Source organism: Stegodyphus dumicola, chromosome 1, assembly GCF_044657685.1.
Source record: "Stegodyphus dumicola isolate Sdum_Otavi_A_Nest chromosome 1, ASM4465768v1".
Classification (NCBI taxonomy): domain Eukaryota; kingdom Metazoa; phylum Arthropoda; class Arachnida; order Araneae; family Eresidae; genus Stegodyphus; species Stegodyphus dumicola.
This window is the reverse complement of record NC_140768.1, coordinates 235,582,711-235,639,359: the sequence shown is the minus strand read 5'-3', so window position 1 is coordinate 235,639,359 and position 56,649 is coordinate 235,582,711. Positions and strand designations below refer to the sequence as shown.

Genomic DNA, 56,649 nt, shown 5'->3' with positions numbered 1-56,649 from the left:
CATTCTTAAATTTATGTATTTTCGAGAGAGAAGTTTGACATCCATCAAATGGTGTAATAATATGTGTGAAAATGCTGCAATTGATTGGAACAACTACATGACGAAACTCTGTTACCTACATTAGATGCAAAGATTCAATAGGTGAATAGGCGGTGCGCATAAAATAGTTGAAATCGGTGAAAGTTTTTCCTCCGATGTAAGAACAACAGTGGCAGAGTACTCCCACAACAGTAGATTTTTTGGAGGAATATGTAAAGACGTTGGCAAATGCTTTGTCGTTCAAATCTCAAATAGAGATGCTAGTTCACTTCTGGAGAAAATTATTCAGCGTAGATGATCAAGATGGATGATCAAGGTGGATCAATGATCTATTCAAACTGCAGGAAGGTACATAAAACGGAGCAACTTGAAGAAGCTGGTGACAGTCACTTTACTGTGAATCTTAAGTACGTTTCCTTACATCCAATGACGGGTATTCACACCCAAAAAATGTGGGGTTTAGCTAAGTGGTGTAATAAAAACAACGGAGAACGACTCAGCATAACATTAAATCATGTCATTCAGAATTTATGTGGAGAAAGTGGATAGAAAAAATTATGTTTCTTGATAAGACAGATTTTAAGATAAAAAATCAGACGAGTGGGATACCACTAAAATACAGAAAATTCTACAACGAAGTAGACGCAAATTCAACAATTATCATCACGGATTACGGATTACGTCACTGATTACAGGTTTTTAGCTCCCCATGCATTATAGATTTAAGTATAGAACAAGATATTTTATTTCAAATCATTTCGGCTTGCTACTAGCCCTCAGAAGAACTGAAGCCGATCATTACTACAATAGAAAAGATCACGAAAGACAACGAGGATATACCTACTATAATCTGCAGGAACTTAAATGCTAAAAGTACAATCTACAGCCCAACTCCAGCAGACCCAAGAGACAAAAACATGTGTGAACAAGTGGTTACAACAAGCTTCACAGTAGTTAACAACGGTATGGCAATCCCTACCTTTGCCGGAGCCTGAGGTAATTCTTGGGTGGACTTAACACAAAGTAGGAAATCTGGCCATCCTACACTGGTGTGTCACGGACAACTTTAACTCCAGTGATCACAATATCTTCTACTTTGAGATTAGTACTGATAAACTAAGGAAAACCAGAAGAAAAAGAACGAATGTTGCAGGGACAGACTGGCTCAATTTCAAGCTGATAGTCTCGAGCTAGTATGAAGAATTCTTGAATCGACAAACGGAGAAGATATAGACAATCGCATCGAGCAAGTCGCAACATTTCTGCAAACATCGTACACGAGTAAACATCGACAACACGAGTAAGCATGACAAACGAGACGGAGGCTCAAAAGTCCCCCACAGTAGGTAATAGAAATATATGCAATGAGAATAAAGGTACGAGCCTGACGAGAAAGATACCAGAAAACTGCAGGAGTAGAAAGAACAAGAAATAGGCTCAAGTACCAAACCGAATCAGCGAAGTACAAAAGAGCAATCTACTATAGAGCGAAAAGGATGTCCTGTGGTAAAGTTTGGTAAAAAAATCACAATCAGCTCTTCACTTGGGACTTATTTCGACCTGACCAAGGACAAAACTTGCGGGCACTGCAACTTAACATTATCCAAAAAGAAGATGGCACAGTGACGAATAGTGTGGAGTAAACTATAACAGCTTTCAGTAGACAGCGACACACGCAATACTGGAGACGACATTGTAGTGAACGCATTCTTACAATAGTTCAAGAGAAGTGGCGTTACAGTCGCTGTTCCACTCTCTCCTTCCCCATTGCTACGTCAGTGGAAAGCCTCCGACACACGTACCTGTACGCGCTCATCTGCTAATACGAGTATTATTTGTGTTGTAAATAAAATACTGTTTTATAAAAATGTAAGCGCTCATCTCATAGCCGCATCTAGAATCACAACATGCTCATAGCCGCATCCAAAATCACAAGAAAGTTTTCTTTTTCATTCAGGAAGTGAGCAATGAAATAGCTTTAGCTAAAAAAGGAAAGGCCCTCGGCCTTCCCCCCTTTCGATAGATTCAGTAAATGAAGATAAATTTTTAATTCTCTTAAACAGCTGTCTTAAATAGGAGTTACCGATGGTTAAACTATGGGTGTCCGCTGCACTATAACCTGAACTTGAACCTGTCTTAAATACGGGTACTTCTCGATAGCATGGAAGAATGCAGAGTTAGTTGTTCCATAAAGAAGGAAAGGCAAGTCGAAACCCGGCTTGCACCGTCCCATATGCTTATTCTTAGCTTGCGGTAAGCTGTTGTGATGCAAAGATTAATACACCACCTGGAAAAGAATCACCTCTTAAGTAACAGCCAATACGGCTTCTGAAAAGGACGAAGCACGATAGATGCTGTAAATAGTCTGAAAAACGTAATAGTCAAAAAAAGGAAAAAGAAGCTGAATACTTGCGTCTGATCCCTAGATGTAACGTCAGCTTTTCACCAACTTTAGTGGCCGGCATTAAAAGCCAGATTAAAGGAATTGAAGATACCAAGGAACCTATATAACATCACAAGTATCTACTTAATGGACCGTAAAGTTACCTACAAAACATCAAGACGGCATCAGTATCATAAAGATGTACTTCAAGAAAGCACCCCAGGTGTCAACAAATGCCCAGTGCTATGGAACATCATTGTCGACGCAACCCTACGTCTGTATTTCCAGGGTATGGCATGAACCCAAGCTTACGCAGGCGACGTCTTTTTAATCATAGAAGGAAGCAACAGAAACATAATACAGAGAAAGGCGGCAAACGCCCTGGAGATTCTTATGAAATGGAGTAAGACTATAAACTCAAGTTTAGTATTCAAAAAATACAATTAATACTGTTCTCAAAGGGGGTCGAAATAGATTCGAATCCCCCCAAGAATTTGGTGGCAAAACATGCCCTACAAGATGCAAGATATGCTAAGATACCTCAGTTTTCTTTTAGACAAAAAGCTCACCTGGGAACCTCATCTCTCCGATAATCGAGGCAAAACAGGATAATCAAGAGCCTAAATAGAATGGTTAATGACCAATGGAATTTAGAAGGAAGATTAATAAAAAAACTGTATCTGAGGGCAATAAAAGTTTGGTACTTTGCGGCAGTTCAGTCTGGATGACAGATACGAAAAGAGCCTGAAAGCTGTTACAGATACAAAGGATAAAACAAGAAGCTTGAATAAAATCTCTATCAGTTTTCATACGGACAGTATGAGTGTACTTAAACAAAAGAGGCAAAAGATTGGTAGATACAGAGATAGTAAAAAAACTCTTTCGCAAACTTAACCATTTGCGGCACAGTGTTTCCGGTCTGTACACACCTAAAAATTTTGCTTCTGTACGCACAGAAAAATTGAATGAAAAAGGATTTATAGGTTACTCTGAACCTTCTTTATTTATAGTAGAGGGCACCTCAACACAAACCAGTCCATATATTTTAGCCATGTTTAGTTTTTAAAACCATCATTTTTCAAAGAAATCTTCTAGATTTTTTTAGGGTATAAAAGGAATTGTTTGAAAAGAAATTTCTATGTTATTTTTTGGCTGTGTGCTAATCTCCTTATTCTATATTAGTTTTAAATTTTTACCTTGAAATCTTGCCTAAAATAAAACGGCGAACCCTAGGTGTTCCCAGACCGGGCTCACCGCTAATCCAGGACAACTGAGAGTCTGTATTCTTTGTTTCTCCGCATCTCATCGGTCAGTTAATTGACAAAAATGCTCGTTTCAGCATTCTTTTCGAAGCTCTATTCAATCAGTGTGCCTACTTTGGGCACACCCACAGAATTAAAACGATAAGTGCTATCTCCACAAAATTTTACTTGTGTACTTCTCTAGGCATAATTAGACTGCCTACCTTTTTTTTAAAAATCAAAACTCCGACTTTAAAAGGTAGCGTGCCGAAAAGGCTTAATGAGAGTCATCCAAGCCGTCTCAACTGCGTTCGCTAGCACATAGACCTGGAAGGGAACGAAAGAGCAGATGAGAACGAAAGAGAACTTGCAAAGCAAGTAACCCAAATGGATGAAACAGATACAAATTTCCCCCTCTCGGAGGAGGTAGCAAAAATCATAATAAAGAAAGTCGAGGAATGGCTTTCTTTATTATGATTCTTGAGGAATTGCAGTTAACATGGTCAGATACTGGAAAATTTACCCACGTCATATTTCAGGAACTCAACTTCAAAATTCTTATGTCTAACCACTATTATGTTCAAGCCTGTACTAACCATGGCAGATTCCCAGCTTATCACGTCAGATTTTTCAATAGGAACGTCCAATGCATCTGCTGCACAGCAGGTCCCAGGGCCGAAGCATTCCGCTACCACAAAGATTGCCAACATCAGGAAAGAGCCACCTATTTTCCACTGAACTGCAATAGTCTTCCCCGATCAGTATTCTTTAAAAGACTATTACTGTTCCAAAGGCATTATCGCGATAGTCTACTACATTATCGAAAACCTACATATCACAGAAGAAGGTTTAATACGACAGGTCAAAGAACCTGGCCAAAACATCACAGGCTGCGACTTGAGTTGTGTGTAAATATTTGTAAACACCTCAGACTAGCATAGGTTGATTGTAACTAACAACGAGCTACAACTGACTAAATTGACAGCTATCTGTGTTTTTGTAGTTTCTTTCTTAAATTAAGGATATTAAGCAAACAAAAAGATTATTACTAGTTCAACGAGCAGGATAATTTCAAACCCTGTGGTGCCTTCACCTTGAATGGCGCAGCAGGTTAGTGTCCTAAACACTAGTACCTTGGATTGTCGTTGTAGCGATTGTGGATAGATTTTCATAGTGTGGTTTCAATGGCGCAGTCGGTTTTCAATGGCGCAGTCTCAAACCTGTGGATAGGTTTTGAGAACGCTGCTCTCATAGACAAAATTAAAATTGCTTGTGGATTACGTCTCGCGCTCTAAATTAAGATTTTATAAAATGAATATTAAATGTAATGCATTTCCTTTTTTATTTAAACCTTAATTGTATTTAATGCATGAGCATTACGTAGCACCTACTTACTCCTCAATAATTCTATTAACTAAGAATTTTTTATTTGGTGATAAATATTACTGCTTTCACATCATCAAATACACTTTTGAGTTAATGTGCGCTGTTTAAAATCCGTTATTTCGATTTTTGGTAAAATACTTTACTATTTCCGGCGTGCATAAGCAACTTGTGTAAATAAAGTCTAAAGTGAGTATGAATAATTTGCCTCGTACTTAGGTTTATCAAGCATGTTTATAAGATTTTATCAAGCATTCTGATGTGGACACTAAACTGGGGACCCGGACTTCATCAGGACGTTTTTTGCGATATTGCTGTTGCACTGGATCTTATGGTTTAAGTGCGAGGAACATGATATTTAATAAAGAAAGGTAACACACAAAATGTTAAAAAACGCCCCTTTGGACGTAATTTAAAATCTGAAACATTTCAGTTTTTTTTTTTTTTTTTTTTTTTTTTTTGTCAGAAATAAATGCACTGAATTTATGAAGCGACATGTGAAAAATACAATATGAAACCATTACTTTGTAATTATTAAAGAGAAAATATAATCAAAACAAGGCATATTTTATGAACTCAAAGCAAAAGTACAATGCAGAATAAAAAGGAAACAAAAGAAATAGTAATATTAAAATGAAGGAAAATATTTAGCTTTTCCAACTGTACAACAGGTAACATTTTCCGTTTTTAAATAATAAAACTACTATGAAATTCCATCCACTTCAATTATATGTAGAGGGTGGTGCAAAAATTGCCATATACAGTATTAATAACTTTCGTTTTTCGTTGCGGTTGATAAACTTTGCGACACATAATTCGCTAAGCAATCCTATGTGTAAGATACGTGTAAGCAACCCATGTATGATGTTCTGTCACATGGCAAAAATGCTTATCTGCAATTAAAAAGTAGCGTATCATAACTAATGGCAACTCCCGGGCCGCTGTTATAGGCACTTTATATTTTTCTAGTAGAACATTATAGAACTTTAAATTCTACTTTTGAATACTTAAAATATCATTTTTTATATGTATATATGCTGTTAAGTTGATAGCTCAATTTGGCATATAAATAAATGCTCAAATAGACTGTTTATATTCTTTGTATTTAAATTCCCATCTTCAAGTTGGTGCACATTTTATTTTATCTATAACTACGAGAAATCACGCTCGAGAATCCCCCATTTTAAATTTTGTACACACTCTCGCTCGCTATCTTACTCTCACTCTTTTCACAAAAACTGCATGCCGAGATGCGCGCGCTTCTTTTTACGACTGGGTTATACCCAAACATGTGCTATTAATTTACAGTTGCATCACACATGTAAATAGAAAACTGATACATTCAACATATTTAACATATACAGACAAAAGTGCAGTTTACAGAAATACTCTATGAATGAAAGAAGTCATTCTAAATACAAATATTTGAAGCATGAATAATAAGTCTGAGGAGATGGGGTACGGGGGATTATTATTCCATGAATATGAAATAACTTAATTGTTTTTTCCATTTAAAATATATTAAATGTAGCTAATGATAAGGATTTTTTTTACCTTGCAGAAGAAATATTTTTGAAACAAAATTACTATACCAGATAAAATGTTTTAAAAAAATCTCTGATAAAGACATTGAACTAATACAATTCAAATGATATGGATTTTGTACAATTAACAAAATCGGAAGAAAGAAACCCAGAATATAGCTACACATTTGAAGTTTTTGTAGAATGTTATTACTGTATATTGTACAGAGGAAAAGTGAATGATGTATTAAACCCGAAATCTCAAAGAAGCAAAGAACGCTACTGGTGACTTAAAACTTAATTGTGAAGAAGTTTGAAAACTTTAAGGTTGAAAATTGCCGCCAGGCTTGCCTATTGCGTTAGGTAACGTTGATCTTGATTAGTTAATCAATCATCTTCTAGGATTTAGAGTTTGATTTGATCTAGAGATTGATAGTAAGATTACTTGTACTTTGACAGGTGCTCTAAGGCCTTGGCAGTAAATTAAAAAATAAGCGCTTTTGAGCTACTTGAAATTAATTCCAATTAAAACAAACAGGCAGGAATAGTGGCTTCGAGATAAACCTGAATTCAGTTTCTTTGACCATTATGAATTTCGGGTGAAAATAATTTGGAAAAAGAGACAGAATTGGCAGATCGCTGTGCCTCTGGCGCCATCTAGCGGGAGAAAACTGAGCGTTTCTTTTGACTGATAGAAACTGTATACCGAGATGATGTCGCCATCTGTTCTGCCTCTTTGAAAATATTCATTCTGAATTTAATAATGTTGAAACAATCGACTCCGTTTCTCATCTGAAGAGGATAAAAGACTGATCAAAACTTAAGTCGATCCAAGAAAAGCAAAGTTAAGTGTCAGAGGAATGAAATGTGTTTGTTCTCTCCAGAAGAAGATGATAAAAAGTTTAAAGAAGATTTATTGGGTAAACCTACTTTAATTTCTGCTAAAGGTACGAATCCGACAGTTGTCAAAAATGTTCCAAACAACAAATGAGGCAGAATTAATAAATGCGCTGAAAGAAAGAATCCTGAACTAGATGAATTAGGAAAAGTATGAGATCAAATAAAAGTGAGATTTGTGTTGAAGAAATTTAGAGATGGATGGCATATTGTAATTGAAACGAAAGTAGCTTGTCGTTAGAAATTATTCTTACGTTTGAAGTCCTTATGACTAAATCTGAGCAAAATAAAAGATTTTATTATCTTAAATCGACGTATGTTCAATTTAATTAAATAATTGAGATTGCTAGCCAAACAGTTTGTGTTAATCATAATTCCTCTTCAAATTGCCTATAATGTTTTTAAAAATTTGAGTATTTCTCAGACTTACTACGGCTAATATTTCTTTTCGCTCCTTGCGTGTTTGCTTAGTTAAATGTGCATAAATCTAAAGCTGCCAAGCAACAATTAGTTCTTTATATAGAGCGAGCTGACACTGATGCTGCTCTTATTCAAGAGCCTCATTGTTCCAAAGGTGCACTTCCTGGCTATCCACAAACTTTATACAGTTTCTTAAGTTCGGCTTCTGAAATTATAAAAACAGCTATTATTATTCACTCAAGTTCTCTATCTGCTTTTCTTGATTTAGAAAATATTGATCATAACATGGCTATTATTGATTTTTTAGTTGCGCAAATTGGTTTTTGTCTTGTTTTCCTATTATTTTGAAAACTCCATGATAATTCATGCTGGCCTTACAAAAATCACTCTATGCTTTTTCGGAAAAATGATGCAGCATTTGATCTGGTGCAGAGATTAAAATAACAAATCAGATATTTGATTTAGCTCCTTCACTGACTCCACGTGTTTCAAGCTGTGCAAATTTCTGAGAACTTGGAATCTTTTGTTGTTAATGAAGATTGTAGACCCACCTTTTTGCGGCAAACAGCGACCTAGTTATATTGATGTAACAGTTGTTGGACGGAGTCTTTTTCAGAATATGCAAAACTGGTGCATTCCTGAGGTTGAATCTCTCTCTAATAAGGCAATTTTTTTAAAAATTTCTATGCATGCGAATACGTTTCTATGTGTTTTAACGTTACAATACGTTTTTAAAATGTGCCTCAGAAAGTGTTCTTTTTAACATTAAAAGAGCAAACTGGAGTCCTTTTCAGTTTCTGCTTAAATTATAACGTGAATTTACGTGGATAACTCCTTACAAAATTGTACTTCCCTAGAGATATTAGATAACACTGTTGTAAAACTGCACAGCTTCATTATTTCTGCTGCAGAATACTCCATGGTATTAAAGAACTTGTTTACATAATGTTCCATGGTGGTCAATTGAGATCACTTGTATGCGCAATCGTTAAATGCAGCTAGAAGGAGGTATCAAAAAACCAAAATGCAGGTTTGAAAGATGTTTACAAGTCAGTTATCTGCAGATAAAACTAAAATATATGTCTAGAGGAAAGTAAACTTAATTCTTCGAAACAGTTTCTAAATGATATAATGATGCATAATGTTTGGGAAGCTTTATTCTTTTTGGGTTAAAACGAATTTTTTTGAAAATATTGAAATTTCAGGTATAGAGCTGTTGTCGGGACATTTTACAGCGGTCATTTCCTCTTGACAGCTTGATTCACGATGAAGAAATTCATAAAACTTTCCGTTCTAAGATGACTTTTTCTTATGATGGCGATGATAACTTTCCTTTCTCAATCAGTTGATGATATTCTTAAGGATTTAAAATTAGGTAAAACTCCTGGACAGGCAGAACTACAAATGAAATTGTTGGAATCTTCTCTTGTTTATTTTTGTGATATAAAATATTTAATGTCTGCTAGATCAGAAACAATTTCCAGAGGTATGAAAAAAATCTAGAATTGTGGCTAGTCCTAATAATACTGAATTTAAGCGTCTAGTACTGAGAATATCAGATATATCAGCCTTCTTCCATGCTTAAGTAAATGTCTCGGGAAACTTTGTATAAACCGACTGAATTGGCACTTAAGTAGCAGAAATATTTTGGATGAAGATAAATATGGCTTTCGCTTTCTTATTTAGCTGAAGATCCCTTCTCCACCTATGTGATATAGTAAAGCAAGGTAAGCGGAAAAATTACGTCGCGATATTGATTTCTGAGGATATAAAAGGGGCTTTTGATAATGCTTTGTGACCATGAGCCATAAATTTATAGAAGCATGCTAATGAACCTAGGAACATCTTATACCTGATCAAGAATTTTTTGCAGACTGGTACTGTAGAACTTTTTCTATGTAATATTACGAAAGAATATAGTTTGGAAAAGGAGCAGTGTCTAGACCTCTTTTGTGTAATCTTATAATTAATGATCTTTTGTGCGAATTATCTGCTTTTCAAAAGTATTTTAAAACATCTTTTTCGGATGATCTGCTTTAATTCTTTATGTCGTTGATGCTTGTTTTCGTCTCAAGATTACTTGATACTGCTTTTCAGTGATTTAAACTTCACAAATTTAAATCAGTACGCTCCGAAGCAAAGTTATGATGGTACATAAAAAGATGAATAATGACTTCAGAATACTTTTATCACTTAATGACGTTCCTATACAAGAAGTTACTCAAAAATAAGTACTTAGGAGTTATCCTGGATAACAAATTTCAGTGGAAATATTCTATTTCCCATCTCTGAGGGAAATGCGAAGAGATTTTTATCAGGATTTTTAAAATTTCTAAAACACTTATGGAGTCAAAACGGATGTTCTTAAATTGAACGATAGGCAAGGAATATTTAGTTATTTCCAACGCATCAAGGATCTGGGACCGTTCCTTATTGAAAAAAGTAAACTGCAAGCTTCTAAGGAAAATTTCAAACAGGATTTTTGTTAACAATCATCCATAGTTACAAAACTAGTAGTTACGAGGCACATTTTACTGTTGCTGGTATTCCATTTACACATATTGAAATTTTGAGCAACAGTGCGATGAAGGAAAGCATTTGCAGGGCTTCCTGGTTAAAGAAATTATATGGTAATTCTTTAAATCTTTACGGTTTCTTCTTTGCCGCATCCTTTTAACAGGAACTAGTAAGAGTTGTTGATTATTCCGATGCTACATACAGCATTAGTGATAAGTGCTTTGTTTATCAGCCTAAGTTGCTATATTTAAACCTTGCTGTGAAATGGATACGAAATTCTTACAGTGGTTTGAGATCAATGCGCGTCTTAATATGAAGCTTTTCTTTTTCTTCGATCCAGCTACTACAGAAAATTAGTGTTTCAGAGAATCTTGCTGTTGAAATTCAGGTTATTACTAGGATGCTCATGTCTATGGACACTGAAAATTCTGAAAATGAGAGGGCTGATACTCTAGCAAAACTAGCCAAGAAGTTTCAGATTCATTCGAATCTACACATCCTTGTTTTTCACTGGAAGCATTTATTTTTAGGGAAATGATGTTATCTGTATTTCGAGCAGAAAATATCTGGTCTCCCGAAAAGCACATAAAGCAAAGGGCTATTTCCTCCAAATTTTCATGGCATAAAAGTTGATAAATATTCACTTTTGACTGGACATGGCAATTTTAAGAGTTATTTAAAGCGATATGGACTTGCTTCAAGTGCATCTGCGGTAGCTGTGATGATGATGTTAAGCATAATCTTCTTGAGTGCGTTCATCATGTCCTGTACAGGGAGATACTTCAGGCAACTTTGAAGCACCTGACTGTATCCTGGCCACCAATTTTTTCCTGAACTTTTACTGACTAAAGAGACGATTTCTGCTTTTCGCAATTTCATACTCAATTTAGATTATTTAGTTATCTTAAGTTTTTTTTACATTTCTTATTATATTGTATTTTTTCTTTTACATTTGTTTTTTAAATAATTTTTCTGCCTTTGCAGGGCTATTGTACATTTATTTATTTTGTTTGTGCTATAACTTACTTGTGTGAGCCTCATGGTGTATTTTTTGGAATACGAGGAGTTGGAATTAAAGTTAACCAAAAGTTAACACTAAGAACAACCCCCTCAAAAAAGAGAGAAAGAAAGAGTCATGTAAGAGCTTATACCACTGAAAAGCAGTATCACTGCCATAGTAAGAATCACACTTAAATTCAGCTTTCAATTACCCAATAAAAAGTTTTTCTTACCTAGTGAGCTGGTTATTAAATATTTAAAGTAAATATTTGTATGTAGTTACTACAAAATACAATGATACTGTTATGAATAAGTTTACAAAAAAAAGGTAAGCGGACTGTAATATATCACTTGTTTATTTTACATAACTCTTTGAAATAGAAGGAATGCCGTCCACGTGACGACACAGCTCACATCACTCCAAGCACAGTAGCAATTAATAAAACAAAAAAGAATAGAATACAAATCACATAAATTATGAGTTGAAAGTTCGTCACCATAGCAACCAGAATTGAATCATCAGGCGGCAAAGCCATCTAATGTTGCAAAGAAACACTAGTAAATCGTTTGGTAACAAAAAATACTAAAAATAGCCCCCGGCCTTCAAGGCCGGGGGCTATTTTTAGGACCGGGGGCTATTTTTATTTCAAGGCCGGGGGCTATTTTCAACCCTTCTAAGGGTTCAAAAAAGACAAATAGTTAAAGCATACATAATAACATTAACAAACAAAAAAAATTAATTGAAATTATAACTAAAATTAAAGTTCAATAATATGAAAAAAGTCAATAGTTCATAGTTCATATTAGTCATGATTGGGGATAAGACCCAATTTAGTAACAGCACGTTTGAAATCACCAGCGGCTGTATGGATTGTAGCCACTCGAACTTTTTTATCACTAGCTGGATGAATTAAGGCAATTCTTCCAATTTTCCATTGGTTTGGAGGCAGTTGTTCGTTTTTGATCAGAACTAAATCACCACATTTTAGATTTGGAGATGCACGAAACCACTTAGCACGTTGTTGAAGTGTTGTTAAATATTCTGCACAACATCGTTTCCAAAAATGTTGCACAGTCTGTTGAACTAGAGACCAACGTTTAAGTCGTGAAGATTTCACATCACTCAAGTCAGATTCCGGAATGGCAAGCAAAGACGCTCCAATCAAAAAATGACCTGGAGTCAATGCACTAAAGTCGTTTGGATCACTAGACATCGCACAAAGAGGACGGGAATTCATACACGCTTCCACTTGTGTAAGCACTGTCAAAAATTCCTCGTAAGTTAGAAGTGTGGATCCTAATACTCGTTTAAGATGAAATTTCATGGATTTCACATTAGATTCCCACAAGCCACCGTAGTGAGGAGATGTCGGAGGATTAAATAACCAAGTTATACCTTCTGAGGTAATGTAGTCACATAATTTACTGCTTTTCTCAATGCATGCTGCATTTTTATAAATCTCCTTCAGTTCCTTACTAGCACCTTTGAAGTTAGTAGCACAGTCACTCGAAATTTTAGATGGTTTGCCTCGTCGGGCGATAAATCTTTTTAGAGCTGCTAAAAACGTTGAAGTTGATAAATCACTGACTAACTCCAAGTGTACAGCTTTTGTTGAGAAACACACAAAAATGGATATGTAACACTTAAAAGTTTTTATTCTTCTCCCAACTTGGGACTTAATAGAATATGGAACAGCATAATCAACACCGGTGACTGCAAAAGGTCTTGATGGTTGAACTCTGGGCGAGGGTAAATCACCTATTATCTGGGTCACAGTCTTGCCTCGATTTCTAATACAAGGAATACATCTGTGAATAATCTTTCTCACCGCAAGAATCTAAAACTGCATTCGTAAAGTGCTTATTAATAACTCTTGACTAGCATGCAAATAATTGACATGGTAATGAGTTACGATGAGATTAGTGACATGTCCTTCCTTTGGAAGCAAAATAGGATGTTTGCATTTTTTAAGCCACCACCTACTCGAATGACGCCTTCTTCATCAAGAAAGAGAGTTAATTGTATTACTCGGCTGCTCACACCTTTTAATTCTCTCAAAGTTTTTAAATAAGAGAGCTCTAGAGGAAAATATGATTCTTGGACATTTTTTATCACTGTTTTTGTAGCTAATCGAAGCTCATCGGTTGTCAGAAAACCTCTCAAACGGTTTTTGGGGAAGTTTAGACAGTTGTAAATAAATCTTAGGCATAATGCAACTATACGACGTAATTTTGTCCAAGATGAATACCGTTTAAAAATGTCATTTTCCTTTACTGCACAAGATACTGAAATGCAAGATTTTCTTTCTTCTCTACGAACTCCTTCATAATCTACATCAGAAAGATGTTCACTGTCAGGACATGGTTCGAAATCTTGTGAATATAACCAAGTAGGTCCAATGAACCATAGTTCACACTTCAGAAATTCTGCTGGAAACATTCCTCTTGTACCTGAATCAGCTGGGTTCCGCTTTCCATTGATATGGTTCCACCTTACATTAGGAATTGTGTTCTGTATTTTAGCAAAGCGGTTTCCAACAAAGGGAACCCAACGGTATGGTTCTGCAGAAATCCAGGACAGTACAACAGTTGAATCTGTCCAGGCCAAAACTTTACTTATAGGAAACTCTAAATGTTCTAACACTGATTTAAGCAAATTCACTAACAAAACTGCGGCGCATAACTCTAATCGAGGTAATGATTGCACTTTCAGAGGGGCAACTCTTGTTTTTGATGTTAAGAGTGTTACTTTGATGTCCAAGTTACGTGACACTGAACGCAAATAAATTGCTGCACAGTAGCCTTTCTCGGAGGCATCACAAAAAGCACAGATATCAATATAGTTCACGTCAAATATTTTCGCTAAATCAGAAAGGATATCTCTTTTAGAGTATTTAAGCTTTTCATCAGAAATGGATACGAAAAAGTTAAAGTAGTCTTCACGGGGGTTCCAATTAATTCCTAAAACCTTGATTGAGCTATCGTCTTGAATTTTCATAGCCTCAGAATCATTTCTCAATTCCTGGGGTATATTCTCTAACACTGACAAGTCATTGGATGACCATTTACGCAGAAGAAATCCTCCACGTTCCAACATTTGCAAGAGTTGATTTACTAGATTTTTGCACTCTTCAGTGTTTTGCGCACCTACCAAACAATCATCTACAAAAAAATTTTGAAGTACAGCCTTCGAAGCTAAAGGATAGTTATTCTGCTCATCGTAGGCAAGTTGGTATAAAACATGAGTAGCCAAATATGGAGCCGAGGCAGTGCCGTATGTGACAGTATTAAGTCGAAATTCTTTAATAGGATCACTTGAACTGTCCCGCCAAAATATCCTTTGAAAGTTTCTATCCTCTTCATTAACTAGAATTTGTCTAAACATTTTCATGATATCAGCTATGACAACTACTCGGTAACATCTGAATTTGACCAAAACTGGAAACAGCCCTTGTTGTATTCTGGGACCTGTCATCAATAGGTCGTTAAGAGACAGTCCTGATGAAGACTTACTAGTAGCATTAAATACCACACGTATTTTACTCGTAGAGCTAGATTCCTTAATTACTGCGTGATGTGGCATGTAGTATGCCTGACTTGGGGACTCTGAACTACGGACTGGTTCCATGTGCCCGAGATCCAAGTATTCCTTCATGAAATGTTTATACATATCATATGTATCAGGAGATCTTAAGAGATTTCTCTCTAAAGATTTAAATCTTTGTAAAGCAAGATCCTTAGAATTACCCAACCTTGAAGGGTTATCTTTAAATGGAAGTTTCACTACATAACGACCATTTTGATCACGGAAGTGTGTTGTTTTAAAGAACTCTCCACATTTTTTATCTTCACTTGAAATACGTTTGACTTCCGGAATGGAATCTAAAGACCAAAATCTTTCAACTAATTCGTTTGTATTCAACTGAAGATTATTCACTGTAAAAGTGTTAGTTAGATTCGAATCATCAGTAATAGTGTTCCCGGAAATGATCCAACCCAACTGAGAACAAACTGCAAAGGGTAATGATTCTCTTCTCTTTATGATGTCTCCCTTAAGCATAGTAAAAAATACATTTACACCTAACAATTCTGTCATAGAACGCAGGATCAGCTAAGACTAGATCGTCAAAATGATTCGCAATTTTAGAACGAAGCGACACGTTAGGCACATCTGAAGTTATTCTTGGAATCACGAATGCATATGTTCGAAATTTGGAATTTGATTCAAAGTGCGGGGTAAAGATTAATTCCACTTCTCCACTTGTTACAGTGTTGAACGAACCAAGGCACGATACTTCAATTTTTTTGTTAAATCTACCTAACTTTAGTTTACTGACATACTGACACTTATAAAGCTGTCTTCACTGCCACAGTCTAGTAAAGCCCTGCAAGGGATGGCTTTACCATTGAAATCACTAACTTTAATGAGAGCAGTACACAGTAATACACGTTTTTATTCACCTTTAGAATAACTAAATTGTCCTGTACATGTTGTGACATTTGTAACGACTTCATTCTTTGGTAAGAACACTTCGGCTCTGGGGGAGAGTGAGGACGTTTTTTTTTTGGTTTCTCACTTTCACTAGTTTTGATATTTCGATCAAAATGAAGAACAGTATGATGAGGTAACTTACACGTCATACATTTATGTAAACTACGACAGTTTTTCACTAAATGAGGCTGAGAAGATAAACAATTAAAACAAAGTTTGTGTTTCTTAACAAATTCGATTCTTTTTTGGACACTTAAGTTTAAAAACTTACCTCATTTGTGAAGAGAATGATCTTCCTTGCACATTATACAACTGTTTTTACTCGACACTAAAGAAGTTAATTTGGAATTAGAAAATTTCCTAAAATCTTTAGATTGGTTTCTACTATTCTGAAGGGTTCTAGCGTGGTCTTTTAGAAACTCGAGTAAATTATCTAAAATACCTAATTCATCTTTTTTCAAAGTTCTTTCCCGCCAAAATTTTATGTTTTTATCTAATTTCTCAGTTATCAGATTATCAGGTTCAATGTCCTTCTAACCTTCTTCGGGAACATACCAGGACCTGACTCGGAACAGAGAGCTTACTAAAGCTATGTTCACTAATTGTGGTAAATAGACAGGATACAGACGAAGGGTATACAAAACCCTTTATTTTTCTCTATATACAATAACTTCCGTACATCGGAATACACTGACCCTCCACTCGGGGTCTAACGTAAAAAAGTATAAAAATAAAACTAAACTCTAATTTAACTTTAGAACAATACACGTGGAAGATTGGCCTTATAAAAACAGGAAGCGTATGTAGCACAGAGACTGTGAACACTACAATACGTTTAATTTATCAAGAGGATTAAAACCTCTGGCCTGGAAGGCGAACAGCAACTGCGTAACTTCTAAGGTAAGCGGCCTGCGTTGACTTACTGCTTCCTCTCTTTCGCTTGGCAAAAAGCCACACTTAAATACTTGGCGTTCGCCAGACAAACTTTGCATAAAATCCTTCACGCTTATAATTCTGGCCGGAAGTAGAAAATAAGAAGTGATAGTAAAGATTTAAAATAAAATAAACGTTAGTAAAACTTAAGATCCTTACATACTTCCCGCCAGAGTTAATTAGTTTGAAACTGAGGTCTAAAACGACCTTGTTGAAAACTTTTAGCTCTAGAAACTAACGCGAGGCCAACCTTTTACAACCATAACTTCTCTAAAAACTAGAAAATTTAAAAGAAAGAAATTTGTTACAATAGCAGCTCCCAGGATATACAACAATCTTTTTTTCATCTGTACTGCATCTAAACAGGAGCTTTATTCAATTCTGGTTCCTTCCAGAGATCTGGAAGGAAAACTAGTTTAATGAAATGTTACACAATGACATGGCAAGTAACATATAGAATTATACTGCTCTTAACATTCTTATTTCATTCATGACTATTTTAATTATCTCTCCCCGTGCTCTCTGACATGTGTTGTAAAAGAACACCAAACACGAATGTGTTTCTGTCTACTTGTGCCACACTTCCTCCTACAATCAAAACACTAACGTGTTAAAATTCAACATAACGAGACCTCTTAACACACCCTAATTTCAACTCTAAACCCTGAGGTACTATTCTAAAAGTGGCTAACTCTAAAGTGTAGCGTCAGAGAGCCTAACTACATCATTCAACCATTACCACATATTCGCCATGATTTAATCTTTACAGTCACACGAATAACAAATTTTTAACATTACTTTCATTTTTACCATATCACGGTATTTCTTAACATTTAAAATAACAGAACATATCAACATGCCGTTAATTTTACAGATTTGAAAACATACATTAGTAGTACATTGTTAACTTCTATTCTTTTCAAAGCAAGTGCCAATTCTTTCTACATTGAAATAATACTACATTTCAAAAAGTCTTTCAGACTAAAACTTCTTTCTTGCTAGAATGTTTTAAATAAAATTTATACAATAACTTTTTTACAATATTTAAGTCTTTACACAACGCTATTATGCATCAACTTTAGTTTTACGCACGAGTAATTGAAAAACATAATAAGAAAATCGGTCACAACTCATTTCTCGCCCTTTTGGCGATAAAGGTAGACCTCGCATGAGGTAAAACTTCTTGAAATCTGCCACTTGCAGTAAGATTGAAAGATTAACTTAAGTTTGCAAAGTAACATAAAATTTTACTTATCTTTGTAATATTCGGACATCCTTTTCTGGGCCCAGTCTTTAAAGGTACTGCAAATAGTAGCTTGGTTTATCTTCTTGTACGGGCTCGCCCTTCAGTGCTTTCCTCTGGAAGCTTCCTTTTCTCACCAGTACGGCCACCCTTGAATACTTTCCTTTTCTCCTCTGCTTGTGGTCTTTGCCGTTTGATGGCAGCTGGTCTTGGCGGAACCGGGAAACTTCTGTCGTGATCCTGCTTGGACCTCGTTGTTGGCCGTTCAAATTTTTCTTGTACTTTTTCCTCCGCCGCTGATGGCCCTTCCGCAGTTCGGCGACTTTTGCTGTGGAGAGTTCTGTCGGATGAGTGGATCTTCCGTTTTAAAGCCGGGTTATAGTTGCCGTTATTTCTCCTCGTTCTCTTTGCATACGTCGTCCTTCTCCCTTCTTCATTCTGGGGGTGTTCGTGAACTCTGTTTTCTGGACGGTGGAACGGCTTCTTTTTCTTGTTACCTTCCATTTTTCCGCGGGGCAATTTTCTTTTCACTTGCTTCTGTCTCTCATTGGCTTGCCCTTGTACTTGTCGTTTTTTCACCTCTGGAACTTGTACCTGCGGTGTCTGCCGTTCCGGATCCTGCAAAAGATCTGAAAAGATTTGCATTTTATTACGATCGAAGTAGGGCTTGATTTGATCAATGTTTGCGGAACAGGTTTCACCATTTCTGGCTTTTAACACTACAACAGCGTGAGTTATTTTTTCTATAACATATGGTCCTTCAAATCGTGGAAAAAATTTCGCAGTTTTATCTTCTGGTGCTGAAGAAAGTGAATGCTTAATTTTTAAAACTTCATCCCCTACTTTATAAGTTACTCCCCGTGGTTTCAAATCATAATATAATTTCTGTTTTCTTTGTGCTACTTCCGTATTCTTTTTTGCTTCTTTTATTAGTTTTTCTATATCACCCATTTTAAATTCTGGGGCTCTTTGTTGCACATAAAATAGTTTATCTAACGGTGTTATAATCTTTCTGCCTAGAAATAACTCAGCAGGAGTTTTGCCCGTTGTATCATGTTTTGCGGTCCTAAGGGCGAAAGCAAATTCATTGACATAGTTATCCCAGCTTTTATGAAAATTTTTAACATAACTACGGATAATTTTCACTATATTTCTGTTGCCCCGTTCCGCTATATTTGATTGCGGCCGATACGGGACCATTTTTAAATGACGTATGCCCAGTTTTTGGCACATGTCTTCAAATATATTACTTACAAATTGAGGACCATTATCCGATATAACTTTTAGGGGCGCCCCGTATTTTAAAATATATTTATTTAAAATAGAATCGGTAACCAATTTCGCGGAGGCTCGTTTTAAGGGAACAATTTCGGTCCATTTACTAAAATGATCAACCATAACAAGGAGATAGCGACTTTTATTTAACTGACTTTTTGGGAAAGGGCCCAATAAATCGATGCCAATTATTTCATTTGGAAATTCGGATTTAATACTATTTAGAAATCCGGCCGGGCGGAAATTAATATAATTAACGGCTTGACATGTTGGGCAGGACTGGACATACGCCCTTGTTAACTTTTGCAGTTCAGGAAATTAGACTGCCTCGCGTACGCGTTGGATAGTTTTTCGAATACCAGCATGAGAAGCTAAAGGGCTGTCATGGAGCTCATGAAGGATATTTAATCTAAGACTAGCTGGGATAACAGGTCGAAATTCGTTGTTGGAATTCGTAGTTTTTGTGTAGAATAATAGACCATCTATTAGTTCGTAATGGGCCGCCCTATTTCTTATCGCCACAATATCTTGGTGGCTAAAATTTTCAGGATCCTTCAAATACTCATAAATACTTCCAAACTCAGGATCCTTACCCAGTTCTGTTATTACAGTTTCTCGGGAATTTATTGTACACGCTGTAAGCATTGCAACTTTTATGGTATTACCCTGTTCGTCTAATTTAATTCGTGATAGGGCATCTGCTACGATATTTTCCTTTCCGGGGTTATGCTTGATTACCAGATTATATTCTTGCAGCTTGAGTGCCCATCTTATTAACCTTGGGGATAAATTTTCCCCTGAGTACAATCTAGTTACCGCCGCATGATCAGAGTATACTGTTATCGGCGCCTTTCCAAAATAGACTCGGAACTTTTGCACTGCTAACAGAACTGCAAGTGCCTCTCTCTCGGTCGCGGAATAGTTTTTTTGTGTTTGATTTAAAGTTCGGCTAAAAAATGCCACGGGCTGCTGATTTTGCGAAAGTACCGCTCCTACCGCATAATCCGAAGCATCCGCTGAAATTTCTAAATTTTCATCCTTTTCAGGAAATTTTAACACAGGGGCTTGCGTTAATGCTTGTTTTAATTTTTCGAAAGCACTATTGGCTTCGGCCGTCCACGAGAATCTTGCCTCTTTCCTTTTTAATTTTAACAATGGCTCAGCGATAGCCGCAAAATTTTTTATAAAGGACCTATAATATGAACAAAGTCCTAGAAAAGAAGAGAGCTTCTTTGCCGTGTTTGGAGTCGGATACTTTTGTACAGCGATTATTTTTGATTCATCTGTCTCGATCCCTTTTTGCGATATTTTGTAACCTAAATATTTTAATTCAGGGGCTGCAAATTTGCACTTTTCGACATTAACTTTTAGACCGGCCTCATTTAATAAAGAAAACACCTGTCTTAAATCCTGTACATGTTGGTCTAGATTATCACTAGTAATAATGATATCGTCTAAATAGATAAATGTGGACTTTCCAAGAACAGGTCTTAACACAATGTCCATGCATCGCTGAAATGTTGCTGGGGCCCTTGAAAGGCCAAACGGCATACGCAAAAATGCATAAGTGCCAGACTTGGTAATAAAAGCAGTCTTAGGCACGTCCTCAGGCCTCACCCCTATTTGAAAATAACCAGTCGTTAAGTCTAAAGTCGTCATAAATTTGGTTGATTTTATGTTCCTTAAAATTTCTTCTATGATCGGCAACGGATATACCGGATATTTCGTTATGGAATTTAATTTACGGTAATCAATAGCGAATCTCCACCTTTTTGGATGCTCCAAAGGATAATCATTATTTTTCTTACATAAAACCACCGGGCTAGCATAACTACTTGAGATGGGCGTTATGATCTTTTTACGTAGCATATCGGTAATATGCCATTCTATAATTTTTTCCTTATTCTTATCATACCGGTATGGTTTTTGACGAACTGGCAATGCATCTCCGGTGTCAATACTATGGTTAGTAACCTGAGTAAATCCTGGAATATCACTAAATAACGAAGCAAATTCACTTACCACTTGTCGGATTCTATCTTGCTCGTCATTAGGCAGGTGGTCAAGATTTAACCTTGGCGGTTCAACCTTTTCTACACGCACTGGTTTCATTGTCAGCTTAAGGGACGCTTCATTAAAATCCAGTGTAGCTTGTGCGCCTGAAAGAAAGTCTATTCCTAAGATCAAATGTGCTTGCAAATTCTTTACTATAAAAAACATCACCTTTACTTGTTCGTCCTTGATACGAATATACAAAGGTACTTTACCTACGCACTTACATTATTCTCCTTGCGCCACTAATACTGTCGTATTATCCGCATTATATATGCGGTATTTGCGAAAATACTTTCTAAAAAAGACTTCTGCCACACAGGAACACTGCGCGCCGGTATCCAGGAGTGCGGTGGCCGGGATATTATTCACCAAGACTTCAATCTTCGGAAGAGTCACATTTTTCACCATTACTGTATTTAACTTGTAGGAAGAGGGGTTTTCGTGGCCTTCGGATTTCCGCACCCTCTCGTCAGCAGAAATCCGTTTTAGTTTAAATTATTTTTCCTTTCCGTGCTTTCCTTCTTTTTCCCCTGGCCTTTAGACTTTTTTTCTGGGTTGCTATTGAACTGTCGACGTTCGCCGGCTGTTTTTGAATGCTCGGGTTTCCTTGCCCACTGATTCGCTTTTTCTCCGTAGCCATGTGCTTGAGTTTGCTGTAGTCTTGGCGTACCAAATTGGTTTCGCTGTTGATATTGGCGTCTTCTTTCGACGTCCGCCGTTCTTCTACTTTCAAACTGGATTGCTAGCTCAAATAACGTTTCCAGTGTAGTCGGATTTCTTAATTCAATAAAGTCTTGCACTTGGGGTAGTAACCTCGGCAAAATCACTTGAATTATTTCAGGATCCGGACGGTTTCCATACAAGAGCTTGAAATCGTGAATTTTTCTTAAAATAAAGCTCGAGAGGTTTTCGATTCTTTGTTGATATATACTAAAAAGTTCCGTTTCTAATTTCGCACGATCCCTTACAACAGGGAAGGCTTTTAGTAGGGCAGTCTTGAAATTTTCGTATGTTTAGGTGGGACTTCCTGCTTGACCCAAGAGACTTCTACCGATACATTTGAACCAGTTAAGCGCTTGGCCCCTCAAAGCGCTGGTAGCTAAGGTAACGTTTTGAAACTCGTGCACGGGGTAGAGCATGAAGTTGTCATCCAATTTTTCCAAAAAACTGGTTACCGGTGAGTTTCAGTTAAATGTTGCTTCTGGTTTCATCGAAGCGCGCATGGTCTGGACGATGTACCCAAATCCTTCCAGGGCGGCAGCTGGCATTTCTGGATTCTGAGCCGTTTCCGCAGGCAGCACAGGTTCTTCTTGAAACTCGGCCATGGTTATTCTTCTTCGTTGGGCGCCACTATCAGGTTCAATGTTCCTTCTAAACTTCTTCGGGAACATACCAGGACCTGACTCGGAACAGAGAGCTTACTAAAGCTATGTTCACTAATTGTAGTAAGTAGACAGGATACAGACGAAGGGTATACAAAACCCTTTATTTTTCTCTATATACAATAACTTCCGTACTTCGGAATACACTGACCCTCCACTCGGGGTCTAACGTAAAAAAGTATAAAAATAAAACTAAACTCTAATTTAACTTTAGAACAATACACGTGGAAGATTGGCCTTATAAAAACAGGAAGCGTATGTAGCACAGAGACTGTGAACACTACAATACGTTTAATTTATCAAGAGGATTAAAACCTCTGGCCTGGAAGGCGAACAGCAACTGCGTAACTTCTAAGGTAAGCGGCCTGCGTTGACTTACTGCTTCCTCTCTTTCGCTTGGCAAAAAGCCACACTTAAATACTTGGCGTTCGCCAGACAAACTTTGCATAAAACCCTTCACGCTTATAATTCTGGCCGGAAGTAGAAAATAAGAAGTGATAGTAAAGATTTAAAATAAAATAAACGTTAGTAAAACTTAAGATCCTTACAAGATAAACAAAAAGAACATCAGAAAGATCAGAAACTTCTAGCTTAAGAGTTCTCAAGGAGCGTACACATTCATTCACTACATCAACACAATGTAAAATAGCTGAGCTGAATCAGAAACATTTGGCAAATTAAACATTTTACGTATTAATGCATTACTTAACTCTCTTTTATTAGAATAACGTTCCTGTAAAAGTTGCAACGCTATATCATAATTAGCATCAGAAATAGGAATTGACTCAATAATAGACAGAGCCTTTTTTTTACAAGAAGCCTTTAAATATTGAAACTTCTGACATTTAGAAATATTCGGATTGTTATCTACACTAGCTTAAAAAGATCATAGAAACTAATCCACTCATCTATATTTTCCCCTGTAAAAGTAGAAAGTTCTAATTTTGATAATCGAACGTCAGACGAATTTACTTTTGCTACACTACTTGTTTCGATAACAGAGTCACTGGAAAGTTTCTGTAACTTTTTATTTATAGTTATCCATAATGCATCTAAAGTTTCTTGTATTGTTTGTTGTTCCGTAATGAATGTATCACAATCCTTTTTAGGACACAACAAAAATATTTCCTCTTAAATAGAACGAAGCTCACTGTTAAAAGCATTTAGTTTCGTTTCGAACAACTTTACCTCAAAAATTTCTGCTTGTTCTAAATTCGAATTTACCTTGCCTTTAAACGTTGTTATATTGCTTTTTAGAACCTTCTTTTTAATTAAAACTGGTTTCAAATCAGCCATTATGAATAACAATAAATATTATACTAACAACTCTAGCAAAAGAAGATGAAATATTGGAACGTACTCACCCCAATGTTGAGGTTTCTACGCTACACCATGCCACGGGAATAATCCACAAAACGAAACTGATTTCACCACAGATGTCACACGCATAATCCACAAATCGAATCGAAAGAACACTAAGCTGTTTATTAATCCACAAATCGAAAGTGATTTAACTTGCTAATATTTGAATAAATCACATCATATCCAAAGATTGCTAACTCTTCTCTCCGGTCGCTAGGACCAGGAATGATAAGAATAATTCACAAAAAAAGGTAAGCGGACTGTAATATATCACTTGTTTATTTTACATAACTCTTTGAAATAGAAGGAATGCCGTCCACGTGACGACACAGCTCACATCACTCCAAGCACAGTAGCAATTAATAAAACAAAAAAGAATAGAATACAAATCACATAAATTATGAGTTGAAAGTTCGTTACCATAGCAACCAGAATTGAATCATCAGGCGGCAACGCCATCTAATGTTGCAAAGACACACTAGTAAATCGTTTGGTAACAAAAAATACTAAACAGATACTATACAGTGAATTCATGAAAAATGATATAAAAATTTATCTTACTCATTACGGTGAAGAAAACGAAAGATTTTATATATACGTATACAGGTAGCATGTATTCAAACCATTCAAAAAAGCAGTTAGGGTATTTAAGAAGAACAATCAAATTCTAAGAAGAACAACGCGTTTTTAAAAACAGATTTAGGACAGATGTACACTATTCATAATACATATTACCCATATGGCATTTTAAAATATAGCAAAAGAGCTAAGAATTAAATTGGGTTGAAAACATTTTTATTAATATACTTCTTTATTATAACATTCAATGAAGAAGAGAGCTATAGGAGAATAAATTTGTTTCAAATACGAGCCAGGTAAATTACTTTTAAGAAGCAACAAAGATTACATAACAAAATTATTTATTTCTCTTCTTTTTCAAAGAACCATTTTTGTTTATAGATTACTATTTAAAATACTCATTTTTATTATTAAAAAGAAAGATCAGGACTTGTTTCTTAATGTTCCCTAACTGTATGCAAAAACTTCCTTATTTTCCCAGATTTTTTTAACTGCTTTTCATTTTAAAGCTTTTAAAACTTTTTCAAGCAAGTGGAAACATGCTGTTGCTGTTACATATGTCTTAATTAGAAATATCAATTCAAAAATATAAAACAGCTCAAGTATCACACAAGAACAATGATAAATAATAAAAAAAGGACACCCATTTATAAAGTTAGGCAATATTACTTACGTCCGTGATATCTTTAATTCCCACGTGCCTCCTGGGTAGTGCTAAACGAGTAACAACTATGGCTAAGGCGGCAAGTGGAAACATTGCATAAGCTAATCTGAATTTGCAGCAGCAAATTATAATTTCAGTATGAAGGACTGCATGCTGAAATTATTGCGAAGTTATGAATCTCGGGAGATGTTATTTTAATGCGTATTATTCCAATCAGTTATTGAGAAGCACAGAAAGTGCTTGTTTAAGATGTAAAACTCCCAGAAAAGAAAATTTTCTTTAAGGACTAAGGGTAGCGCATATGCAAAAATTGAGTAAGGACAGGGGAAGCATTCAAAATGGCAAGCAGTTTTAGACAAGAAAGGGAGTCTGGCTCTTAACGTTCTTCACTTTGAAGACTTGATTTGCTAACAGTACAATCATTTTCCCTAGCTATAATACTGCCATCTAATGCAGTATTATTATTAACCTGAATTATTGTACGTCAGTAGACATTTAGAAAATATATTATAAAAATACTTTTTTTTTTAAATCTACATAATTTTTTTTTCAATTAAAAAATAAAAAATAAAATAAAAAGTATGACCTCGTTTTATCCGCAAACACAATTTAACCGAAAGAAACTTTACAAAAAAAATTTTGAAAGTCATTCTGAACTAAAAAGAACATATGTGACACAAAAAAAAAATTCAAATGAGATATCTGGTGGAGATGTTGTGCAGATTACCACTGATGAACGACATTCTTGATGTATTCCAGAGTATGATCATCTGCCAGTATTCCCAAATGATCCACATTATATATTGCAGCATGATGTACTTTTTGCTTTTGCTTTCCCTGCCATTGCAAGCATGCTTGTAAGCTCCTTATGTTCACTGTTCCATCTCCATCACCATAAATTAATTTTGGATTATCAGGAAAGTGGGACGTATTTCGAAAATCCAACCTGTGTAAAATAAAAAAAAAATTACAAAGTAGTGCATGCAAATTTATTTTATTAATAGACAAGAATTTAACAATAACACTTTTAAAGCAAGAAAATTAGGAAATTTAATGTCATGATTCCTCGGGAGAATACATATATTGCATTTGCTTATAATTAAGATTTACTTGTGTGTTACTGCTTATTATTTAAAATGCAAGAGGATACGCAAATGTGCATATATTATGTGATACGCAAATGTGCATATATCAGTGCAGCTATAGTGCATATATTTATTATAAACTCAATCTTGATTATCAAATCTGCATATAGGAAAACATTTAAAAGTCTAATAAAGTCGACATCAGAAATTATTTTTGTACTAATTTTTCACACTAGAAAAAATCTGTCAATTTTTTTAGTTATACATGTAAAGTAAATTTACCACTGCTAATCATATCGACAAATTTTAACTCTTTTATTTGTAACTGACATGTAAATAATGTTCAATTAAATCTTTAAATGTTCCTAGATTATAATAATTATCCAACACAAAAATGAATCATGAAACTGGAAAAGTCGTGTCGCAGGCATGGAAATTACACAACTTAAATCTAGCTGTCAGACGGCATTAACAAACTCTGTACACCAGATATGTATAAAATAACACCATCCAGAATAGCATAGGGGATGCTCTAATGCAAATGGATTTACAGCATCTCTTGAATAAAGAAACTTATGTTTTTATCTGCGATCTTCGCACAAGTATCTCTACAACAAAAAGGGCATAAACCAGCTAACTGAAAGGTCAAATGTATGCTGAAGAATTTCTTTGATAATTTAAGTGGTGCCTTTCATCGTGAATTTGAGCAAACATTTATGGACAATGTCTAATTTCAGTGCTCCACACAACATATAAGTGGTTAAGCATCTGAGAAATAAAAAAAGTTGCAAGATGTTTTTTGCTGTCCTTACTACATTTGCCTAGCAGCCGGTAGGGCCGGAGTTCGAATCCCGGTAAGGGCAGTACACATTTTTCATACTTTCTGCTTCGAGAAAAATAATAACTCTATAAAATGACTCCAGAAATAGCATAACTTGTATGGTTCCTTGTAAGGCTTGATATGGTTCATTCGATTATGGAAAAGCACTAAACGGCTATCTGGCCTAAGAGTCGGGATGTCTTCGTGGAGCGCTTTGTAAACGAAACTCACTCGTATACACATTTCACATAGGGAAAACCACGGGAACACCCATGCAGCACGCCTTTTCATCGGAATTCGAACTCCGGACTGAACTACCAGCAGTAGAATCAAGTGGAAGTTATATTTCAAATCAATGCTTCTGATTACATATATGGATAGAATTCTTATTACAGAAACAGATCTTTAACTTGCCATAAATATGTTATTTCCCAGACATTTTAGACTGTGATTTCGCTTTTTTCCCTCCCCTTTTAAGCTTGATTTGTTCCTTTCTGTAAGCATTGTGAGCTGGTTCTTTGGAGCAAATATTTTCAGGAAATTCCAACTATCCTAAATGATAGACAAAATGTGACATACAGCCAAATGTTACATAATGCCGTTCTTTATGTAATTCAAACTATAAAAAGGTCCGGTTTATGACAGAAATAAAAAAAATTCTCATAACGGTTTCGGGAAATTTAGAAGCACTAAAGGAAGTTTGTGTATGCATCTCGATACTACTTCAAAGATCATTAGATTTCTTTTAGTGTTTCAAAGTTTCAAATAAAACTGCCGTACACGCATTTTCTGTGAACGTTTTTAACACAAAGATATATAAAAAAACAAAATAATGTATAGATGCATGTATATTAGATACAGGTTTCAGTGCTATTCTACGCATCTGCAATTAATTTTTCCAGATGAAAAGAACAATGCACACTGCCCCTCAAAACTCCTAATACTGAGGATTTGAAAAGTGTACAAACAAGCTTATTAGAAACATGCATGACCTTTTCACAAAATAAGTAATTCTGCAAATTCTTCCTATTTATTGGGAAAGAAGACTAACACGAAACATTAAAAATAATATTTAAATAACACCCTCATTAAGTAACAAAATACGAAAAAATATTTTAACTTACTTTGTGATTTAAATGTAGTTTTGTACTCACATACACGATGAATGACTGCTTTCATCAAGAAAATAATAAAACTTAAATAAGTTAATTTATTTAATCACTTTGCATATCAGGAAGGAAAAAATATCAAAATGTATAAAATGGATACTTTTTAATACACTCACAGAACAATGGGAAAAATAAGAATTATATTATTCAGATATAATTTAAGCAGATAATTATAGATCACTCTTTATGTAATTATAATGGATAATCACAGATTAAATTTATTTAACTGAATAATCATCGGCTACAGTTAATGGACATAGCAGATTAAAAATTTTGAAAAATAAGAGCTCAGGCTTTGAGATTACCTGATGAAATCATTTAAACTTGTGCCATATTTCTTCAGCCAGCCATCCTTAACGGCATTTAAAATAGCAAAAAAATAGTTATCTTCTTTGTAAATTTGGTGTCACATTACTTCACGAAAAATATAAATCTAAACAGCATCGCGATGTTTTTTATTTCGTCATTCTGCCGGATCCCAGAGTCTTTCATTGATTTGAGCATTCGCATTAATATATCCAATCCCTAATTTTGAAAGTACTGTACTATTTTTCTTCTGTATAAAGTAGATTCCAAACTTAAATCATTCTTTTTATAAAATTTAAGAGAAAAAAAGAAAATTAGCAGTTAACTTTGTAGAGACATTAGGTATTCTTTTAAAGCAGGCAAGATGAAATATAAGCAACCGCCTTCGCCAGGAATTTAATCGCGGACCTCTGAAATTCGCGCCCAGCGTGCAGACCACCCCACCAAGAAAGCGGGAGAAATACCTTATATATTCCCACTTTTAAAGGGCGACTGGGGTTTTTAGGGGACAATATCGCCAAATCCTGGATGAGAAGAATCATCATCCAACAACCCTTTTAGTTCGAGCGCCACTGTAGAAACATTAGGCGTTATTTTAAAGCAGGCAAGATGAAAAATGAGCAACCGCCTTCGGCGGGAATCGAACCGCGGACTCTGGAATATGCGTACAGCGTGCAGAACACCATACCACGAAGACATGCCAAGAAGGCGGGATAAATACCTGATAACGTCTCTACAAAATACTCTCTTCGACAAAATTTTCTTCTGACCGTTGATAATGAGGATTCTCCACTTACAATTTTATCGTCATCAAGCCAGAATGAGATTGAAACGCTATCTGTTCCCCTGCAATTTGAGAATGCACATAAAAATAAAAAAATTGACTATTTTAATATTTATATCAGTATAAAATTAGCTCAGGGTCTTAAACTGCTGAGTTGGTAACCCATTTTGTATGGATTATGTAATACTCTGGGACGAAAGCCAACTCAGCGGATTTCAGGATTTCAGCATAAAATTAGCAAGCAGGTGCATGAGAAAGGCACATTTAAGTAAATTCGTTTTAGCTGTGTCCCACTGTCAATTGGTTTGCATTTAAAAACTTATAAATTCTGTGATCTTCTTTTTCTTTTTACTCCCTTTTGCTGTTGTGAGCCACAACTTCTTAAATGTGTTCCAATATTCACTGTAAAAGAACAATGAGAAAAACTTTAAACAAATTTTTAATACTTATGTAAAAAATAACTCACTTGACAACAGTATTATTCACATTCAAGCCATAAAGGCAATGTACTTCAACACCAGGAGGGTTTAAGCCAGTTCTTGCATATTTATATGTATCTTTATACATTTCATATCCAACAGGAAAACCAATATCTTGGAAAAACTCATTATAGTTAGATACAGTGTAATTTTTATTTGCTGTAATCATCAAGATTTCATCTTTACCCCAGAGCAAGTCAGAAGGCATTATGTAAGCAAGACTGGGGCATGTACGTTGTTCCTTACGTACGTTTGTTTGGCTTATAACAAAAACTCCAAGATTGTCTCCTACAAAATGAAAAAAAAAAAAGAAAATATTAAAACAAAACAGAAATACTGTAAATTGTTAGAAGCAATTTTCAGTTTTAATAATTGAAAACCTTAAAAGTGTACTAAAACTTTTAAGCGCAAAACCACTAAAAATGTTTAAGCTGCAAAGCACGTCTTATTACCTAAAATTACTAAGCTTCTACTTTAATCACAGATCAATTTGGCAAATGACTGAATTCAAATTGTTTTCAATGGTTAAAACAAAAGAATCCAAAATTTGATTACACGCAAGTTTTTTTAAAACGATTCTTCAGCGACTGAAAAAATTACAGATATGATTTCTTTAAATATTGAACAATTATACGTTTTCAATCACAAACCCCTTTGAAAAAAATTGCAGACATTATTTATTCAGATATTAAACAGTAATACATTTTCAGTCACAAACCCCTTTGAAAAAAATTGCAGACATTATTTACTCAGATATTAAACAGTAATACATTTTCAGTCACAAACCCCTTTAAAAATAAAGTACATAGCTTCATGCAAGTAATAAGTAATTTAAACACATTGGTTTTGAGTATTCTCTAAATATTAAATTTACTTTTGTTAAATATATACGCAAGATAAAAAAATGAAAACAATCTTCTAATTTTAATTGGAAAAAGCTCCTTATATTCTTGAGAAGCTCCTTATATTCTTGCATTTTTATATTATAAAGCTCCTTATATTCTTGCATTTTTATATTATAAAGCTCCTTATATTCTTATATTTTCCTTATATTCAATTATTAGAATTTACACATTTCCCCTTTCTGTCCTAAAAATGTTACTGTTTATAATATATGACTGTTTATAATATAGTGCGTCATTTCAAAATCAATCCCCATCAGGCTTTCTTACGTAAACCTGCAATGTATATATGTTATATAGCCAATCATATTAAAGATTTCAATTGAAATCAGAATTTTTTATCTCTTCTGAATGCTTCATACACATTCCCGCTTGCCTGCATCAAAGTAACACGCCGCACTCCCTTCTGTCTATCATGCATTATTTTAACATTCAAGCTTCCAAAAATTTTGGGATGGGTACTGCACACATAATCAGATTATTTGTGTAAAGAATTGTATAATCCAATAATAGAAATATATTGAACCTATGACTACGTCTCTTTGCAAATGTCATCATTCTATCCACGTAATAATCCTCTCCAATCTATTACATATATGTATGTCTACACAGAACGAAAATTCCAAACAGTAAAGTATTCATTACAGTATATCAAAGTTAAATAAAAAATTTCATACTTTAAAGTGTAACTTCAAAGACATATGTATAAATAAAACTTTGGTGTAATCAGCTAAAATTTAATAGAAAATTCTCTTTTATCCAGTTCAGAATCATTGACAGCAATGAAACTGTCAATGATTCTGAACTGTAATTTAAAAATTTCGTTTTGAAGCTGCTGTTTAAACTTGCTCTGAAAAATCTTGAATTTCAGTTAATGAATAATGAAAAAAAAATCTGTATAATCATTTTCAAAAATTTCTGCAAGGTCCATGTGTGAAGGTACGGAACTTATTAAAGCATAAAAAAGCTAATTACTTAATAACAACTGCACAAGCAATTTATTTTAAACTTATTATTTTTAAACATTTTAAATGTACCAAAAATTTAATTTTTAAAAAATGACAGAAGAAAACCAAATGACTTTATTTGGGAATAAGTTGCATCCTATAGCAGAAAACATTAATACAAAAGCATTTAATAATAAATACAAATTGAAAACTGAAATATGAATGCTTACGAAATACGACTATACTGTAAAGCATATAAAACTGAAATAATATGTGGCAATCCTGTTTTAGGAAAAATAAATTTTAATCTTGGAAATAAAGGAATGTAGACCTTTGTCATTTTAAAATAATGATCATCCCTAACTCCTGCACATAAGAAATTTATATCACAATGCAGGGAAGACAGCATCTTCACCACCCCATTACCTTTCTAACGGGTTCAAAACGGAATATTTGTCTAGTTGCAGAAAATTCATCAACCATCTATCCTCAGTGTGGACACACATTAGCATCTCTGAATAAGAAGATCCACATCAATTTCTAAAGTGGCGTACACAGAATTGAAAACCTTTAACTTGCTATCTTTACAAAGAGGTATGTTCTGTTAAATTTACAAAGGAGATTATGTCCAATGATCACCGTTCTTTCTAAACCTTTCCATTTGTACCATCACAGTTAGCATAGTCATATTCCGTAAGTTAACAGAATAGTTATATTCCCTAATGCTAATAGGGATATTTTATACTCTTAGTTCTTTCCAGATATACACACATTCAGAAACAGATGTTAAATTAAACTATGTTCTTCATTTAACAAAACATAGATCGACATCACATCATGATCATACCAGCAACCTACACCGTCTAGCAGCAACACGGTTTTCATGGATTTTCGTGCCAGAGGAAATCCCAGAAGACCAAAGCTCCCAAGGACTACCGTTATATATTTAATATGTAACAATCACATAATCCGAAACAGACCTGACAGTGTAATTACATTCCTTGTCGAGCCTTAACGGACTCCTGAAGAAACAGTGGTCTCCTCCATACTGTCCCCCCCCCAAGTTATTGACATACGAGTGACCAACTCGGAGGAACATAGAACTACAGTTTCAGATTCGTGCTCGGACTTTTACTGCATCGAATCAGGAAGACCATCTTTCATTGTGAGATCTGTGAAAGATAAAACATTAACTTTCTGACATACAGACCTCTCTCATTAAGACTTTTGTATGTCATTTGTGTTACACAGCAGTTCGAAAAGCATATGCAAGCTCTGAATTCAGCTACCTGATACTTCTTGTTATATGATTAACAAAGAAAGAAACCTATCCTGAAGCTACAATTTTTTTTCTGCGTTCTAATCTAAAATTGTTTCGAGAGACCCAAAACTGCTCATCTTGAAAACTTCAACTATTTTGTCAATTCTGTAATTGACTACACTGCTTCCAAATGACCAGCAGCTCTGCATCTCAATGATTCTTCAAAATAACCTTCTGGCGGATTAAAATTTTTAGATTTGATCAACACTGAAATCAAACAGGGAAAATGAAAAAGCACTTTTGCTATGGCTCTGAACGACATCACACAGAAAATTGTTTCCAGAAATATTCAGAAACAGGTTAACCAATCTGCATTGAGTAATAATAAGTAAGTTAGAAATTTTGTTCATTCACCAAAAAGGAAACTGATTAATTACTTCGTGAACTATTATTTTTATGAGTTGTAAAGATAACTTTGAACAGAAGTACAACATAATTACCATTTTGTAACGCTTTAATTTAAGAAAAAGCGTGAATACAAATAATGACCAAAAATGTAATCCGAAAACTGAAATATTATCGAATTTAAAAATACAAACCTGATGCAAATGTTTTCACAGCTTTCACTGCACCTCCCCAGGCTCCTGCAAGTGAAACTAATGTTTTAATGTATTGATCTTTCCAAGCTTGTGTCTGCTGGTTAAAAAAGTAACTCATGATAGGACAGCCCATGCTGTGACAGATAAAAGTAACTTTGGTCTGAGAATTTTTCTCATATGTATCTTCAGTTAAATTTTTCAGACGTTTAAAATAGTCTGCCATTTCATCTGAAAATAATTAATAAGTACATTAAGAATCGGAATACAATTTTGTGGATACATGGATACATCAATAAACAATTTAGTAAGTGAATTATATGCATCACCACTTGAAGACACATTTTTAAAATATTTAAATATTAAAAAGACATTTCTAAATTTCAAATTACTTTGTATAGCTCATATGAAAAACTGGTAGATTTTTGTACTTCGCAGTGACGAGTACTCCACTGATAAATTTGATAAATACGAAGTTCATTTATATTGCATATTGAGTTGTTAAACATGATTTTGATGTAAGATACATAAATTTAATATTTGATCCATTATTTTAACATAACTTAAAATTATATTTGAAGTTATGTTATGGTTTTTGAATAATTGCATTTGTATCAAAATTCTATATTCGTGAAAAATCAGTAGGGGAAAAGGCTTTTATTCATAGAGTACTTTTATTTGCGATGGAAATAAAATTTATAATTAATGTATACGTATAATGACGTACATAAACTTGGAAATACACCATTTACATATTTAAGGTAAAATTAAATACAACTATTAACTAATTAAATATTAGATAAAATTTCATAAAATGCTTCAGATTAAAAATAGTTCAACTCAAATATAAACTAATCAAATAAATTATGTTGAATATTGCTTGGAAAGATAAATTCACGCAATTTGAGGGGTTATTTTCGATCAATTGACAATGCCGCTATTTTAGCTTATTTCCAAAATCTATGATCAAAATTTGTTTTGATAACATTTTTATCCTAAATGTTTGTGATCAACAATTTTACATTTGAATGAGATGATTTAAATGCATCATGTCCATAAATCAAGGATAATGCCAGCTCCTGCAAATAAAGGTTCAGAAACAAAACAACCTGACTTATTCATAAAGCCCATTTATTAAACAAAAGATAGAGAACAAAACAGATACCGTATGTAGGATACCATGCATAAACCTATCGCTGAGTATCAAATTATCAAGTTGATCTTAGGGAAGATTACTTCACTCAGTAAGCAATGTTCTCCGAAGTTTCAGTCACATGTAGGAGGTTCTTGGCGGCCTGCAATTCATGGGCCAAGCATGCTCCACACATGCTCTATCGGATTCAAGTCAGGCGAGAATGTTGGCTATTCCATACAGTGATATCTTCAGACTGAAGGCTTTTTTTACAATATTTTCACGGCGAAGATGGTAGTTGTTATCCATAAACACAAATTCTGCGCCCTAGGCACCCCTAAACAAACGTACATGTTGTTCCAGAATGATGTTCCGATAAATGTGGCCTGTCATGGTTAAGATATGAATGTTCAGATCTGTTCTGGAGCCCAGTATAATCCCACCCCAAACGAGCAGGTACTGCATCACCGTAATGGTGTCGTTCAATTATGTCGTCTTTTGGTAGTGGGTACCTGGAGTTTTCCATATGAAAGTCCGACGCGAATCAAACTGCAAGCTAAACCTGGACTCTCCGGAAAATATCACATAAATCCACTGTGACGATGTCCACAATGCATGTTCTCTACTCCATGTTAACAGTTGCTGACAGAGAGTTCCGTGGCGGAACACATCTGACAGGCCTGCGAGCATATAGACCAGTCTGTCCCAAACGTCTATGCACGGTGTGCCTTGAAGCTGTCATACTCATGGCTGAAGATAGCTGATGAGATAGGTCTAATGCTGTGTTCCTTCTGCTTCTTTTGACAGTTACTGCCAAATGCCCATCGTCATTCAGCGTGGTAACTCGGGGTGATCTGTATTCTAACGTCTATTGACATTTCCATCATTTTTGAATCGTTGCCAAAGCCTAGAGATGACGCTTTGGACTAACCCAAGTTCCTCGGATACTTCCGTCTAAATGCCCCTACATTACAGGTGGCTAATAATCCACATGGCTGCCACGTTACAGATGACCCACATTACAGGATAGCTATTCGGTTGTGGCACTGAGCGGCTTACAGAATGCTTGTGAGTAATTTTGCTTCTTTTGCTACCATTTCTTATATACATTTCTCTTGCACTCTCATCATTATGAAGTACTATAGGCGTCATATGATGGCTTCCTGTAATTTGCATATTATTCTCTTGCACTCTCATCATTATGACGTACTATAGGCGTCATATGATGGCGTCCTGTAATTTGCATATTATTCTTGAGGATCTGTGCTATGATTATACAAGTGAAATTTTTGCATTAGAGTTCGATTTCTGTGAGATTCTGAATTAGCTTTAATTTATGGACATGAGTATAAATTAAAAATATAAAGACAGAGATGCGATGAAAAAAATGAAGAATCTCCCAGTTCTACTGAAAGGCTTGGCAGTATAGCCAATTCAGTTCAGATGTCTGATACCAGTCCGTGCAGTGCTACTGCTAGCAGCTCTTCAATATGCTTGTGCAAGAATTTCTGCCTTACTGAGAGAAGTCACTAATTGGTAATGACTGTGTTTTAACCGTAAAATAATTCTTTTAAAGGAAATCTTACATTTAATGTATATATAAATATAAGAAAAATTTTCTATGCTGAATTTTCCTCAAAACGAAATTTTGATGGTTTACAGAAAAAAAAAAAACCCTCATTATGAATAATCGAGATATCGGAACTCTATTGTGTCACAAGGAAATACCTTTGATTTAAATTGCATAGCATTTAAATAAACTTGTACTGTAGAAACATTCTTTAAGCTCAAAACTTTATATCTCAGAACTTTAGGCTACTTTAGGACAGTTATAATTATATGTCTGTTAAGTTGAAAGTAGGTTTGAAGTTTATATGTGCTACTTTAATAAGAAAATTGGGAATTTTCTATTATTTGAGTACTTATTTGAGAGAATAAATGAAGTGAAAATTATAATACTCACGTAATGAGTCATTATGTTAAATATATCATTTATGTTAAATAAGAACTTGTTAGTTGAGTTTTTTAAATCATAACAAAACATACGAAAAGCATGTTTAATGGTAACTTTATAAATGAATTTTATGCAGACTACTTCTGTCAGAACAGATACTCAAAGCATTTAGAAACATCTGATCTTAAATATTAAATTGATTTAAATTTATAATGTGATGGTTTTTTAAGTATTGCTTAAAAGAAATTTATACCTTTTATGACTTCAAGTGGACTTACACCATTTTCAGAGTCAACAAAATGTGAAAAATCATACATTGATGAAATATTAAACGTGGAATTTCAATTGAATCAAACCAATCTTTTTAAGAAATTTTCATTAAATATGTCAAAAAACAAAATTAAAAGGCTTTAGTTCAATATTTAAGCAATGCCATTAAAATTTCTTTAATTACAACTTTATATTAATATATGCCATTTTTAATTTTTATCATTATGACAAAGTTTTTGAAAATATTCATGATGTTTTGAAAAAATATAAGGTAGTAATCGTTGAATTTTTCGGATGTGATGGTCCTGGTATGATGATATAAAGGTGCTATGCTAGCATTGTATTTTTAAATTTTTGTGGTCTTTCTCGTATGGAGGATAATCTAGTGTTTTAAAATCCACATTTTCATCAAATGAAGTTTTATAGCAGCTTTCACTTATTGTTATGATTGACTAACTTTTTTGTCAAAAATGGACTTACATACTTTTAAAGAAAGTGGCTGAAATATTCATTTCAGAAATATAATACTTTCTCACTTATTTTATATTTTAAAATTTCTTATATATATCTTAAATTTTCTTTGAGAAAGGTAATGACAAATGTCAAAATGCTGGAGTTTTGAATATCAAACTAAAGAAGGCCTAACTATCAAATATTCATTGATTATGTGCAATTTCATAATACTATAAACATGGAAGAAGAATAAAAGGGACGTAATAGTAATATAATATGCAATTTCAACTACATTATTTTTTTTACTTTTTGATTAAATTGATAGTTTATGGACTTACTTGGAGCTTTCCTGAAGTCATATGGAGCACCTCGAATATCTACGTCTCTTGTATAACCTTGCGTTACTAGTATATCAATGATGTTCACAAAATAAGAACCTGAACATAAAATTATCAAGTATAACAACTGTATCGTTATATTTACTAAATAATAGATTATCAAGCACATAATTCCACAAAAAAATTAGTTTAACTCCACCTCTAAATGTTGATTTGACACTACTAGGCGCTAAATCTGCTTAAAAATCAGACGTTTGATTGTAGATGTATACCAACACTGAAATGATTTTTATTAATCAACCTAGGATTTTTTCTGAAGCTCAAAAATTGTAATATATTCTCAAATTTGGTATGTTGATTCAAGCAGTTAAAGCTCGCTAATTATGACCCAAGGAAATATTAACACAATGTAAATTTAATTTAAATGAATGTCATACATATTTTTGGAAGACCATTCTTTCCATATAATTTTACATACAGAAAATGTAAAATTTAAATGGCCAAAATGTTAGAACCTCATGAAGCATTAGAAAAAACTGAAGTTAGAGAAATTTAAATAATTCTTCCATTGGTACAATAAAAGATTTGTGTGTGACAGGTAATTCAGGTTTTATAGATCCACAAATAAAATATGCTTTTTGCAAGCACTTTACAAACACATGATCATTCGCAATAATGGTTTGGTTGTATTTCAAAAAACAAACACGTCTCATATTTTTAATAAAATTGAAAGCTACCAATGAGATACACGACAATATACATAAAAATAAAAGTAATTAATTAGGTAAAATGTGATCTTCTAGTCCTCCATCATACAGGTTATAGATTAACATTACCTCCCAAATGCTGTTATTTTTATTTTATCAAAAGCCAGTGCAATGTCCGGTCAATAACAGTACGCAAGAAATATGTGCTATTTTATTTAGTACTATCTGTTTCTTTATCTAATTTTTAAAAAATTCTACAATCAATTGAAGTTTAAAAAATTTTAATAAAAAAATTTAAACTTTAAAAGTTAATTAAAAATTAAGCAATCAATTCAATATTTAGTATTAATTTAATTTTGCTATTAATTAGTTTAAAAGTTAATATATAAACTGAAAAAAATTGAAAAACCAATTCAATAATTAATATCACTGCCATCATTTAATGATAACCAATATTAATTACATGAAATGTTATCAATTTAATTATATGCAAAACAGCAGTTCATAACTCTTTGATTTTGGAATCAAATCATAGTACAAGCGTGAAATGCCTAAGTGTTTCACAGTTGTTTTATGAAGTGTGAATGCATCAGTAAACACTGAGACAAGATATATATATATATATATATAATATATATATGGAACTCTTAAATATTCATTGAACCAATCTGATACCACCAATATATAAATATGAAATGGCATAATAGACCGAAAATGATCCATTTGTGCTACGAGACAAGCAAAGCATAAAAGCGTGCAAATAAAAGCAATGGCATTTATGTAAGTAAAACCTGCCAGGATGGTTTAGCTGTGGTACAGCACAAATCATATAACTCTATCGAACATTTACTAGTAGCCATTAGATGGATCTTGCTTTTTACTAAGTACTGTTACTAATACTTATAGTGTCTGATCTATTTCTAGCATTCTACATGGCAGATTGGCGTCAATTATGCTTTTGAGACAGAACTCAAATCAAAGACTTCAAAAAAATCAAAATGTTAAGATAGACTTGCAACAGTTTTTCAAAGGTACTCCTTAAAAACTACATTTTAACCTAATTCTGTGTTTTAGATATTGTGACTTTACGAACTTTAACATGCGTATGTATATACTTGATTGCGTTATCTATCTCAGGTTTCACAAGTATTTTTCAAGTTTGGCAAGATATGAGACAAGTGGTTTGTTTAAAGTCGTAAATCTCATTGCTTGATAATTAATTATTTTGAAAGTTCAGTAAATTATGAAAACTCAGTAATAGTCATAGTGCGCTACTAAAAGGATTTTAAAATGTAATATATCAAAAAAATTGCTTAAAACGAAATTGCACATTTCTTAAAATTAGCAGTAGTAAAAAAGCTATATTTACCTCACATTCAAAGCATACATTAAAAGCTCATTTCAAAACACAGAAATAATATAATTATGTGGAAAAGAAACATTCATTCACTGAATACTGCAATTCTAGTTTTAAAAAAATTTTGATAAATTCTCTTTAAGAGATTTTTGATTGAACTGTAGAGATAAATTCCTATTTTTATTTAAAGTCACTGAAACATTTAATCTCACTATCTATCTTTTACCGTAACATATTATGATGATTGAATCCTCTGCAATCGTTTTTAATCAACTGCAGGTTTTGAAGAAAATGCTTACAGTTCAAAGAGCTTTTCAGTTAGCAGCGCACTAAGTAGCCACTGTGCTGCACATTAGAAGTACCTATGTAATGAAACATAATTGCATATAAGGGTCAAGAATGACACCCCGTTTCAGTAATTTTCACTCTGAGATATTTCACTTGCCATTTTTTTAAACTGCCTTTAAAGAAGAAAGGAAAAAAAAAAAAAAGAATTAGCAGCATGACTAATATGCCAAATTACTAATAGCTGCGACCAGTAATTCTGTGAAATGGAGCTAGTAATGATCATCATATAACTGTTGATTAGAATAACTTTTGATAAGCCTGGTGGCGCAGTGACTAGCAGCATCACAGGTCCGGGCTTCGATTCCTGGGCTGGTCAAGGTTGAATCAGCCTTCCATTCCTTGAATGGGTAGATAAAATGAATACCAAGTTTGCTTCGAGACCATACACCGGGGATCCTGCATCAAGCTGGCCACTTGTCCGGGATAGATGCTAATGCACTCCGAGACGCTTTCCGCGGTCTAGAAAGCAGAAACACAGATCCTTGCAGGCCATCATTGACAGCTGTTGCGCTATGGTTTTTTAGAATAATTTTTGATTGTGAATTTCTGCACTTTCTAGCTTGCATTTATTTTGAATTTATTAAAAAGGATTCCTTTTATGAATATATCGTTTGGGTTCATTTCTTATCTCCCGTAGATTTTGCATTGGTATTTATATTTTGACATAGTTAACTGAAAAATGCCCAGTTTAAATGTTATATAATAATAAAGAAAGAATGCAGCATTTAAACAAATAGTAAAAAACAGAGATTGAAAATGTCATTTTAGCCTGCTATCCAATCTTAACACTCTTAAAATAACAAAAAAAAAAAAAAAAAAAAAAATCTACAAACATACTGGGTGATATCTCACTAGGATCCAGCCAATCAACGCTCGTAGTATTACCAAAACCAGGTACTCTAATATCCACACCAGGGGAATTAGATGTTGTTCTTGTTTCATTATCATAAACCATCCTTAATTATGAAATAAATCAAACTTGAGTACAGAAAAAAAAGTAAAAAAGTATAAAAAAAGTAAAAAGTAAAACTTTTACGTATCATATAATGGTCAAATACATTTTTTATAGCAGAAAAGAAAAAAATAATTCGTTATGTAAGCAAAATTAAAGAACTCTATTTATTTTTCAAAAAAAAAAAAAAAATAACAGAAATAAATAAAAATATGTAAAAGTTAATTAGTATTAAACTGTAATAAGTAATAACCATTTAAATATGTATTACTTTTTGATGGAATTAAACAAAAATGCAGCATATTTAAGTAATGAAAGTTTATTTTCAAAATTACACACAAATGAATTATGTCTACTTTATTAAAAATATATATGACAAAATATCTTTAAATCAAGCCAAGTTGTAGATTAAACACGAACTAGCATATTTAACACGTAAAATTACTCATTAGAGGAGAATTTATTCATCTTTATTTAACATGTTAATTGCCAGCTCTGAAATAAAAAGTAAAACGTAGTTAAAAAGTAAAATAGTTGTAAAAGTAAAATAAAGAGTAAAATGTAGTTAAATTATCATTTTTTTGCTTCTAATTAATTTACCTGTTTGAAACATAGCACTGAATGCAACTTTTTGCCCACTATCGTAAACATTTTTGGGTATAAATCTACTTTTCAAACCAGACTTAAAGAATGTGTTCCAAACAATAGTGGCCAACCATGCTTCACATTCACAGATATGATAGAAGTTAAGTTTGGTTCTCAGCTAACAAATTTATAAACATATCCTAGACTCTGTTTCATTAATATAATGACAATTCAAAGTATGCTGGAGTATGAAATTAATACTTTGCTACCGGGAATTATTTTCTGTTATGCATGTTAACTAAAAAGTAATTTAATTTGCTCTAAAAAAAACTATTTTTTATGATTACTGTGTATATAATTAAGACACAATAACAATTTTGAAAATTAACGCTGATTTTTGTTGTTTGACTTCTGAATTGGTACTGTGTGTATAATGAGGATTTTAAACACTATAGTATGATACATCTAACTGGTTTTTTATATCCAAACAACAACAATCAGTGGGTCTAAAATAAAAATTTAGTGACCAGTTATAAATTAGATTGGCCTCCACACAAGAATTTAGTAACAATTAAAAGTAAGGTGGTGGAATTAAATAAGTTGCATTTCCCAAATTTAGTGATTAAGTTGGCCAGGTTTGGTGACTACTAGCAGTGGCCACTTTAATAATAAAGTACAAAATTTAACTAATTTAAATTATCGTTATATAATACATAGCAGAAATAACCCACTGTGTTTTATTAAATACAGTCTACAGTTAAATTATTAATAATCATTACCTCATATTGTCAATCCAACAATCAATAACATATGGAACAAGTAATTCAAGATTCAACCATAAGCTAAAATAATTTTCTGTCTTCCTATTGCAGAAGTAATGAACAATTTCTGGCTTATCCAGTTTTGCCTCCAACTGATTACCTCCATCACCGGGCACTGCAAACAAATGTTTATACAGAAGAAAAAGAAATTAAATATAAAATGTAAACAATCAAAGAAAAAAACTAAGAACATTTTTCTGCATCGTAATGCAAAAAATGAGTTTTTTTTAAATTTCATTTGCTTGTTCTATCACTCATTTTCACATGCATATGTTATGAATCATTTATAGATTAAATATTAAATACACAGATATGGGTACTTCCTTATTACCATGGCTCGCAATTTTTAAACTCCAAGTTGATAGTCAAGTTTATATGTAAGATACACTTTTCCATGATTGCTTTTAATATCACATCAGAAGAGTTTTTATCACCGCAAGGACATTTATTACATTAGCTCCACAAGATGATGATGGCAAATCGAGCCTCATTGATTTTTATTCTGCCACTTAGCAAAGCACCAGAGCCTTTTAGCACTTTGTAAATGAGCAGCTGTTATTGTATCAGTAAAATGATATTTATGGCTCAGGGTAAAACATCTTCAACCTGCTTTTTCCTATTCTTCTGTTTTATATGCTCACCAGTGTATTTAATAAATCTATGTATTTAGTATATCGTCGATCCCTCTTGCGCACATGGTTGATGACTTTTGTCATGAAGGTGACTGATCTCTATTTGGAACCTGCGTGATAAAGAATTCACCAGTTCCTTGGGATAAGCTTCCAAATATTCAGTGTTGTGGAAGAAACGTGCTGGTGATTTGTGTTTTCCCTATACAAATAGATTTTCATTTACTTTCACAATTTTTACAGCCCCACATATTTGTTTATTTGGTTGTCGGATTAGGTGCAGAGAATTCATTTCTCTCATAAAACTGTTCCAGCCAATAGCTGTATTTTTATAAAGTCTAAGTTGCTTCTTCCACAACTTACCGACATTAAATCTTTTACCCAATATATAAATAACTACGCTATTACAAACATTATTCAGAAGTTATTGAAAGGTATGCTTTTATTTCCACTAACAACTTTTCCCATTGCCCCTCTAAATGCTTTCACTGGAATGTAGCTTTACTTAATGGCCTCTTTCACATATTCAAATGCAAGATAAAATGCATCTTTCTTTATGAAACTATACAGCTTCCTCTCTTATAGGTAAATAACAATTTTGTTTGGAAAAAAGAAAGTATATTAATTTGTAGAACGGTCGGAGCTTTTCTCGTGATAAGAGAATTATGAGTAATTACGAATTGTTAACAAAATAACACGTACTTTACTCAGAGCTCTTCTCATCATAAGTAAACTCTAAGTGATCGTGAAGGCCATTGATGATGGTCTGAGTTTTGCCAGTTTGTTGATAATCATGACACAGCTTGCGAAATGGAGGGCGGAAGCATAATGAAAAGGAAATACCCAAATATGCGTGATGCCTGTCATAGTACAAGATGCTTTGGAGTTTTCACAAATAATAAGTAATCCTTTACCAGTAGTAATAAGAATGATGAAAGCACATATATTTATCAAAATCGTAAAAACAACCTTGTATTTAGCGTAAGTATATTGAAACACTCAATCGATTCCGAGGGCAGCTAAAGGTCCCTCCTCATCAGGAGAAAGAAATACCTAAGAAGAAGAAAAATAAAGGGGAAGGAGTCTCAGAAACACGTGGTCCTTATCAGCACTGCACGTGGTTATAACCGGATTTTTTAATCAGAGTTACACTGGCCGCCTATATATATTTATGCTAAAGAAATTGGGATCATGTAGAATATCCCACTACAGGAGCTCGATAAATGTGTAAAAGGAGAAAATCTGAAAGCAAACTAAAGTTTACCAAACTTTTATTTTTCTGATTTTCTTGGTCTCGACAAGTTTACAGGATTTTGAGATTAATATTCTGGACTACCAAGTTAAGATTTATCACCTAGTGGTACAAATGCTAAACTTTTCATCATTTTTCAATCTGGGTAAAAGATTGTTCAATATATGTGAACACTCGAAAGCTCTTATGCTCTGTTGACTGTTACGTGTATTTTTAGCATTTTATTATTATTCCATTAATTATTTTTTTAATATTTTAAGTTATAAATTAAACTGTTTAACTAATTAACTGATTTATTTGCTAAAATTGTAACACACTAAGAAAACATCAACTAAGAAAATAATATAAATTGAACATAAATATAAATTTAGATTAATGCAAATACAAAAAATACATTTATAGTTTGAGATAATCTTTTAGAGTTTTAAGCTGTAGCCATAATTAATCTGGATAAACGTAAATGAAAAAATATTTCTTAAATTTTTGTATAATCTTTTATAGTTTAGATTTTCAGTAGTCTAATAAACAACTAATGCGCTTAAAAATTCAGATACAAAACTGGCCCCCATACTAAAACAATTGAGAACATGTGCAGACAGATTAAGCAAGAGATGAAATTTTTGATTCCTAAGTTAGGGGAGTCTGTGGGGCATCTCAGGAACCGAAGGACATGAACTGTAGTAAAGAATTGCATCTGCTACAATCATCTAACGCTAAAATAAGACATAACCAAGAACCTCCAGAGGGTAAGTACTTTTGCTGCTTTCTTAACATACGTTTTTGGTAACAGCTATCTTAGAAATATTGCTTCTAGGAGTCATTCTTGTCTTAAAAAAAGCGCCAAAAATATCAAGGGACACCCGGCTATAAACTTTTCTACCGTATTCCTAACAACACAGCATACTGCTGTCTGGAATAGGTAAGCAAGTATATGCAGCTAAAAAAACTCTGCTGCTGTTTAATATTGCAATTCACTAAAATTACGCATGTTACTTACTTAGCTTAGGAAGGTAAGAATACTTTGAATAGAGAACTGATCAAAAAGATTTTAACTGCCGATTTAAATAGTTCAGCATTTTATCATTTCTAGAACGTATCACATTTTCTAGTTCAGAAATCAGAAGTTTTAGCACATTTTTTCAAGTTGTTAACATACACTGCTTCACATAATATCTTTGCTAATGAAAAAATTAAACTATTTAAATAAATTCCTTTTACTATTTATTCTAAGAATGCATTGCTTTATATAAAACCTTTTATTATTAATTATTTAGCGAAGGAAAACTGTTTGGTGATTTGTGATGTTTTTCATGAAATCATTTTGTACCTCGCTAATGGCAAGATAGGTCTTGGTATAATGGCACCAATCTAACAAGACAAATGTAAATATTATTGGATTTGGCTTCTCTAACTACTGTATTTAATTCATTCTTTGAATGTATATAAAAGACGAAGTATAAATACTTTTAAGCATTCTTTTTAATTTACAGATCAACTACTTTAGATGGAATTTTACCTTAGAGAACTAGATCATCCTGAAAAAAGCATAAAAATCCATTCTAAAAGCATAAAAGCATGGAGAAAATGCAATCTTCAGGATTAATAAATTCAGTAATCTGGGTATCATTAACGAAGATGTGCTTTTATTCTTGATTATACTAAAAATTTCAATTTTTGATAAATATTCAGCTTATAATTTTTTAAGTAAAATATTAGCATATACTGCTTCAAAACTGTGGATAAACTGATAAACTAAACAGAAGTAAATAAAAGAAATCTTCTGAATTTACATGAACTGCTCAATGGTGAAGGGAACAGAGGAAAAAACAGTTAATAAAGCGAAATTACAGGTCTAACAGAAAAAGACTCTTTATTTAAATTTATAAGGTATTTCTCCCGCTTTCCTAGCGGTGTAGTGGCTCTGCACGCTGGGCCGGCATCCAGAGGTCCGTGGTTCAATTCCCGGCGAAGGCATTTGCTCATTTTTTCTCCCCTCTCTCGCCTCCAAAATAACTAATGTCTTTACAGTGGCGCACGAACTAAAAAAGGGGTGTTGGATGAGGATTCTCCACATCCAGAATTTGGCGATTGGGTCCCCTAAAAAGCACAGTCGCCCTTTAAAAAGGGCAATATATAAGGTATTTCTCCCGCTGCTCTAGCGTGTCTCTTCGTGGCGTAGTGGTCAGCACAATGAGCCGCTATTTCAAAGGTTCGTGGTTCGATTCTCGGCGAAGGCGTTGATACTTTTTCAGTCTTTCTTGCTTCCAAAAATATTTAATGTCTACAAATTAATAAGATATTTAAATACACATATGTGCCGATTATAAAATTTTAATAAAATTTTTTAATTCGAAAAAAATATTCTAGATATGCTTTTGCAAAAGTTATTTCATTGTTTACATCTGTTTTACTCAAACACTAACAAACATAATACTTTTGTAAAATTTCTGTATTACATCCGGATCATGTTTGTACATATTTTAACAAAAAAGTTTGAATAAATACCACTTCATTCAGGAACACATTCATGCTGCACATTTTGAGTTCAATTTGACAGTTTATGGAGTAAATTTTTAAAAAATGGTCAGTTAAACACCTAAAATAAAACAGAATTTTTCTGATGCGCAAATTCTGCATTAATGGCCTTTGCAGTTAAAGAAGAAAGGAAAATTTTGAGCTTTGTATAATTGACACTGGTAAGAGAACTTGGCTATTTTAGCACTAGCTTCATGAATTCTAAAATAATTTGACAACAGGAAATATATAAATCAAAAACTTTGAACAGTAAGCATAACCATAAAATTTCTAATCATTTCAGTCACTGAAAGTTATTTTTGAATTTAACAAGGAAGAGTTAAATCTGTTTCATCAATTTAAAATATATACGTAAAAAGGTACGTGCTTAATTAAAAACATATCAAATTAAAAAAAGAAAGAAAGAAAAAAGGAATTAAAAAGAAAAACAGCTATCGATCTTTGTAAGAAGTTACGAAATTCATACCTAATATCACAGGGCTATGACAAACGGCCTGTCTTTTCTCTAAATGATACGCCGCAACAGGTAGCTGCAATAATGCCAGGAAAATTATACCAACAGATAAAATAGAAACCTTACAAGAAGTAAACATTGCGATTCGAAGATTTATAATTAACAGCTATAATAAAACAGAAATTCGAAACGCCGAAGAGCAGAGAAACGGATTTGCTTTTAATAACGTGCGAAACGACGTCTTCCGAATGCTATTCTGTTGATGTCACGTGGAGTTGAAATTGTGTGATACTACACTGATATGTTAACGCAGAGCTTTTTTCTGTTTTGTTTGTTTGTTTTTTAATATCTTAATCTTTTCTTTGATATGCCTTTTAAGCTATTACGAAATTTGTTGCAATATATATCTAATATAAATTATGTAACGCAAGTCCTGCTGAGTAATATGCAGAAAATGTTTTCTTATTTCATTATATTTTTAGAATTAGTGTTACCATGCGTATTTAACTGAAATATTTTATTATTTTGCATCTGTTATTAGTCTTCTTTTTTTATCTAACAACACAGAAACGTTTCTTCATATTTCAAATTTCAAGGCAAAATAGCCTAATTAACTAAAGCTAGCTTAAGGATAAAGAATTTATTCAGCGTAAAATGGAAACGGGTCACACTGAATAATAAACTAATATAGCTGCCATATCCGACGAACGTTCTTTAGACATGACTAGTAGCTGTCATGTAAAACGTCTATGACTTCGTCAGGGCGGCCATTTTATAAGCCAAATACGCAGAAATCTCTCAATGCTGATTATACCACGGTGCAAAACTAAAAATGGAGCAGCTAACCAAAAGAGACAGAGGGAAAAACTAACCTTATCATTTTTATACATGATGGCTCATACTATTTAATTGTTAATAACACTTAAATGGATAGACGGAAACGTCTCATTTTTAGTATCGTTCTACTGCTTTCGTTTTAATGGCGAGCATCAGCCCTTTTTAGGCCTTCATCACTACTAAGGTAAGAAGTGGTGGTCATTTTATTCTGAAAGCACTTACTAGGCAGCCACCGTTATAATCACCGTTATATTATAATAGGCTTACGTTATAACCCTAACCACCTCCTATAAAATGACAGACAATTTAGATCCATTCCCACTCCGGGCTTCGAACCCGGGCCTTTTAATATCGCAACTGGCTCTCCTAACCACTACACCGTCTGCTCAACTTGCTCTGCTGTTAAACATGCTGTATTTAAGTCCAGAAATACATAGAGAACAGTGGAGGGATTAACAGAACCTTTTCTATGTATTTACACGTTTTGCTTAATCACACTACTCTTCTAGCACAATATCCATCACAGGGCATACTCCTCAGTACGGAAATATTACACGTGCCCAAAGCCATAAATCTGACTGATGTTAACACGTTGTGTCGATTATCTTATCAGGGTTTCTTTGAGCCATCTTCTTTGACTGCACAATTAGCGGCGAGGAGTGCCTGAAGAAGCTAAAGACATCAGCTTTCATCAGAGACAAGAGATTTTATCTTCAACAAGGGGGGGGGATCCCAGATCATTACCGTCTTCTTCTCAAAGTTTCATAATGGAAAGCTACAGGAACAATGGACGGAACAAGGGGATTTGTAGAATGTCTACAGATATCAATTTCTACAGATATCAATCCTGGAGACCTTTTACTTGCCTAAAAATCAACAGAATTAGTTGTACAGGAAAGACACTCAAGAGCACCGTTTACGGACAAAACGACTCGTACGCTGCATGACCTACGAGCGGCCAGCGAAAGTTCAATTACAGATAACCAACATGACATGTTGAAGTCGAGAGTTCAAGGAACAGTTCAGCGACATCACCAGTGTATTGCTACTGACATCCAATACTTTCAACACATGAAACATTAGTGCAGTGTAATTGCAGAACATTAATGTATACCACTGCCACAAACGTGATGTTCCTTCCATTCATTTGAGAGTCATTCATAATTCAACAGCGTCTTTTTCACCTGCAAGAAAGAAAGCCTCCTCCCTTTGGAAAAATGGCAATGGCGGAAGAAAGATCATCCCCTAGTTTGACTTTCAAAAGCTTCTAACTTGTAAAATTATCGTCATTTTAACCGATATCCGGTGCTTTCTCATTCTTTTACTATTAAGTATGCCACCGTAGTTATTAGCACTTAAGAACAGAAAAGCTGAGAAGAAATAAGTCAGTCACCTTCTTATTAAATTATTAGAAATAAATAGCAAAATATAGTTGTGTATTTATGTAGTCATCATATAGTTTGATTTATTTCTAATTTGATAAACATCTTACATTATTTTCGGAAGATTCCTTTATTCCCTAATATAAAATTATTTCGCCCTTCAGTGAAACTACTAAGTGCATGAAAAACGTTTTAAAAAGATAGCTTTTGGATATTAAAATTAATTTGAATCTAGTGCTTTTAATTAAATAATTTTATTTATCTTTTAATCTGGTATTTTAGATCATTTCTTCTGAAAATGATATAAAAAAACAATAGTGATTATTAACCATAATCACTATTGTTTCTTTATATCATTTTCTGATGATTCAGTCAGAAAAACTTTGCTTTTTATTCTGTGGGGCTGAAAGAATTTTGAAAATAATTTTAGCTTTCCATAACTTCACTGATTTTCTTTTAACAGTTTCTGATTACTGCAAAAGTAAAACGTGTGTAAGTACTATTTCATATATATAATGGGGCCCACCAGCGGCCGAGCGGTAAAGTCGCTGAACACTGGTAGCTCGGTCCGAGGTTCGAATCCTGCGAACGAGCTGGCTGCATGGGCGTTTTCGTGGTTTTCCCCATGTGTAACGTGTATACGAGCCAGTTTCCCTTAGAAAGTCCTCCACGAAGGCATCCCTCCCCTTAGGCAGATAGCCCTCGAGGCTTTGCCATAATCACACACACACATATATATATAATGTCTGTGGGAAAGAGAAAGGCAGAAAATGTTCATCTCCCAGCGAATTCAAACACTACTTAAAATCAAATATTTCAAGATTTCTTCTTAAATACTATAATCTGTTCAAATTCAGGGAATTGGTTAAAATTTTCCCATAAGTATTCTGAAAAGATTTATTTATAGATTCTGAAAGATTTAGTTAATAGAGTCATAATTCAGTGTTCATTGCCATCCTTACCCAAAATATTGTTTATTTGCTCACAATTGGCCAAGTAGTTAAGCTCGTTGAAGACTGGCAAATTGGTCTGGCTTTATTGACTCAATGAACCGGCTGATGAATTGACGATTTTGAGATTTCCCCGTGTATAACATGAATGCAAATGAAACTCCCTTAGAAAGTCTTCCATACATGCATCCATTCTCTAAGGCAGATAGTGCTCGAAGACTTTGCTTTAATAAATTAAACAACGTTTTTATTTTCCGTGTATATTTACCATTCAAAGTTATCAATACCTGTAGCGCAGACTTTACGAGATGTTATATCAGTTAACTGTTCAGAAGTCGAAATAATTGTTTTGCTGCTATTTTTAATTTTATTACTCCAAACAGAGGAAAGCAAAGTTCTGAATTTGATTTTGCCTTTGCATTTTATCTTTAGTTTCATAGTAAGTGTTAGAAGAGTAATAATTCGCTATCCAGTACAGTTAACTTCTACAGTCAGTCGTTAGGGTACATGCAAGAAGTTTTAGTAAGTAAGATGCCTTTAGACGTTATAAAGCTACTTGGATGATTTGAAATAACTTCAGAACTACTAGTCTAAAAAACCTGGAATATAAAGGGGGTATGACGTGAGAAGATAAGATATTCCCCGACCAGAGATCACAAGCAAATATTATGCAAGAAAAAATAATAAATGCAAATACAATAATAAGGTAAATACAAAAATAATAATGATTGTGCTTACGAAATCTACAGCTTTTATACGAGCTCTTAAACCACCTTGGTGTTTGCATTGCACAATATGGCTTACGTGCAAAATGCCCTCCTACGCGTAGCCGCTTAACTGTGACCATGCGTTCTATGTTGAAAATGTTTTTCTGATGTGTTCTATCGATCTTAAAGTTTGTTGCACTAGTTTCGAAGCAATCCGTAAGCATAATACTAACATTTAAGCAGCCGCTTTCAGTATTCAAGTGTCCTTAAATTTATGAATATTTCTCTACTTCTTGAGCAAAATAAATAGTTGCAAAAATGGAATGGGAAGCTGAAAACCTTTAATATGAAAAATTGAAGAATTATTAGGCTTTTTTTTAATGCAGGAGAGGTGAAAAATGTGTAGTGTCCTCGTCGGGACTCGAACCTGGACCTCTCGTATACGCGTTGAGTATACTCTGTTGAGTCTGCACGAAGGCGGCTTGCTGGAAGGAGGGCGAAAATACCTTATATGCTCCCCTCTTTTTGTAGGGCGACTGGGGATTAGGGAACCCAATCGCCGAATTCTGGTGGTGACGAATTATTGTCCATCACCTTTTAGTTCGAGCGCTATTTATGGAGTGATTAGGATTTTTTGATGCGGGAGACGTAAAGAATGAGCAATGCATGGCTGGAACTTGAACCTGGACCTCTCAAATATGAGTCAAGTATCCTACTATTACACCACGAAGGAGAAAGAAAATACCTTATACAGCAATGGGCGGAACAAAATGAATGCATGTAGCTCCATTTGTTTAGGAAACATAAACAAAAACGCCTGTTACCCTTTAATTCACAGGCGCAGTTATAAAGAGCCGTGATTTCCAGTTTATTTATTTCAAAAAATCTCTCAAAACCAGAAGCACAAAACAGAAACTAATGTGAGTATGTGAAGGTCAAATGCCGTATGAATCAATCCATGTAAAAACAATTACCACCTAGCTCCATTTACTGGCTTTTAAAAATTCAAATAAATCGTTCCGTTTTAATGTCACGTATACGTGACGCTGAGTTGGTAGGAGTGAAATTGTTGCGTCGCGTATACGTGACGCTGGTCTTGAACGGGTTAGGAAACAGTAATTAAATCTGAAAAATGAAGATATTAGAATTCTGAAAGAAATGAAAAAATAGAATCCTTCTAGCAATTTCGCATAAAGAAACTTCATTTATTTAGCAAAGTTTTAAGTAGTAAACTTCGCATAAAAGTAACAAAACAACAAAAAAATAAAAAAACTATTCTGGTATGAATGTTTACGTTTAGACTCTTTGATGTTGCCATACTTTTCGTGTGTTCTGTACGATGTATATTTGGTATGTAAACTGATGAGAGTATCCGGATGTTGAAGATAATCTGGATTTGCTTCAGGTAGCTTCACCTGTAAAAAAATGTTACGCTTTGGCTTTTGTGTAATTGATTATGGTAAAGCACCCGAGGGCTGTCTATCTAAGGGGAGGTATGTATTCGTCGAGAGAAACTGGATAGTACACAAGTTACACATGGCGAAAACCACGAAAACTCCCATACAAGGTATTCGAATCTAGGACCGAACTACCATTTTTCAGCGACTTTACCGTTCGGCCGCTGGTGGACCATGCTACTGTTTGGAGTTGCGAAAAAAGGATCTTGATTTTTGTTTAAGCCATATCATGCCAAGCATTGAAAAATTAATAATTTTTATAAATTTTTAAATATGTGTTTCTCTAAGTCTATGCATACATATAAAACCAAAATACTTACCAAATTTTTATTAGTTTGATCAATACAACTTGTCTCATAAATAGGACAATGGTATAATCCGCTTCTTACTTAGGTGGAATGGCAGGAAGCATTTTAAACATAGTCCAACGCTACATGTTTTACAGATAGTTGTTGGTTTTGCTGTGCAGGGTTTTATCTGGCATTTTCTTTGTCTATTTCCTCAGTTTTTCACAATAACCTGTCATTTTGAAGCTTTAAAAAATCTTCATTAACCTGTTGAACATCCAGTTTTCTGCAAGATGTTTTTCTTGAAATAGAAAGTCCCAAACAGGCAATTGTTATGTGCTTATGAAAATCAAGCAGACTCAGACTAGCATCATTAACTCATTGGGGGGGGATTCCATGAAGCAACAAATGCTGTTCCGAACGCATTAACAAATTAAGGCCAGTACCATTTCTTTCCTTGAATTGAGGTAACATAAGCTGCTGCATGATTATTAGGTAGGTCAACTCCGTTTTTATATTTATTGCAGGATATAATGCACATTGGTATCTTTACCTGTTTTTGGCAACCTTTTACTCTTCTTTCTATGGTTGATACACTTCTTGTTTTTATACATTTAAAATTGTGAATTTTAAGATTCCAATAATACAATTCATAGGATATTATAAGCTTCATTATTATGATATAAAGTTATGATTTGCATTCTATAAACTGTTTTGATGTTAGTTTTACGATATTATGAGACGATGAGCTTTAAGGCACGCCTACTTTAGTTATTGTTTACTTTCGTTATGAAATGTTTATGCATTATTTACAACTTTAGCAGTGACAACAGCATCTTGGTTAATATGATTCAGAAAGGCGAAGAGAAATAAAAGGTAAAAAAGGAAGGGAGAAGAGAAAAATAAATGTGTGTTGAATGGACGTACTTAGCTGATCAATAATTACAGTGATCAAAAAGTAATGTTCAAAACGTTTTCGAAGATTAGATTGATCGGAAACAGTCTGAGGGTGGTTAATTGAGCAGTCAAAAAGCTTTAGTTCTCTCCTTCCGCTCGACGAGTCACTAGGAGGGTCAGAAGTGGTAGCCATTTCATTATGGATGCGCCTAACAGGTGCCCACTGTTACCTCCTATGAACGGACAGGCAGTTACAACCATGCTTTCTACGGAATTCGAACCCAGGCCCATCGCTACAGCAGTCAAGGTGACTAGTCACTATAACAGCTGGGCGGCAAGGACAGTAACTAGGATACGGAAAATTATTTAAACCAGAATTTTATTTTATTTATCACAAACAGGAATATCTTGCCTTGGGACTCCATAAGCATAGGGGCCCCATGTGTATGTTGTTAAGACTTCACTGGTCCCAAAAGTTAGTAACAAATATCTGTAAAGTGATTTGAGGCGGAATCTTACATATCTGGGTTTTAGCTATCACAAAAATGGGTAACTAAACTCGGTAACGAATTTTGAGCATGACAACTTCTGGCTAGCCCAATGACTAAGTTATGTTAAGCTCGAGAGTGTGGTTGGGGCACCATTAGGATGAAATATCCAAGATCACACTAGTTTGCTTATTGGATTCGTTAGAAATTCGGGATGGGTAGGTAAAGTGATCTGAGGTAGAATCTTACATATCTGTGCTTTACCTATCACAAAGATTAGTGATTAAACTCGGTAATGTGCTTTGAGCTAATATATGCTAACATCTGGCTAGCCCAATCGAGGCTTGTAGAACGCCGGAGGGTCGCTTCTGCATACGAAATTCTCACCAAAAAATTCCCTTTACTGCTGGTGGTAATTCGAAAACTAGAGCAAATATTTTACTAATCTATATTTAAAGTGAAAAGCGACAGGGGCCTCCAAATCTCATTCTATAACGGTAAGTACAAATAGTAAATATATTGATTATGCTATATTTTTCTTTTTCTTCTTTTAATCTCTTTACTAACTATTTATTTGCCTTCTTTAGAAACCAGGTGATGTTATACAAATAAATAGATTGAAAGGGAATAAGTCATAGGCATAAACTGTTAAAAATAATAAAAGTAATAAATAATAAAATTATTAATAATTTGCTTCTATAACACACAAAATATAGATGCATTTATCACAGTGCCTTTTGGAATAGAAACCTATAAGCATTCGAATGAATATTGAAGCAAAATTTTAACTGAAATATTCCGAATTAACCAACGAAATTTTGAGCAGCATTTCTTTCAGTTATATCCAGTTAAATCATTGGATGTCAAGAAATCTAATCTCAATCAATGATACTATTTTTAAATTACCAGTATAAAAAAGTTGAATAAGATCAATGTACATTCGTTTTTCTCTTTTACAAAGAAAAGAAATCTGATTTGGGTTAAATGATCTCCGAATCACGAAAATATCTTTGAGTGTTGTTCAAAGTCCTTGAGATCCATTTATCATATATATTATCATACATTTATCAGTTAATATTTTCTTTTAGTACGCTTATTTTCTATGAGATAAGTAATTAAGGAGATTTTTTTTTTAATTTTAAAATTTCGAAAAGAAGAGAGATGGAAAGTTAGTTTCTTGAAACAAGGAAACATACATCATTAACAACCTAGATCTTTATTTTCTTAATCTATCAGCTACTCTCAGATTTGATTGCAGCTTACAAAATAAGCTGTTGAAAAATAATTCAGTGCTGCAGAGCCGTTAAATATAATTAGAAACAAAGTGTGTCCATGCTCCGAAGTCTTCTGAGAAAATAATTTAGGCTATTAAAGCTGTCGGGACATTATTAAAGAAAAGGACTGTGCTACAAGACTTCCAGCATTGAATACAAGCTACCATTACTCCCATGTGGGTAATTGTTTTGTGATGCTGAAGGAGTATTCATTAGAGACCGATAATTGCCTGTAGGTTGTTAATATCAAAAAAAGACAATATATTGAAATGCTTTAAATTTTTATTATATAAACATTTCTTAAAAATCTGTTGTGGACACCACTACTGTTATTAAATTATACACATTGTTTCGCTGTACTTCATTTAAACTCATTGCATTTGAAAGTGAGGTACGATCCTCCAGTTCTGCAATAAAGTGGGCAGTTACAAAAGTGCTAAAATAATAATTTTAACTAATATGAAATATTTATGCAACTATTAATTCAATAATCTTGCTTAAATAAAGTGCTAAAATAATAATTTTAACTAATATGAAATATTTATGCAACTATTAATTCAATAATCTTGCTTGAAATATTAGAATAGAGCAAACATACCTTTATTACTCTTTAAATAAACATAAGTCTTTTATCTGCCTAATACTAAGTTTTTAAAATTATTATGATGTAACTATCAACAAAATGTAAACAAAAACAAAACATTGGAAGGTTACTAAGTTTTTAATTTGCGTTTGTAAAATGCCCTTCGAGTGATGTGTCCTTTTGGGGCTTCTGATTGCAGCCAAAATGGCCGATGTACAACGAGATATTATTATAAATACAAGTACAAAATTAAAACATTTTACA

The 56,649-nt window shown here is 33.9% G+C and overlaps 1 protein-coding gene across 1 annotated transcript; it reads right to left on the bottom strand.

The window, feature by feature from the left end:
* Positions 1 to 24,922: 24,922 nt before the first annotated feature.
* LOC118185411 (lysosomal phospholipase A and acyltransferase-like) lies at positions 24,923 to 47,800 on the bottom strand. Its single transcript, XM_035355245.2, has 7 exons — positions 47,536 to 47,800; positions 42,612 to 42,768; positions 41,133 to 41,251; positions 37,884 to 37,982; positions 33,740 to 33,967; positions 30,018 to 30,318; positions 24,923 to 26,333 (listed from the first exon to the last, which is right to left on the bottom strand). Exons 1-7 carry the CDS (start codon positions 47,660 to 47,662, stop codon positions 26,111 to 26,113), a joined length of 1,254 nt encoding a protein of 417 aa, XP_035211136.1. The 5' UTR covers positions 47,663 to 47,800; the 3' UTR covers positions 24,923 to 26,110.
* Between the last annotated feature and the right edge of the window lie 8,849 nt (positions 47,801 to 56,649).

Excerpts from the sequence above, each read along its gene's own strand:
- LOC118185411 (XM_035355245.2), bottom strand. The coding sequence starts at position 47,662 with ATGTTTACTTCTTGTAAGGTTTCTATTTTATCTGTTGGTATAATTTTC. Across the intron at positions 41,252-42,611 it reads TGTTGGATTGACAATATGAG|GATGGTTTATGATAATGAAA; the intron begins GTAATGATTATT and ends TTCATAATTAAG. Across the intron at positions 33,968-37,883 it reads TGACTTCAGGAAAGCTCCAA|ATGAAATGGCAGACTATTTT; the intron begins GTAAGTCCATAA and ends AATTATTTTCAG.